Raw genomic sequence first — 72,089 nt, 5'->3', positions numbered from 1 at the left:
GCCGTCAAAACTCTCGTTCAGAAGAATCAAAACAAAAGGAGCACAAATCCCAAAATGTGGGAAAACCCAATGGAATTGATAGAAACTCTGCTTCTAACATTAAGGCAGAAATAAAGGCACGTCTGCTCCAATCTAAAGTCTTGAGTAACTTGAAAGCAAAAGACAATACTGTGGAAACCCAAGATGCAGCAACGCGAAGCCGCATCAGTACTCCTTCATCTAGTATTGAGACAGAAACAAAGGCACATGTGATTCAATCAACAATGTCCAACAAGCCAAATAAAAATGGTGATGCAGCAGCATCTACAATTAATTCGAGTGCGACAGCAGATGGTATTTCATTTTTGCAGACAGAGGTGATACTTGAGGTGTCTTCTGAAAGCACTAGTGTGTCAAGTTCCTCAGAGTCTGAGGAGGAGACATTGGATCTTGTCTTTGGTTCAGCTAAAAAGGGTGCTGTATAGGTAAAGAAGTTTCACTTGTTAATCTTTGAAGAGGTGCTGCAATAGAGTTGACTGCATTTTTATATTTTTTAGAAAAAACAAAAGAGTTTGAACATTCAAATCCAAGATTAGTGACTTAACATCTTATGATGATACAATGAGAGTACCACATATATCTGTACTTTAAGATTACTTGATATTAAGGGCTTGTTTGGATTCACAAGTCATCTCAGCTCATCTCAACTCATCTCAACTCATCTCACTACTATTCATTACTATTCAGCAACTTTAACTCACAAATCTCACTACTATTCACAACTCATCTCATTACTATTCACAATCCATCTCAACTCATCTCAGCTCATCTCAAGTCATCTTCGAATCCAAACATCTCCGTACAAAATCTAAAGGTACATCTTCGAGCAGTTAGGCCCTACAGAAGCAAATTTTCAAATAGTCCCATAGTTTTCTTCCCAAAACAGGTTTGTTATTGTAACTTATGATATTCCAGTTGATTTTTAGCAGAGTTGTAAGTGACAGAGAGGATGACTGGTGATTTGGTGAAAAGAGTCTTGTTTCCTCACTTGCATGCAGCCTGCTTGAATTTTGTTAAATACTGTATAGTCTTCATCACACATCAGTTTTTGGTATTATGCCCAACACTCTTGATAAATATTATTTTAGAAAAATATTAAAATATATATATATATATATGCATACAGTTGTAAATATCTTTTCATATATATATATATATCACTATCTCATCATAATCATTCACGTGATAGTATTTAATAATTCTTGTATTTTTTTCTATTGAATTTGATGCCATCCCCCTCAGATATCTCTCTTACGTGATAATGACTTTGTTAATGGCGTTTTCCATTTTATATATTGTGACTTGTGAATCTGTGATGCAATGACCACCGCCGACACTCCCTTGTTATATTTTATTGCGGCGAAAAGTGTCAAACATATAACGGCAAGCTTTCATGCTCAGTTTTAATTCCATCAACCTCGGATATCTATTCCTTTTTTCCCTCACATCTCCGGAAAGAATGGGTTCTCTCCCGCTGAACTCTTCGTCGGAACACCTAGTTCCACCGTATTCTCCACCTCTCGGAATTGACGAGAGTACCCTCCTTTCTCTCTTCAAATCCCAGCAGAACCATCTGAACTTCTTCTTCGAGAACCTCTCGCTCCCCCAAACCGTTTCCTTCGCCCGCATCCTCCTCTCAGCCTCCGGAACCATCTTCTTTTCTGGCGTCGGCAAGTCTGGATTCGTCGCCCATAAGATCTCCCAGACCCTCGTTTCCCTCGGCATCCGCTCCGCCTTCCTCTCCCCCGTCGACGCCCTCCACGGTGACATTGGGATCCTCACACCGAGCGACGTCGTCGTCTTGTTCAGCAAATCCGGGACCACCGACGAGCTCCTCCGCCTCGTGCCTTGCGTGCGGGCTAAGGGCTCGTATCTTGTCTCGGTCACGTCCGTGGAGGGCAACGCGCTCGCCTCGGCCTGCGATATGAACGTGCATTTGCCGGTGGAGAGGGAATTGTGCCCGTTCGATCTGGCGCCGGTGACTTCTACGGCCATCCAGATGGTATTCGGTGACACGGTGGCGATCGCGCTCATGGGGGCCAGGAATTTGACCAAGGAGGAGTACGCGGCGAATCACCCCGCGGGTCGGATTGGAAAGTCTCTCATTTTCAAGGTCAGGTTTCTTGTTTCGATTGGAACTCAAGAATGTCTCGATTTCTTTTTTAATTAGCTTAATTTCCTGGAATTTTGGTGTCGTTTCGTTCCGGTGTGGATTGTTAAAGTTGTCTTTTGTTTTTTTTGTGTTTAGGAATTAAAATTTACAAATGATTGATATTAGTTCATTCAGGTATTATTGGTTGGATTATTTCATATGATATGAATGCGCGGTTAGCTTAGATTTTTTTCTTTGATAAGTAAAGAGGATAATTGTTGCTTTAAAATAATATTACTGGTAGCATTCACTTACTGAAAAATTATTACCGATAGCAGTTACGCAGAGCAGGCACCATATCCCATTAATAATGGCTATGGTGATGGCTGAAGTTTCAAACACTTTTTTTTTTTAGAACAGAAACATTTGTACTCATATTAATGGAACCAATAATAAAGTTTATGCCATACAATTACAAATTAGCATCTAGCAAGATCCTAGATTGAATAAAATCTGGACACTGATGACACCACTGAATAGTATTTTCCACAAAACAAGCGTGTCTTGCAAGTAAAGGAGCTGTTTAATTATCTTGCCTACCAGCATGAAGAACATCATATGCCACAAAACGAGAAAGAACACTTTGAATTTCAGAAATCAGATTCCCTTGCCTTGAAAAAATAGGGTTCCTTAGAACCAATAACTTCAAAACAGTCAATGAATCCCCTTCCAATAGCAAACTGGAAAATCCTATATTCAAGATCATCCGAAGTCCCCTCAAAGCAGACACTGTTGTTGTTGTTGGTGGTGGTGGTGGTGGTGGTGGTGGTTTTGGGATAGCAGTGGCATACACCTGTTACGGTTTTGATGGTGCCTGTACTGAGTGTTGTCTATGTAGGCGTTGTTGCTGGAAATAGCTTTGATTTCTTTATTGATATTGTAATAGAAATGTACAATATTTAGTTTTCTATAATTTACCATATTTCCCTGAATTGCAATTCTGCCTATCTTTTCTACTTGTGTGCCTGCAATGCAAATGCTTATAAAAACAGACAAAAGTTGCTCTGTAAGAAAGAATATCCGAAATTGATATTAACAAGTAACAATTTATTTGAGGTTCAGGTGAAGGACGTTATGAAGAAGCAGGATGAGCTTCCAGTTTGCAGGGAAGAAGATTTGATAATGGATCAGCTAGTGGAGCTGACAAGTAAAGGATGTGGGTGCCTGCTTGTTATAGATGAATATCATCATCTGATTGGTACATTTACTGATGGTGATCTGCGGCGCACACTCAAGGCTAGTGGAGAAGGCATATTTAAGCTCACAGTGGGAGAAATGTGCAATAGGTAATGGAAGGAAAATATTCATCGTCTTTATCCGTAGTTAACCTACAATTAGGCTAGCTTGCTCCTTTACAATATTTTTTGGGGTTCAAAATTTAAAGCAGCTTGCGTGGTCAGTGGGCACCATGTAGAGTAGATGTTGCTGTGATTTCTTGTTTCCATATAAGGACTTGCTTAACGGAGTAATTTGGACGTTCTTGTTCATTATTTGGTTTGTGCCTATATTGCGCAAATTGTGATTAGGCTGAAAAGATTAAATATTTGGATCCTTTGGAAACTGCCCTTCAATCAAAACCTTGAAGAAATGGTCTTTGAACATTCACTAGGTGATAACACGTATGCATAGGCACATACTCACAAACGTATCTCTTGAAGGAAAGAGGGAGAGAGGGAGAGAGAGATAATTGTGATACTGCCTATGATAAAGATAATGATAGGTGGTGTATGGGATCCCAATATTGTTTGGTAAGGAGAAATTCTTACTCTTTATAATGTTCCATTGAGGCTCCAATTGTATCATTGACTAGTCTTTTCAGAATATAGGTCATGTGATTTGGGCTTTCCATTGGGACGTTATAAATGTATCAGAGCCAATGTGGGACTTAAGTTATGTTACCTACAATGGACTAGCCCTACGAGGACGTCGAAAATTTAAGGAGAGATTATGATACCCTATATGATAAAGGTAGGTGATGTATGGGATCTCATATTGTTTGAGAATGAAAAGTTCGTACTCTTTATAATGTTTCAGTGATATTCCAATTGTATCATTGACTAGTCCTTTTAGAGAATAAGTAATGTGATTTGGACTTTTCATTAGGATGTTACAATAACCTTCAAATCACTAAAAGTCTCTCGGTTATTTCAGGAAACCAAGAACCATCGGTCCAGATGCAATGGCAGTGGAGGCAATGAAAAAGATGGAAGCACCACCATCCCCTGTGCAATTTTTGCCTGTCACAGATCATCAAAATATATTGATTGGCATTGTCACACTGCATGGACTAGTTTCTGCTGGCCTTTGATGTACTTGTATGTTTTTTTATGCCTTCTGAATTTAATTCCTGTGATGATTCTTTGTTCTGTTTATTCTTTTCTCCTGTGGCGTACTACGTGCATGGGGTTGATCTGTAATGCTACTATTGTATTGTGGATAAGAGAATATGATGGCATTGTGCCCACAGCAACGTCACCCTCTAGTGTTTTTCCTAATTCTTCTTTGTAGTACGTACTGTGAGAATTGATTATATAAAGATAGCTCAACAGAGAGGAAGGCTTCTAGCGCTATGAATTGGGACGTTCCCCGTCATACAAATGAATTGGCCAAGGAAAGTAGGAAAAAATCGAAAAATTGCAGAAATACATCAAGGTCTGGTTTGGTACTTACACAGATGAAGTGAGAGTAAGAGACAAGAAATTTGTAAATAGTAGTGAGATAGTTTGTAAATAGTAGTAAAATAATTTGAATTAAGATGTTTTATGAGATTTTAGAAAATGAGATAGAAAAAGTTGAATAAAAATATTATAAAGTTAAAATATTGTTAGAATTTTTTTTAATATTATTATTTTATTTTAGATTTGAAAAAATTAAATTATTTTTTGTATTTTGTTTGAAAGTTTTGGAAAGTTATAATGTTAGATAATGATTAGATGAAAAAATTGAAAACTTAAAATTAAAAAGTGTTTAATTTTTTTAGTGTTTAGATGTTGAGATGAGTAGATTAATACCATATGTGAAATCAAGCTGCCTTTTGAGCCAACATATGTGTCGCTTTGTTTTCATCCCTCTTAGTATGTTTAATATCCCACATTGTATCAGCCAGGATCAATTTTGTATCTCTCACCATGCAATTCAGAATACCATGTTGATCACTTCTCTTCTTCACTGCATTTACAACCTGCCTCGAGTCTCCTTCCAAAATCACATTTTGCAAACCCATATTTTTACACCAAACCTGCTGTAGTGACCAAACCCCTTGCCTCTGCTATACTAGGCTGCACACAAAAAGTTACAGGTTGCATAAGAGTTGGCAAAACTTCCCCTTCATGGTCTCTTAACACTACTCCAACACCTATCTTCTGGTCTGTTTTCCTAATTGCCACATCCCAATTCAGTTTTAACCAGTCTGTTGGAGGAGGTTGCCATTGTATACCAGCCTGCTGGTTTCGAATACTGCTTGAACCTCTGATCTGAGTATGAGCTTGGATGAATTCTTCATGTGCCATTATCTAGTAGTACTGATGCATGGATGCAGGAACTAATTTCAATATACATGAATTATAACAAGTGTTAATGGGTACTGCATCACATCAATCAAAATATATATGGGCCTAATACTTAAATTATTTTCTTGTGCACCAGCCTGCTTTGTATACTTAAGTTGCAGAAGAAGATCATACATATATATATACATATATATATATATATATATGTAATATCAAGAAAAATATTCGAGGGCATGAAAAAGCATGCAGTACCTAATCAATATATTTCTCAACCCAACTCCCTAGCTAGCTAATTTCATGCGGGAGGGAATAATAATACGAATGCATGGCCGCCGTAGGGATAATGGAATCAATTATTATATCAAAATGGAATATATAGTTCATGTAGCCTCATTCATGTCATTCCTAATCAATTAAGTATTTGAATCAGTTTTCTTGTCAATCTTAATCAGGCACTTTTTTTTTCTTTTTATCTTTTTAATTCTGTGAATGAATTATATGAATATATATATATATATATATATATATATATACACACATATATATATATATATATTTATTTATATTCCGGAAGAAAACTTCATGAGTGAGGGTACTGGAAAAGAAAATTTCATCGTTTTCCAAGCAAAGAGCAAACCAATTAAACTCTTAAAATTTCAACTATATATATATGCTTGGTATATATATATACCTAGGTTAATCATGCATACATATATGTGGCTCTAACTTTTATTTTTAGGATTGCGCAGCATTTATTTCCCTAATCAAAGCTTACAGATAAAGTGTGTATATATATATATATATATATATATATATATATATATATATCCACAAAAAAAAAAAACAAAAAAAAACGAAACAGGTCGTAAGATCGATGATTTACATATATTATTGATGATTATAAAGAAGTTGGTAGTCCAGCAAATAAAAAAACATATCAAGAAAACGAATAATGCATCAATTTATTTGTTGATCTAAGTCAATATGACATGGTCCCATTGCGTAGAGAAGATGTTCAACCCGAAGTAATTGAGGGTGAAATGTCAGAAGAACATGAATCAATTGAAGTGTCTAGTGAGGATGAGGGTGACTGGTCCAGCAAAACTGATAGTAAATGAATTTCAAACAGATATCTGTGTAAGTATCGTTCTTATAAATATCCGTAACGTTTGTTAGAATAATAATTTATTCCAATTTCAAACAGATATGCCTCCCAAACGCAAAGTAATATGCGCGTCATCCCCATCCAGCCGACTCCTTGTGTGGTTCATTTGCCATCAATAGTGGGCTAACATCACCAGACCCAGAACAAGATATTTTATCAAATTAATACCACATTTAATGCTCGATTTAAGTAATATATATAATAAAATATCTTTAATGAAAATATATACTTTAATTATTGTATATATAGTTGTTGTAAGCCAACATCGAGGTCAAGGCACTACGAGGGGTGTCTGGATAGAGAAAGTAAGAAAAGTGAGTAAAATTAAAGTTGATATTCCTGATGATCACACCGGTCACTCCAGGGATTCGACAACTTGGTTTGCTTCTTATGTTGGTACCCTTACTCGCATGTATGCACCGATGACTACATTCTCCTGGACAAAAGTTTTCCAAGATGTGAAAGACCACATAAAAAATTGTTGTCTGGTAATAAGCTACATTCTAAGAAACTAAGTATAACATGTTAATTTAAAGTTACTTTGCATTTATATTAATTATTTATAATTTAAAGGACGAGTTTGAACTTAATTTTGGCCGACGAGATGATCGATTAACGATTGAGGAATTGATGTCGAATACATTCCGGAAAAGGTCGATGTCATGCACACTATCAGAAGTTCAGTACTACAACAGAGAAGCGCCAAAATTCATTCCAAGCAATGCCACTAAACGAATGGGAGAAGGTTTGTGATATGTTTGAAGATCCTACTTATTAGGTAATTTCGCTGCTATTTTTTTAATAGTATATGATAGATGTATTAAACATATAGACATAATTTTTTTTTAGCAACAGAGTACTGTGAACAAAGCAAATAGATCAAATTTAATGATACACATCATGCGGGTTCTTGATCTTTTCATCGTTTGTCTAAAAAAATGATAAGTTATTCTAGTCCCCGTTAAATATTAACATATACACTTTTCTAATTTAAGTTCTAATATATATTTTCCTTTTCCAACAAGAAAAAAGTCATGTGGACTATGATCTAACCCAATTGTATGTTAAAGCACATAAAAATCGTGATTGTATTTGGATCAATCCCGAAGCAGAGGTAAATTATGTAAATTTAAGTTTTTTCATTCCATTGTCTAATAATACTTTTGTTACTTATACTATTTTATTTTTTTTGTAGGAAAAGATGATATCTCTTAAGGAAACTGTTGCGGATCTATCTGATGAATCATCTGTCAATGATGCTCAGATCTTTTCTCAAGTTTTTGGATCACATTCTGGATATTTGAAAGGCTTAGGACGTTGCATGAAACCATCTTCAACATCATCATCTTCTTCTCAAGTCAGATCGAATAACAAAACTAAGGAATTAGAAGAAGTAAGACTTGAGATAGAATCATTGAGGTCAAAAGAAAAAGAGAGGATGATTCGATTAGATCAAGCAGCGGATTTAGAGGCGAGATTAGAAGAAAACATGTAGAAGAAGTTGGAGATGAATAACCAAAAATTGTTTGAACAATGACAGTCAATGATGTCTCAAACCTCTATGCCACCATCACAATCTTAAAACTTATTTTTTTAATTGTCTTTTTATTATTCTGTTCCAAAACACAGACATTTGAACAATTATGATGTTTAAATTCTATTTGTTTCATATTTGTCATATTATTATGGAATTTTTAGTAATTCAGTTTTGTATGATTAGCACTGTTCGAAAGGGAAATACCTAGTTCGAATGGTAAATTACAATTTATAAATCCATTCGAACAGAAAATAACTCATTCGAACGATAATTGAGAAATATATTCCGTTCGAACGGACATAACTGTCGAATAGGATCAAACCATTCGGTCGTTCGAATCAAATTATCTTACCGTTTAAACGATACTTGTCGGTTCGAATAGAACCTTATCCATTCAAATGGAGTTTTTAAGAAGAAAACTATTCATCTAAAAAAAGAACCCGTTCGAACGCTTTTGAATGGTTCCGCCCAATTTCGTCCTTAAAAATAATTTTTTGAAACGTCTCCAAAAATCTTTTGAGACAGACTTTTCGAGACAAAACAGAGACAAAATTTTTTCATCTCTAAAAACTTTTTGGAATGAAATTTGGGTTTTTTGAGACAAAATGATTCGTCCCAAAAAACCCAATCTCTTGTAGTGGATATATCTGCCTGCATGGCCATCTATAAATTGTCTTCAATCAATCATGCACGAAGTAGTTTTTGTGATGCCCCGACTCCCATGTACAAAAACACGAGAATTGTGACATTGGGATGATGACAATACGGGTCACGCATCTCAACAATAAATGCCAAGTGTGTGTACATGCAGAAAGTGTACAACAACAAAAAACACAACGGATAAATTAAAAGCTAATCATTTAAGTACTAGAAATTTAAGTACAGATATCCAAAATAAATTGTCTTTAAAAAGTTAATCAACTATCGAATATAAATATAATACAAACCAAATATATAGCCAAAAAGTGGGAGACAAATCCCAATGCATGAGCAAGTGATCCCAAATCACTTCTTCGATTGAGTCGAATCCTCAGGCTCTTCGTCCTCATCTGCATTAAAATCTACGGTACCATAAAATGATAACGCAGGGTATCAACTACCGTGAAATTATAAATCTTAGCAAGTAATCAACCAAGCAACTCAAGAGATAAAAAAGCATTAATGCAACCAACAAACATGTGCACACATGGAAAAACACAAATGTGATCCAAAAACTTCATTTTCTCTGAAAATGATTATTTTCCAACACACGCCAAAAATCTCATTTGACCCAAAATACGTCATGAATAATATCCGCAATTTTTCCAGAAAATGGCCCAAACATAAACCAACCATTTTTCAAGAAAATGGTGCTTGTAACCATTAAATCATAAACCGTCATTTTCCAAAAAAAAGGCTTAACATAATCATTTATTGGACAGTGTAGGCGGGAATCACATGTGAGACTCTTCCACCATCCCTGCTTACCACCATCCTTACCGCGTGCACCGTAGGTGAAAATCACAGGCGAGATTACCACCATCCAAGCGCTTACCACCATCCATACAGCTTGCGCTGTAGGCGGGAATCGCAGGCGGGACTACCACCATCCTGCTTACCACCATTCCTACCGCATGCACCGTAGGCAGGACTCTACCACCATCCCTACTAACCACCATTCCTACAGTTTCTTTCCACACAAGGGGTACCTATCAGAGCACTGTAGGTGGGAATCACAAGTGGAACTCTACCACCATCCCTTCTTATCACCATCCTTATCACGTGCATCGTAGGCGGGACTCTACCACCGTCTCTGCTTACCACCATCCCTACAGTCTCTTTATCCTCTCTCTCAAACAGTTCAATCCAATCATTTTAAACATACCCAAAATCATCTCTCACATGAAAATCCAGTTTTCATTCACAACACATGAGCATGCATGAAATGATACTACAAATGCCAAGATGCCAAACACAACATAAATGCAGGTACGCATAATTCAATTAAATAAACAATCATCCTCACATCCAACTGACCCCTATACTCATTGGACTTAATGTTTGGCACAACCAACCAGACTGTAGAAGATTTGTTAGTGCAAAAATATATTTAAGTCTCAAGAAATTCTTTGAAAAATTACTTACAATGCTAAAATATAATTTTTGAATGATCAGAGAGGTGCAAAAGGTGGCGGTACAACAACGTAACAGTGCAAAATGGACAAGGGTCGTGGGTCTAAAAAATCCAACTTTTGAACAGGGACAAATGAAGACTTGGGATGGCTTGGGAAGAGCTTATAGGTGTTGGTGAAGCTAATGGTGCAGGTGGTTGGCCGTGGGTGGCGGCGTGGGCAGGGGTTGGGGGGCAAAATATCCAAATCGAAAATGGAGATGGAGAGGCTTCAAGGGTGGCGGATCGAGGTTGAGGAAGGGTGTGTTAGGTAGCTGGGAGGCCGTCGATGCTGTGGTGAAAAGATGGTGGCGCGACGGCAGCGCTAGAACACAAAGACCGCGAGGCTTGAAGCCGTGTATGGAGGCTAATGGCGGCGAGGGAGAAGTTGAAAATGCAGGAGGAAGGTTGCCGGCTAGAGGGGAAGAAAATGTGAGGGGCGGTGGAGGCCACGGATGGCGCACGACGGCGCACTGTGATGACAAAGAAATGGACAGGGGAGAAGGGAGGGGTTGTCTCGCGCGGGAGGAAGAAAAGCAATGGAAAGAAGGGGAAAGTAGGAAAATAAGGAAGAAGAGGAGAAAGAAAAATGGGAAAAAGAAAAAGTGCGGAAAATAAATGAGGTACAATCCTTACAACTTGGATCACAAAATTGATCTAACGAAAACAATTTCAAAATAGTAAGTTGAATAAAATAATTTAAACGCAGAGACTAGTTAAAACAAAATAATAATAAAAATCAAACAATACAATAATTTTAAAGTTCGACAATAAACTAATTTAAAGTAAAGAGTAATTTAAATGTAAAATAATAATTAATAACAAGAAAGTACATCATAATAAATTTTACAACTTAAAAATCACAAAATAATGTCAGATAAATGCATTCATGCACGGGATCATCAGATCAACTAATATCCAAAATGGGGTACGCTTGCAAAAATATTAGTTTATAATTATGGTTATTAAAGGGATGCATTCTTGACTGATGATGATTAGTATGATCTTGTCCAAATTAAATTATGTTAGCTACATGCAGCATGCCCTCTTGCCCCAATTTACCAACGAAAATTTAACAAATTTTTTGTAGGAAAATTAAGTGCATGCATGCATGTGTGGCCTTGAAATTAGCATTCCAAATGTTATATAGATCATAAAAAATTGAAAGTTAAGAGGGGAATACCAATCTAATAGATTTTCTCGTTTCTCTATGCTCCGTACCTAAGACCTAAAAATCTCATCTTCTTTGTCCATATGGGTGGAGCACCCATCCTCCTCCTCCCGTGTATATAGTCCCGACACTATATCATGCATTTTCTATTTTTTTCTCCTTTTTTCGATCATAGCAGCACTGATCTACTGCTTTATGACTGCCACACACTGCATTGCAAGACTCCCCAGCTGCCAATCCTCAAGACGACAGAAGCAGATCGTTGAAAAGAGCATACCTAAGACTTAAAAATCTCATCTTCTTTGTCCAAAGGGTGGAGCACCCATCCTCTTCCCGTTTATATAGTCCTGAGATTGTCCTAACATATTTTTTCTGGTTTTTTCTTCATTTTTTGAGCATAGCAGCGTTGATCTACTGCTTTCCAGCCACCCATGACTACCACATGCTGCACTGCAAGACTCCCCAACCGTTGATCCTTAGAATGGCAGAAGTAGATCGTCGAAAAGAGTGGCGTGTGCGTCTCACATGTGGCCCAAACCGAGCATGAGATTCACGCGTTGCCCCATCAAGGAAAGCTTGTCGTTGCCATGCATAACATTTTTGGGGTCAGTAGCCTCATATCTCTTAGATCCGACCAACCTCCACTCTCCTAGTGTGGTGTGTACTCTTCACGCGCCTCCACAGTTTCTGGCGATCGTCCGCCGGAGATTCGACTCTTCTTCCGCTTGCTATTTTCCTATGTTATCACTTTTCCTAACCAATGATCTTGGGAAAGAGGTAGTGAAAGTCTTCTCCTTCAGTCAGTCCAGACCTGTGACATGCAGCACAAATCAATTCACTGCGGCTTCCGGTCATAGTATTACAGTCTGTTTATCAGAATGTATCAAAACTGCTTCAGGCGGCTTTTCCTTGTTGGAAATAGGTGGAGGTCAAGTCATTGGTTCTAGATTCCTCTTGTTTTTCTTTCTTTGTCTTGCGTTGTACTAGTTAGTTTGGGATGAATGTTGAGGCATCGCACTCTGTTGTCTCTTGTATCCTGTAACTATTTTATGTATTTATAATATACTTGCTTAGAAAAAAAAACTATAAATGGTAAGTACTCTCAATCATCATGAGTTAATGTTTAGTACAATGTTGTACGTATTATGTACATACTACGTTGAAGTTATGAGATTCTTTTTATTCATTACTCAACAATTCTACAATGTTTGTCAATGGTTACATAATATGTATCTCTTAAGGATAGCCATCCATCCAAACATGTACCTCATTTACAAGTAAAGAAAACTTTGCAAGAAAGTGAGCCACATTTTTACATTCTTTGTAATGTGTATTACTTCCCACTGCTTCCTATTTCTCAACACTCTTTTGATGTCTTCTATCATTTGTCCATGCCATTCCCAACACTTGTCCCTACTATTTACAGCTTTAACTACAGATAAAACATCTCCTTCTAACTGGACTTTAATGAAGTTCAATTCATCACACACTTTCATAGCTGTCCATAGTGCATGTATCTCATCTAACAGAGGATTACTAATATTCTTCTATGGGCCACACAAAGAGACTAACACCTCACCATGGTATCACTTATGACTACTCCAATCCCCCCTCTATTTTCGTTCTCCTTCAAAGCAGCATCCCAATTAACTTTGACATAATCCTCAGCATTTAACTTCCAACAAATCTCCCCTTCTGACTTGAACTCAACCCACCAGTCCTCCTCTCTGCTTCTCCTGTGCTTGCTGGAATTCCTCCAAGCAATATGCTGCTTGATTAGAAACCACATCAGGTCTCTCAAACCTGTTCTCAAAGATCAGACCATTTCTCCTCAACCAGATTCTTCTCAACACCATAGTAACTACTTCCAGCTCTTCTTGAGTCAATTTTGAGGTCCATTCTGTCCATAGATCTAGCATGTCCCTATCTGTACTTGACCATTTTTGCATAGAACTTCTTTTGCTTGCCCAAACATCAATTGCACCATTGCAGCTCCATAATGCATGAGTAACTGACTCTTCCTGCCTCTTGCACACTGGATAGCTAGCCTTTTCTATTACCTTTTTGTGAAACAAATTTTTATTTCTTAGTAGACTGTTATTCAAGGCCTTCCATACAAACACCTTCACCACCCAGGAACATTTAGCTTCCACAATACCTTCCATCCCTCTACTGCTCTATTTGATGGCTCATCATTTTCTCTTTGCTTCCTGCCTACTTTAACACGATAGACACTCCTCACACTATACATCCCATTTTTTGAACATGCCCAAATCTGTTTATCAGGTAAACTAGAAATGCTAATAGGTTACTTACAAACCATATCTGCTTCTTCTTCATTCAAAACTTTCTTAACCAGTTCAACATTCCATTCCCTACCCCTTCACAAGTTAGCTCTTCCACCTTTGCTACAACTTGTAAAACATCCACTGGTGATTGAATTTTGACAGTCAAGGCTCTTAGTATCCACATGTCCCTCCACACTTTTATACTCCTCCCATTCCCTACTCAATACACCAACCCTTCCTTCAACAGTTCTAAATAGTCCCATAAACTTCTCCATATTACTGAAGGTCTAAATCCCAATTTTGACTGCAGTATGTCTGAGTTCTTGAAATACTTTTCGTTTAATACCATTGCAGCCATTGAGTGGGGAGATATCATCACTCTCCAGCATTGTTTTGCTAACAACGCTTTGTTAAAGAATTCCAACTCCCAAAAACCCAAACCCCCATTAGCTTTCGATAATCCCATCTTTGACCAACTTTTCCATTGGATTCTATTATCATTATCCCTAAATCCCCACCAGAACTTGGCCATCTGAGTTTCTATTTTCTTACATAGTTTTTTTGGCAACTTAAAAATACTCATATAGTAAGTTGGGATTGCTTGTATTACAGTTTTCAACAATATTCCCTTACCTGAGGGGGACAAAAACTTATTCTTCCAATTGTTTAGCTTCTTCCAAATTCTGTCTTTGACGCTACTGAATGAGTTGTATCTAGACCTTCCAACCATAATTGGTAGGCCTAGGTATTTCTCACAATTGTTTTGCACTCGAGCCCCACATTCCTTCACAATTCCTTCTCTCACATTTGTCTTAGCATTGAGACTGAAAAGTATATTGGTTTTATGCTTGTTTAAGCTTTGACCAGAAGCCTTTTGATACAACTCAAGAATCCCACTTATTTTCTTCCATTCCTTCCAACTTGCCTTCCAAAAAATCAAGCAGTCATCTGCAAAGAGTAAGTGGGTAATCTTCATGCCACCTCTAGCCACTAATACACCCCTCAATTATGTTTTCTCCCTTGCCTGCTCAAGCAATGAACTCAGGCCCTCTGCACACAAAAGGAAAAGATAGGGAGATAGTGGGTCTCATTGTCTTAACTCTCTTGTGGGTACAACTGTTTCACCAGGCCAACCATTCACTAGTGTAGCATATGAAACTGAAAAAATACATTGCATAATCAGCCTCATCCATTTTCTCCCAAATTTCAATTTTCTCATAATTGCCTCAAGATACCCCCACTCCACCCTATCACAAGCTTTCGAGATGTCCAGCTTAACTACCATGCTTCCCACTATATCTTTTTGCCTTATTTTCATAGTGTGCAATATCTCATATGCAACAATTATGTTATCAGAAATGAACCTTCCTGGGATAAAAGCACTTTGACTTTTCGAGATAACCTCATCTAGCACTTTCTTCAGTCTATTTACAAGTGTTTTTGTTATGATCTTGTACAACATATTACAAAAACTGATTGGCCTGAACTCATTCACACTTTTAGGGTCACTCACTTTGGAATTAAGGCGCTATGAAAGTCTGGTTAAGGGACTCTGCTTCCAACTTGCCTCAATTCAAAAATTTCAGTACAGATTTACTAACATCATCACCCACCACATGCCAGAAAGATTGATAAAAACATGCTTGGTATGTAATATAGAGAGAGTTAGAGTGTGAGAGAGCTTGAATGAGTGAGAGAGAGTTATCCTTGTTCTTGAAGAGAGGTAAGGGAAAATTTGTGATTTTCTTGTGTTTTTTTTCTTTGTTTATTTAGATTTATTTTGTTGTAACTATGTATTGTTTAGTTTGAACTTATAACTAGTATTGTATTTATTTTTTAAGGATTATTTGTTGGGGTTTGTTGAAGCTTTCGATTTGTAAAGGGGTATTGTTGTGTTAAGTATATTTCTAAACTTTGTTGAGAATATGTTGTGATTTTTTGTGAATATATTGGTAATTTGTTGTGAATATGTTCAAAATTTAATAAGAATATGTTGTGATTTTTTTAATATATTGTGAATATGTTGTGAATTTAAAAATATATATAGTGAATAAGTTGTGGTTAAACATAATGGTGGAGTGATTTATGCATATATTGGAATAAAAAAAATATATTGTGAATATATTTTGTGTGCATATATTGTGATTTGTGAATTAAAAAATCTTTTGTGTGATTTGTGATAATATTGTGATTTGGGCATATATTGTGAAAATAAATATATTTTCTAATTTTTTTTTATTATATTGTGATTTGTGATTATTGTGAATATGAGACATAGAATTAGGAGATAGAAAATATAAGAAAAGTAAAGAATTCATAATTAACTAATAAATAACAAATTAATAAGATATTAAGCAATATAAGTATATATTGATTAATATATACTAAAAAATTTAAAAAAAACAATTAATATATATTAAGCAATATAAGTATATACTAAAAAATTTTAAAAAATTAATTAAACACTATTAAAAACTTGTGATTTGTAACATATAATATGTTTTAAACAAATAAATTATTTATAACATATACTAGGTTTGAAACAAATAGCTAATTAATAAGATATTATACAATACAAAAAAGTAATTAACAATATAAATAAAGCAATATAAAAGAATTAACTAATTAACTAATATGAATCTATGATATTAAACAAATACTATTGATAAGATACTAGATTATACTATATAACTAATTAACTAATATGATATTAAACATACTAAGTAATTAATAACATACTTAATAAATAACACAACTAAGATCAAAGCATTCTAAGAATAATATTTACGATTTCTTTTTCGGGTATACTGTTCGCAGGGTGACAATCTCTCTCTGTGAACACGTATACTTGGAGAACTATGGGGAGGTATTGTCGAAATTTCTACTTACGTGGAAAGTAGAAGAATGACGAAATTTGTGCAATATGAATGATATAATCTCGAATGGGATATGACTAATTACTTTTATCTAAAGAGCAGTAGAAATTGGAGCATGTGATGCATGTGAAATTAGTTTGCATTATACTAATCGATAGTTTTTTTAGAAATGGATAAAAGTTGGATGTGTCTTGGCGATAGACTTGGAAAGTATTACGTATCATATGCATGAAGAGTTAGAACCTTTATTGATTTTGCTTGGGCTTCTGCCTATAGTCGCAGTTACATTAAGTGTCTATGTCGATGGTGCAAAAATCTATGCGCTATAGGATTGGATGAAGTAGAAAATTATGTATTTGTGAAATGTATGGATTTGGGATATAATGGATGAGTATTTTATGGTGAGCCATATGAACAATCAAACGAGATTTTATTCGGTCATGGCATTGATATGCGGCACATAGATGAAGATACTAAGCGGGATAACCTTAATGAGCGGGATGAGATGGAGGAGATGGAGGAGATGTTGGATGACATTAAAGTTGAGATGTTTATGGATGAAATAGACAAGAACGCCTCAAGTGGTTGAGGGACTAAATTAGAGAATAATTCTACAATGATGGAAGATGTAAAGCGTGACATTTATCCTGGATGTACAAAATACAGCAAAATATCGTTTATTGTGCAGCTGCTTCATATTAAGTCGTTGTGTGAGATGTCGACAAAATCAATCAATATGGTTTGGACTTATTTAATGAGGTGCTTCCTGAAGGTTCTGCATTGCTGGAGAATTTTATGGGGCGATACAGTTGAGAAATGAGTTAGGTTTGAGTACAAGTTCATATATGCATGCAAGAATGATTGTGTTTTGTTTTGGAATGAGAATGAGGAAAAACAGGCTTGTCCAATATGCAGAGAGTCGAGGTGGAATGGTAAGAAATTATTTCGATGAAGATTTCGCGTTATTTTCCGCTGAAACCTAGATTGCAAAAGCTATATATGTGTAAAAAAACAGCTCAAGATATGAGGTTTCACAATGGGAAAAGAGTTAAGAATGACGAATACATGACGAACCCAACTGACTCACTTGCGTGACAATCTTTGATGATTAATACCTAGAGTTTGGCAACGAAGCACGTAACGTGCGTCTAGGACTAACAACGGATGGATTCAATCCCTTTAGCAATATGAGTACAACTTACAGCACCTGTCTCGTAGCGTTGATTCTATATAATCTTCCATCATGGATGTGCATGAAGGTGCCAAACTTTCTGTTAACGTTACTTATCCCTGGCCCAATATCACTAGGGAATAGTATTGACGTATTCATGCAGTCGCTAATTGAAGAGTTGAAAGATCTATGGGAAACAGGAGTCAGAACTTTTGATGTATACACGTCGACATCTTTTTAGATGCATGCTGTAATAATGTAGACAATAAATGATTTTTCAGCAAATGAGAATCTTTCCGGTTGGAGTACTAAACAGAAGTTAGCATGTCTCATGTGTAATAAAGAAACTACAAGTGAGTGGCGAAAATATTCGCAGAATATGTATTTCATGGACCATCGACGGTATCTGTCAGCAAATCATGCATGGCGAAGGGAAGACACTAAATTTGATAGGAGAATGGAGGACAGAACTGCATCGAATGAGTTGTCTGGAGACGAGATAGTGGAACAGTTACTAGAAGTTATAGCGAACAATTTTGTCAAAGGTCGGGAAAAGATCAAGGGAAAACGAGGCGCATCAGAATTGAATTAGACAAACCTTAGTATTTTCTTTGACTTGTCGTATTGCAATCATGCATGTTGCGATATGATTTGGATGTAATGGACATAAAGAAAAATATTTGTGATAATATTCTGGGGACATTGATGAGCATTAACAAAAAGACGAAAGACACGATTAAGACAAGTAAAAATCTTGAGAGATTATAAATTAAACATAATCTGAATTTGTGGGTAGAAGACAACATGGTAGTTATGCTGCATGCACGTTTTATGATGATAAAGGATGAGACGATGGATTTTTACAAATAGCTACAAGGTGTGAAGTTACCACATGGTTATGCCTACAATCTCGGTTGATGCGTGAGCCTTGACAACTGAAAAATAAGTGAATTGAAAAGTCATGATTGTCCCTTATATTGTAAAAATTGTTAGCAGTGGGAATTTGTGGGAAGCTGACTTCTAATGTACATGTCGCCATAACTAAACTTTGCGTATTTTTCAAGGACTTGTGGTCTTGGGTAGTAAATCGAGATATATTACAGGAGTTGGACGAAAACATTGTTATTATACTGTATAAATTCGAGCAAATCTTTTCACCATCATATTTTAATATAATGGTCTATTTAGCAATACATTTACTTTGAGAGGAACTGTTAAGTGCCCCGGTGCAGTTCCGTTAAATGTATCCGGTTGAAAGATATTTGAGTAGAATGAAGCGAATTGTTGGAAATAAAACCCGAGCTGAGGATTCAATAGCAAATACTTATGTACACGATGAATGATTAACATTTTGCTCTTTATATCTTCGTGGTGTTAAGACACGATTTAATCATGAAGAGGGAAATGCTGATCTTGCTACTCCTCCCTCTCGTGAGCTATCAGTGTTTTTCCAAAATGTATGGTCCTTGGGTGCACAAACGGGATACAACTTAATTGGTGGAGAGTTAGGAAAAACTCGATGGTATGTGTAGAATAATTGTCAGGAGATTGATGACTATCTCAGATATATCGCTACATACTTAGAATAATTCTAATTAAAAAAAATTAACTATAACGAATGTGTGCAAATATTTTATTCTTTTGTACTTCTATACAGTGAACATATTAACAAACTTATGACAGCATGTATAAAGAATATAGAGCCGAGACACGAAGAAGAATTTTCTGGATGGTTTGAACAATGCGTATGCATTTAAATGTCCCATGATGCAAAATATTTTTGAAACGTTTTAATTCTTGGTAATTTTTAATAATTTTGTTACTATTTCAATTGTTAGATTTTGGAACAATGTACTCATTATCCCACATCAGTTTCTTCTAAATTGCATGCATTGGCACTTGATCCCTCACACAGAGCACTTCGACACACTGCATGCACGGTTCGAGGTTATATTCCATACTATGGACCGTGAACATAATTAAAAGACACAAAAATGTCGTGTGTTGGTCAAGCAAAGTCATAGAACAGATGATGCTGACTACTATGGTGTCATACATGACATTATCAGATTGAAATACTTGGATGAGAATGTGATATATGTTTCTAAATGTAATTGGTGGAATCTAGGCGGTGGTCGGGTTTCGATACATAGGGATTGTCACTTTACGAGTGTCAATACTGCATATAAATGGTACGAAAATGATCCATTCGTATTGGCTTGTCAAGCTACCTAGGTCTACTATTTGATTGATCTAATGAAAGGGGCCGATGAAGATAATGACGAGATAACTTAGCGAGTTGTACAAAAATTTGTTCCTTGAAATAACTATGTTGCAGAAATAGTAGCGGATCACGATCATAGTAGAGATATAGATGACACTTCGATTATAGAGGCCTTCTAGGCAGATGGAGAGGGTATTAATTTAGAAAAATGACAAACACACATCACTTTTCACAACGCATTACACAATCATGTTTTAAAATGAAGGGTAGTTTAGCAAAATATTTTATAAAAGTAACATCACTTTATAAAAATACCCTCACTTTAAAACATGTGTTGTGTGGATATTATTAGTCATTAATTTATTTGTTGATCTCGATGCACTTGAATTAATCTCCTTATATAGAGATGACATCTCACCATACATTTTGATCCATTCATATTAAATGATTATTCAGTTCATGAAGTAAGTGAGGAAGAAAAAGAAGAAAAGTCAAGATGAAGAAGAGTCTGAAATGGAAGTCGATGAAGAAGACAAAGAAGAATATGATGATGACGAAGATGTTATTGAAGTTGATTATGAAACAAGCATGAAAAATACATCTGGAGATAAAGAATAAAAGTATTAAATATTTTATATACTTTTATATACATAAGGGACAGTACAATACATTTTTTTATAAATTATTCTAGAAATGTTAATCATTTTCAATGATGCCACTAAAACAACAACAAAGAAATGTGTCTCATTCCCCATGTCCTGAACCCGTTCATGACTCCCCAACTGAGGACTCCACACCTGAACAAGTTGATACATAGGAGACAGACAGACAGTCGACACCTACCAGTAAGAAAATTTTGTTGATAATTAATTATATTTTAATACTTTGCGGACTATATTTAATAATTTTAAAAATATTAGCCGATGTCTTGTCACATCGTAGATGTGGCTTAATGCGTGGCCTTTGAAAAAAATAAAAGGTATGGAAAAATTAAGGTTAACATTCCTGATAACTTCAATGAGGAAGTGGATGATAGTGCAATATCGCTTTCCTCCTATTTCGGCACACTAGTCCGAGCTTATGTCCCATTTAATGTGCGATCATGGAGATATGTTCCAAATGAAGTTAATGATCACATTCGGAGTCGTATACTGGTGAGTTTATATATTATAGTAACTTTTGTAGAGCTGTTTTAATTTCATATTATTTACGCAATTCACTTCTTAGGATGAATTCGACCTCAATCTTGCCCGTAGCCAAGATGTGCGAACTGTGAATGAGTTGATGACTACATTATTTCGATGTAAAAAGGAACGATGTCATAATCACTTCAAGAAATTCGAGACTTTGGAAGAGGATGTTCAGTCCCCATTTCAGAAAATGAAGTTAGAAGATTAGAAGAAATGTTGGGATCTTTTCGCAAATCTAGATTATCAGGTATTCAAGATTTATCGCCTATAACTTATATACTAATATATTAGTTCCATATATTATAATTCACATTCTTAATTAATGTTGTAGCACTTAAGTTCTATCAATGTACAAAATATAACGACTTTGACTATCCACTATCGCATCGTTTCCAGGTCATTCCAACGTATTGCCGATAAAATGGTAATTAATAACTGATTAATTAAAATTCACTCATTTTTATCATATTCTTTCATTTAAGTATTAACATTATTTTTTAAAATTACTAATGTGGCTTTGTTAGAAACGTGATGATCCTGAATGTTTCTCCCTCATTCATGTCTATGTTGCTGCTCACACTGATGAATACCGTGAGTGGATTGATCCTATCGCTAAAAATAATTCTGTAAGTGAGGTTATTTTCTGTGAATAAATTATACAATATTTAAATACATATTATGTTTGATTCCTCATTTCTTTTAATATGTTACTTATTATGTGTTTTCTTTTGTAATTGCAAGAAAAAATAATTGAGATGCAATCAGTCTATGCGGAATTCTCTCCTAGTGACATGGATATATTCATTCAAGTGCTCGGGAGCAAGTCTGATTTGGTAAGAGGTTTGTGACGTTCTTTCATGTATGTCAATTCATCCTCCATGACCTCGACTTCATAAGTTAATAATTTTACCAAAGATTTAGAAGCAGCACACCATGAAATTGAGTAAATGAAATCAAGACAGCAGGAGTTGAAGTCTCTCTTATCGCAACAGTCTGATTTAGAGACGCGTTTGCAAGATCGACAAAGAGACCAGAATGAGAGAATACACATTGAACGTCAAGAGTAAATACAAAGGGAGATGTTGGTCCAGATGGAATGTGTTATGTCACTTCAGCAGGATCACAGTGGGCGAGAAAAGAAGAAGACATGAATATATTATTATCATTATTAAAAACTTTTATTGTCTAATTTTAAAACTCTATAAGACATTATTAGTTGTTATATTTATGGTGAAATATAATACAATTTGTATGATTTTTAATTTCATGAAATTAATATTTCTAATCAGTATGTTTGAATGTAAAGAACAAATATTCGAATATGGCTTCACATTCGAATTAACATTCAAACATAATACCACTAAATTCTAACAAAACATTCGAATGTAAGTCACTCCGTTCGAACGTTTCCACCCACAAACAATCTAAATGTTCAAATGACAATAATAGATATGTTCAAACGACAACCCAACATCCAAACGTTAAATATTTTATGTTTGAACGCTTCGTCATTAACATCCGAATGCTACATTCAAACGTTTCCGAGTAAACGTTCGAACGTAAATATTAATTGTGTGAAGCAAAAATAACGAACGTCTAATTTTTTTACATCCAAATGTTAATCAGTCGGGTTAACGTTTGAATGTTACTTTTTATAACATATTTTAACTATTACAAAAAAAAAAAACTTCACGTTCAAACGTTATATCTCACGAAAAACTTCCAACCATCACATCAAAAAAAAAATTGTGACAATTAAACAGTAAATCGTCACAAATTACTTTCTATGATACTTTTTAGGTGACGGCCTCAAACCGTCGCAAAAAAATATTTATAACAATTTATTTATTTTTTATAAAGATTTCATCTGTCACATAAACCAATCTGTTATAGTGTATATATATGCTTAATTAATTAATGAGTTCCTGGTACATATATATATTAATGTTATTGTAGATGCGATTTGTCCTCGATCTGCATTGTTCTTATAAAAAGTACTGACTTTTTTGTTCTCTTTAAACCTTGTATTTGTAGGTGCGGCAGGTCAGTTACCCCCAGCCAATTGATCAGTCATGTAATTAAACTCCATATATAATTAATGTACCTTTATTAATTATTATTTTCGTAGTTGAATATATAAGGTACTGATCTTATTAATCATCCAAAAAAATTATTCTTCCTCGATCAACAACATTAATTTATAAAGAAATACTGGTACAATTTTAAAGAGATTCTATAAAAATATATCTTTAAATTAATATAATTTTATTTGATACATTAGATTTAAAATTATACAATAAAAATAATTTTATAATTTAATTATCAAATTAAATCATGTCAATTTATAAATTTATTTTTATAAAAAAATTTTGTGACTAAAATATTTAGGTCATGTACATTTGTAAACAAATTGAGTTTTAATTGATTTGACCTTAAATAGAAATTTGAAGTGCATTCTTTAAAAATTAAAATTAAAATTCTGAAACACTCCTTGATAGAACTTTTCATGACGTAATAATCTGTTGATCTCGCCGCATATAATATACATGTCCAAAAAAAAAAAAAACTAATTTTAATTTTGGGTACTATTATCTTTTTGCTAACATGAAATACATGCAATTAATTTTGTTTGCTTAAAAGAACTCATGAAAAGATCACAAATCAAGGCAAATTATTGTTCATTACATAATTTTCACTTTAATTCTTAAAAAAAAAAAATTGACAGGAGTACTTGCTATATATATATATATATAATATATACATATACAGTGATCAGCTAGCTGTCGCCTACCTTATCTAACGCCCCGGATTTTTTTTTTTTTTTTTTTCTGAATGATTGGAGTAGAATGATCATCGATCGATCTTGTGGGTTCGATATATATAATTTGGAAAAAATAATATAAGACGTAAAAACGGCATTCTTGCGTGGTGACAGTAAGGATATGAAGCAACCTAGCTCAAGGGCTCATTAAACAAGGCAAGGAGATTAATGTAGAATGATAATTTTGTCGGTCCAATTATGGGATTATGACAACAACAAAAAAAAAAAAAAAAAACCGAAGGTTGGAGTGCAATATGGGTGGGTAAACTTGATCATGTAAACGTTATTTTTTAAAAAAGAAGTATATTTATTTATGCAATAAACGTAGGTAATTAAAAAAAACATGAGGCATGCCGAATCGGGGAGGATCGAGCTGGAAACGGAAGTGATGTAAAAAAGAACAAATCCATCCTGCTGCATGATACATCGAAAGCAGTTGATCTCAATATGAACATCTCAAAAAATTTATCAAACATCAAAATCGATGAGCTCACAACTTAGTATATTAGCCGCATCAAACAACGTGTTTAATAGCATATCCTTTATTAAATTACCTCCTTACCTTCTTAATTTCTACAGTAAAAATGATCTACCTTTACCTTAAACATATAATATATATTTAAGCTCATAATTAACTATATTTTTGTGTAATTTGTTTTCTTCAATTCTTAAGCTTGCTTAGAAGAAGAAAAGACAGACAAGCTAGAGAAGACAATACCTAATTCAGTACTACTAGGTATACTACTGTAACCTAGCCAGCCTAGCATTTATAAATCACGACATTAATAATCTTTACAAAAGGGTAGTCATCTATTATTTATAGTGTTTTTATTTTTTTATTATTTTATTTTAAATATTTTTTTAACATCCTTAATCATTAAGAAAAAATTAAAAAAATATATAAATTTATTAATTATCACTTCCTTAACTATTAAGTAAAATAAAAAATTATAAAAAAAATCAAATATAAAAAAAATAATAAATAAATAATAAGATGATAATAATCCTATCATTTTCCTTTAAAGTTTAGTATCAGACAAATTAGCATAGCTTCCAAGTTATATATTAATGACACCAAACCCTCCAATATTTAATTCCCTCTACCACAGTAAATATATACCTAGCTAGTACTGCATGAGTGTAACGTCCATGGTAGCTAGAAACGATATGACGTTTTAAATTAATTACGTTATACGCGTGTCAACACAAAAGCTGTAGGACTTGAATAAGCTCTCCAGGCCCCTACATACAAGTAACAGGCCGAATGGGAACATGTATACATCGATCCTAAGACAGGAAATTAACCCATCAAGGGTCCTACCTACGTACGTACGTACCTATGCCAGCTAGCTTATGCCTGAATAGAGATATATGATCTCTAGTAGTTTTCAATATAATTGTCGTTGTAATAAATGGTAGTAAACCTTATCTATCGCGGTCAATCTTTTGGAAAGATCAACGTCCTAAATAATGCAAGGCTTAGGCTTCGTTTAGAAATTAAACCTATTTTAATTTATTATTATAATTTTTAAAATTTTAATATAAAATATAATAAATTTTTTAAATTTTTTAAATTTTAAAATAATAATAATATTTTATCATATTAATTCAATTTAATTTAATTTAACATCTAAATATAATTATTCTGCATCTCTAGTATATTAATTATTATATACGAATACAACGCACATTAGATGCAAGTAGATATAAGAGCATTGGCAATGGCTAGGCCATTGTCAAGTCTAAAATTTGACTAAAATTTTAATTTTGGAAACCGTTGGGAGCTCCCGCTGGAGCTCTAGTGTATTTTATATGTGTATTTTTTAATTTTTTTTTATATAGATGTTTTTAATAATTTTTAATATTTTTAAAAAATAAAAAAATTCATAATATTATTAAATAATCCTTTCTTAATCACGAAGTAAAATAAAAAATATTTTTTTAATATTTTTTATTTTACTTCATAATTAAGGAAGTATTTTTTAATAATTTTTTTTTTACTTCTTAATTAAGAAAATTTTTTTAATAATATTTTATATTTTAAAAATATTAAAAAAATTTATATAAAAAACAATTTTAAAAAAAATACAAACAAATACATGCTACAGCCCCCAGCGGGAGCTTCCAGCAGGAGCCCCAAGCGGGGGCTGTAGCACTATCCTTTAATTTTTTTTAGCTATAATATCAATTTTTGATTAGGTGAGTCCACATTGGATTAGCCATTATAAAGTTAAAATAATAATATAATATTATATATATTTTTTATTTTTATTTTATTTTTTGCAAATACAATTTATATATTTTTTAAATCTTTATGCTTTATAGAAATAATGTGTCTACTTTATCAATCAATAGAAATAATGTGCATATCATGTATGTTTTACCATTCAAAGAGAGAGGGAAGTGATTAAATAATTTAATATTACTTTCCATTGTGAATAATAGCTAGCCATATTTGGAGAGGACTTAAGATTTACTATTCATCAAGTCTTAAACTTTGGACTATTGACTAGTCCAACGTGGAGGTTTTTTCTCACATCTAGCTAAAGTTTGGACTTACATTGATATTTGGTTAGTCTACTACCAATGCTCTAACCGGAATTATTTTGACTGGAAAGAAAGATACTAGCACTATCAATTATATAGTAATAATATTTTATTTTATTATTAATTTTTATTTAAATTAATTTTATCTTATTTTATTTTATTTATAAAAATAAACGAGATTTTATTTTAATTTATAGAAGAATACTAGATAAAAATAAAAACGGGGCAGGTTTGGAGGCTAAAACAAAACACAAAATTCTCATTTCATCTCATCTCATCATTACATCTTTTTCAAATCTCCATACAAAATATAATAAACAATTCAACTTTTTCAAATCCCAATACACCTTTTTCAAATATCAAAATAATAATAATATTAAAACTTAATATTTTAAACTTTAAAATAAAATATAAAATTCTCATCTCACCTCCAAAACCTACCTGAGGAATATTACAAGGGCTGGAAATCTCAAAATCGAGACTTAAAAAAAAAAAGCCTAAAAATATGCCATGCATGCACGAATCCAAATGTAGTAAAACAAACTATTAGTTCTGTACAACGTTGAACCGGAACGTACTAATAGTGAAGGCCAAGCTGGATTGATTTTTATTTTTTATTTTTAAAAAAGAAACTAAAAAAATATATTCTGGCATTTCGAGCAGAAGAAAATACTGTAGCACTTGCAGGATAGATTCTCCGCTTTCTTACCAGACTACAGTCATCTCTAAGTGACATGACATGCCCCTGATTTGGTAAATAAAAGTGAAAAAATATAACATTTTCTGATACTCTGCCAAATATGTATATATATATATATATATAATATTGTGGTATAAATTATAAATCTTGTAAAATCTCTTCTTGGATTGGATTAAAAAGCTCGCTGGATGAGTGTCGTACCGAAAATGACTAATCCTAGCAGTAAAAAGTGGAAGAATGAGACACAGAATACGCCCGAGGGTCCAAGCCGTAGACAGTACAAACTCGGAAAGATTATGAGATTGGGACCCACGCGCACCTATCCAAAGCGGGAAGCCAAGCAAGCAAGCAAGCGCATTTGATGTGGACCCAACTGTCACATTGTCCACGTGGCAATATCAACGCTAGCTGTTTGTGGACAGCGAGACTGACGGAGGAAATGAGATGGTCGTTCGCAGTCATTTTACTGTAGCAGACATTGGTGACAGGACTGCACGGGGGGACTTTCACTGCTGTAGGGTCCGGTCTATATTAGATCCCCACCGACGGCCCTTCTCCCGGTTGTCTTTTTTCGTTTTCATTTTTTTTTTTTGTCAAATTCAATGTCCCGTCTGATTGACCGTAGCATGCGGGATTCTCATACGACCTAGGTTTTTCTTAACTTAATGTGTATTCCAGAGTTGAAACACCCTTCTGAGGTCTGATACAAGAGAAAAACACCCTCCATTAGCATCATGATCTTCATACTCGTTAGAAGCTTTGTTTTTCTTCCCATTTGAACATTCAGATCAAAACTTTTAGAGAGATCTATGTAAACATGTTTTTTGAGAGAGCGAGGGTTTAAATATATGTGCTAGCTGCGAGATATGTTGTGATGAAGTTGGGGCACTTTTGCAGAAACTGCAGACAGCGTGAAAAAAGGCGAGGGGGAGTTGGTAGTCCTTTGGAGGGGCTTTTCTTTTTCTTTTCTGTTCTTCAGAGAAACGATAAAATTGCAGGCACAAGCTTAAATCATGCACTTATGGGGAACGTAAATGTTTGGGCAGCCTTTCTGCCAATTTTTTGGCGTCTATTGCCCGTTTTGTTTTTCTGCACTGGAAGAAACAGTAGTATTCTGGACATGATATAGAGAACAAAGAATTAAAGCGAGAAAAGAAGATCAGGGATAACATAAACTCTTCGTGAATATGCCCACATGAACAGATGATGATCATTAGTTTAACCAATATATATAGTACAGACATGATGAATACAGTTAATAAAAATTTGATTTCACTGTAAAGTACTGAAACAGTTACTAGCAGAATTTTTCAAGAACATAACGCCTATTTGGTTCCAATATTAATTTGTTACTTTTTTCTCCTAACTTTATGCATGTAAGACGATATTCGTGTGAAATATGTCCTTTTGCGACATTCAACCACGACACAAATTATTTGTGTCGTATTGATCCGTAATAGTCTTGTAGATAGATATATATATATATACACACCATTCATCTTGGCAATGCTAGCTCATTTCTTTATAACTTCTAGTTGGAACCCATATCCATGGGCATTACTGAACACAAGCAGAATTCATGACTCAAAAGAAGAGCCAATTCCTTTTAGCTAGGAACCAGAAGTAGTACTGTTTTGTTTCTTTTGGGCGCATTAATAGTATTGTCTCTCCAATTAGTACTGTCCTTTTGACCAGAAGCCATATACCTCTTAATTAGTATCATTAATCCATTATATTCACTGTAAATTCAATATCTTAGGCGATTTTTCACTCTTGCATTAATGGTCGACGTTGAAATTTAATTAATTAACTAGCAAAATTTATACGAGGGACCATAATCTCATTGAAAAAACCAAATTTCACAACCACTTAAAACGGCCTGCCACGATATTCTTATATGCTTACCAAAACTCTTAACTGATATGAAATTTTTATTGTCTAAATTACCTCAAGACTTATACCTGGCCTACTGATCACGGTCTTGACATTGTGGTATTAATAAGAATGGGGAAAAGATCTTCTTATTTTTTTTTTTTCCCGAACTTGAGGCCTCAAGTGCATGGCCAAACATATTATATATTGTAGCATTCATTAATTTCGAATGTCTATTTTTCTTCTACTTGCAATTGAGACCCTCAAATTCAAACAAAATACTGAAGAAATCTTGATCCAAAAAAAAAAGACCATGATTGGTTTGATTTATAAAATATTTGCGTTGATCTATCATCTATCTATCTATATTATATATATATATATATATATATATATATATTTGGAATTGTGGTGGCTTGAAATGTGATTTGATGCTCAGTACCGTTGTAATGGGATTTGCCCCTAATGGAATTATATATTTCCTTTGGTCTTGAGAACTTGACTAAAGTAAGCATCTCAATAGGGACACTTAGATCAGAATCATGACCTTAAGGTAGTACTAGACAATCATTAGTCTCAAGGAGCTGAGCAGTAATGGGTACGTACCTCATGTTTTGACCATGTACTAGATTGATCCGACCAGGCTTAATTAGTGTGCTTATGATCAAATGATAATATGAGCTTTATGGTAATTGTGTGCTTGCTTTTTAAGCTACGAAACTAGCTTTGTTTGGGGACACAAGTACTCATGATATATTCTTAGATTACTTTACTATTATTCACCAACTATTAATTATTATTTTATTTCTATTTATAAATTATTTTATTACTATTGACAGATGATTTGAGATATTCTTAGCATCTAAACAGAGTCTGAATGTTCCTTATTCAACAGCGAATTAAACCAGATCGGTATACTTTGTGGTGGATTTCTCAGCCTGATCCCTCCAGTATCAGAGGTAGTTTTGTTGGAATAGTTTGGAGGCACTGTACAAAAATTTTTGTCACTTGCTATATATGGTGAGAGAAATAGTTATTTGAGATACTCTAGCCATAGGGTTGGAAGGTTATTGAAAGATTAATTTTCTTACTTCAAAAAACTCATGTACTTTTTTCAACTCCAAAAGGATTAATATTGCTTATGCTATCATTGATTGTTGTTCAGATTATTTTAAATGAATGTAGATATATATATATATATAGTAATTAGGGTGTTTTTTATTTTTATTTTTCTTTAATGGAAAAAGTAGTTTTGCATCCTCAAGTGATATATATAGACTTTATAATTTACATGATATTAATTAAACTATTAAAAGTAATACATTTCATTATCAAACATTTAAAAACCGACACTTTAATTTATGTCCTACTTAACTATATATATATATGGCCGTTGATTAATGAAGAGTAATTTATAATAATGGGGCACAATCTAATTGATAATTAGATCTTAGATATATAGTTAATACAGCGCCATGCAAAGTATATATCTATTAAAATTGCAAAGTAACCTTGAATCGAACTGTGTGCGCTTAATTGTCAAGGTCGACAATATTAATGCTAGCTAGGTACGTATATGGCCAGCAAGCTTAATTTAAAGCATTACTTTTAATAAGCTGCGTACGTGGTCATGTTAATTTCTCAATGACTCTACGCACGTACGTACCTATATATATATATATATGTCAGCTATGATGTATCAATTATATTGATGATCTTAATGTGATTTGATTTTCAATGTATATTGCAATATATTTACTTTTACCCTAAGAAAGAAAGAAAAACTAAAAGGTCACCTGTCTAGGTTGATGATGATGATCATGATGATCAGATTGCTTAATTATAAATATTGCAAATATTGATCTCATCATTCTTTTTTTTTTTGGCCGGACTTTTCATTCTTTGTCTTTGTTCCCGCACGATCACCTTTTTATCCCATCATTTCAAGCTAGACAGGCAACCACGGCGCGCATGATCACCAGCTTCTTAATAATATATATATAGAGACAAGTCCTCCTCCTCCTCCTAGCTAGCTAGCTCATATATAATTGGTGCTGTTCGCTTAATTCTCACTTAATTTGGGGGACGGCAATGATTCCACCTATGAAGGTCGAACAAGCAGCGAATTTGGTCATTGACTGTCATTCTAAAATATTCTTATGATATTTGATCTTTTTATATATATATATATATATATATATAGGTTATTTTGCTATATATCTTCGCTATTTTCTGAAAAAGCAAAAGATTCATCTCTAACTTTTTGTTGGCTGATCACTATCAGATGATGGGATGGTACTGATGACAATGGTAACAAATTAAACATATTATATATATATGATTAAGAAAAAACAAACATGATCGATCGATGATATATAGTACTAGCGTTAATACTACCTACTAGCACTGCACTAATCACGTTTAACGAATTAACCATCCTCTTCTGCTAATCCTGTGCTCTAATTAATTTCGTGAATGCATGAGATTTTAAGCTAAGTTCGCAGCTTAGCATAGCATTTCGCATATATATATATATATACATATATTGTAATCTAATTCTGGCGCCTCTGTAGGTATTCAGAATTCTATTTTGTAGAGTACGGGAGGCGTTAGAAAAGCATTGAAAGTAGCTAGCAATTATCTAGAACTTGGAACAAATATATATATGTAAGAGAGAGACCATGATGGCTGAAGACAAATGGAATCTGAAACTGCATCAAAAGGATACCAAGCTAGAATATTATTACAGATCATCACTGTGAAAGCAGGTACTCAAATTAATCTACCAAATTAAATTGGAAACTGCATGCATGATTGGAACAGATGAGACTTAAACTTTCGTAGCTGCTAGTTTATGAGGGGAGAAGAGATCAACAATGTAGCCAATTCTAAAAACAAAAGACGATCGAAGATTGATGTTTAAAAGAACTCATAAGATTACACATGCATTAACTACACTACTTAAGACTCTTCAGGCCAAACAATCAGAAAAATATCATATCCAAATTCATTTGGAAAAAAGATTAGGCCCCATTTAGATTCAAAAAGTGTTTTATTTCATCTCATCATTATAACTTTTTTAAATTCTCGCATAAAATATAATAAACAATTTAACTTTTTCAAATCATAAAATAATAATAATATTAAAAAATAATATTCTAATAATATTTTTTTAACTTTTATTTTTCATCTAAAATTAATATCTAATTAATCTAATCTTTGAACCCAAATCAGCCCTAAAAATAAAGAAGCATATAAGTAATACATCCTATGCATTTACATGCAGGGCACGATAGACTACAGATAAATCGATAAAGATTGAATTGAAATCTGGTTTTGACAGAAAACATAATGATTTTTGTATTGTAGGTCATGAAATCAGTCAAAAGTATAACATAGTTATAAGTCAATTACGTACAAAATGAAGATAGATCTGAAAACAGAGCCAAGAAAATATATACAGGTTGACAAAGAATGTCCAGTTTAAACTAAAAAAATAAGCTGATCACTATTTAAGGAAAGCATCGATCGTTCAGTGCTTCATCAGTACCAATATCGATCGTGAATAATAAACGTTATTTACGGCTGATAACATATCTAAAGGTATATATGCTTCATAAATGATTTATCTTATTTTACTACCAATTAATAGAGCTAGGGTCCTTTCATTTATATTAAAACATGTTAGCTTATCCTGATAAATCCAAATGAGTATATAGATCCTCTCTATGCAATAAAGTGGTAACTATATATATATATATATAGTTTCACATATATCCTACTAATTAATAACAAGAAGAAAAGTTCCATCATCATTAGCCTACGTACTAACAGTGTTTTTTCCCCTTCTAGGTCATATTGTTGTGATGAGAAATTTCTACATCAAGCATATAGGATTCATGTGGCGTATTCTAATAAGTAATAAGATTAAGAAAACCTAAGAGGGATGAAATTAATTAAGGGTCATTCTCAGATCCAGATAGGTTTTTTTTGGCATGACTGATTAACAAAATCTCCTGACATCTGATTCATAGGTTTGTTCATCCAATCACCACATTCGTATTTGATTACTCATTAGTGCAAATATATTTTTTCCCAGTTAGGATCAATAATAGCAGAAAGTTGGATGTTATAACCTTTGTCTTTTCTTCTAATTATTCAAGTATATTTTCCATGATTGGAATTCTTACTAGTCCCACCATTTCAACAATAGTCTTAGTTAGTGGGTATAATTTCACTACCTCATTAATGCTTTAACCTCTTTGTCAATCACCCCTTTTAGGGTACTGCATGCAAGCTGTTTTCTAGCTCCTTTTTACGCATTGGGAAATCACCATAAATGAATCTTTACAAGCAGATAGCTTAAAGTTCATTAACACATGAGATCAAACAAATAGTTAAGATCGAAGAACAGTTAATTAAAAGCTTTGACGAAGTTACAGTACTTGCGTGTCTGCCATTAATCTTAGTTCTTCTTCTCTAGCCGGAAAATGAAATGACAGCACCAAAGAGACAATATCTAAATTAATTGAACAGTCATAAGCACTAGGAAGATTTCAATTCTGAAAAAAGCCCAAAATAATTAGCCTAAAAGAAAACTTGTTATGATTGATCTTTCGAGATTTTATATATCTTTATCATTTACACTCTGATGATCTGCTACTTCTCATGACTTCTAAGACAGTAAAGTAGTAAAAGTGGCAACACAAACGAGAGAAACAAGGGAGAGTCAGAAGTAAAGACACATACAGAGATGAATCAACAGATGACCAACAGTAGTACTGAAACACAACCATTAAACAAAGTATATATAGTGCTAGACATTTCTGACATATATATGTAGTGATTCATAAGTCCTTTCAAGCATTTGATTCGGAAACTTTGAAACCGAATTGCCAGCAACATCGACAAAAGAACAAGAGAAACGAAAGCAACCTTCAGAAAAGAGATGAAATCCAACACATAACCCTGCAAATCTATAGCTTTGCATAGATGGATATTCAAGTACTACATAAAACTATGAGCCAAATTATATATTCTCAGTTCCACATAGACCATATCTCCTGATACCCTATCTCTCCCTACCACTTTTTCAGTGACAGTCTACTACCAGTGATTAGCACTGTTTGGAAAGCAGAATCATGATATCTCAGATCCATAACATTGCTTTCGTAAAACCCAACAGATTACACATACAGACGGTCTGTAATAGCTACCAACTTTTAGCTAGAAATTTAACTAACCCTAAAGACACTACTAAAACGCCATAACGCTGAAAAAGAGAAGAGGGAGTACCCATTTTGAAATTTTAGCAATTTAAGAGCTAGGGCCTGGATCGAGGAGGGTAGAATTTTCGGGAGGCCTTATTGACTTGCACCTGGGGGAGGCAGCTGCGGTGGTGCAGGCAACTGTTGCCGGGGGCGCTTCCGCTTCTTTTTCTCATAGCTGATCCCCCTTGCTTTTGACTGCAAATCACGAACCTCACGAAGATAGAGTCTAACTGCTCGAGCCCCAAATGGGTTAGCTTCAGGCTTCCCTCCGTTCTCTTCAAAGGCAGCTCGGAGGCGTCCAATGAGCGCATCGAGGCTGCCCCAGGCCTGGCGCAGCGGGCATGGGCAAGGGGCTGGAGGATTAGGGTGGCCATAAAATGGGCAGATTGGAGTGTGCACCTTTGTCTTCCCAAATTGGTCAAGGTACCTGTTGCAATATATAAATTGCATAACCTTTAATCTATAGAACTCTAAACCCTTAATATGAATTAGTTTAAGCTTTTGGGAAAAAACTAGTAGTGTCGATTGATTTATGCTCTACCGGAGGAATTCAAGAACGTGGGCACCGCTGCATCTCGAGAGGGAAAGAGGAGGACGGTGGTTCTTCAGGTATTGGCCGAAGGTGTTCCAGTCCCGGCGCTTCTGGTTTTCGTAGCGGCTGCTAGGAGCAGAAGCTGTTGAAGAAGAGCTTGCGGCAGTTAAGCTGTTATTGATGGTAATAGAATCAGTGATGCTGGTGTTCTCGGAGTTGGAACTTTCCATTAATTCTGGGAGCGAGTCCATGGATCTCTTTTGGGTTTTTGTTTGCTTTTTCTTGGATCTTAGAGCAACAGTAGCTTTTTTCCTAGGAAATTGTGATGATGTTGTATTTCTTTGCTTCTGCAATCTTGTACTCAAGCAGCTTCCTGCTTCTAGGATTTTGCTTCTTAAAGCTAGAATAATCTGAGGACAGTGAACTGAGAGAGGGAGAGAGATTTATTTCAGGAAAGTATGCATATATACTGTGGTTTCTTTTAGTAGAGCAGTGGATGAGTCGTCTATTTTATTCAAGGGCATGAAATTAATAGAATGGAAAAAGAAAAGGAAAGAAAAGAAAGATACCAGCTCCGATTACTATTTTTTCCTAAGCTCCAATTACTGACAGTTATTACATAATTTCCATTTTCGAGGAAAGGGAAGCTGGGAGGGAGAGGAAGGGAAATGGAGCTGCAACTGCTGAGGCAAAACAAGATTTTGATATTAAAGATGATGTGAATAAGTGAAGAGATTGATTGGAGAGTGGAAGGACTTCTCCTCTATACTGTCTCTCCCGTGGCCTCCCTCTCTCCTTTCACTCTCTGGGAGTTTGCTTTTTTGAGCAATACTAGAAAGTTTTCTTTCTTTGAGTAATACTAGAAAGCTTGGAATTAAGGATGTTTCAGTGGCGGAATTTTTGGTTGCTTTGTTTCTGAAAATGTAAGGAATCAGTTTTTCCTTTTTCTTTTTTACCACTTTCTTTTTATAAAAAGTTGATGCAACCCATTTTTTTCTTAAATTCTAATTTCTTTTCCATTCAACTCATCTGGTCTTACTTGTTTAGGGATTATTAAATATAACTATTCCTCTTGTTCGTACACTCGAAGAGAGAGGAAATTATGTGCTATGGCTTTTATGGAAATGGCAGGGTTAGGCAGTAGGTAATGCAGACAGGACAATATATGTTTGAAGGGGAAAAAATTAAGGAAATATCATGATTGTTTCTTGACTCTGCACCAGTGAACGACTGTTCCTTTCCAAGGGACTAGAATGCCCTTTCTATAAAACTCCTTTTTTTTTTTTTTTTTTTCTCTTTTCTCCCTCATAATGAATACTACACGAGAGTTTGGCCTATTTTTGCTTTTAGTATTGATTTAATTAAATCATATCATCTCATTTTATATAATTTTATATATAAAATATAATAAATAATTTAATTTAATTTTTTTAAATCTTAAAATAAAAATAATATTAAAAATTTATATTACATTAATATTTTTAATAAAATATCTCATTTCATCTCATCTAAATTATATAATCATATAAAACCTTAATTACATAAAATAAGTACCCATATTCACTTGCAAATGTATGGAAGTTTTTAGACAATAATAGAAAACATATATAGGATATAAAAGTGAGGATTACGACCATTATCTCTATTAATTTCACATAAAATTTTTTTTTTAAAAGTGAACAAGAAATTCTATATAAATAATCTCTATGCCCAATCAAATTTTGACAACAGTTGTTCTTCCTATATATATTGGCAACTGTACCTTTGATGTATTATGGTCAACGTAGAAATTTTATAAAAATAAACTTATAATTTAATATTTATACGTGCTCTCATTGCGACGTATCAGTCTTCCTCTTTTCTTTTTTGTGCCTAGAAAAACTATAGAAAAAAATAGGTGTTTCCCTGTTTTGAGAGTTTTTTTTTTTTTTTCGAGCGTCGTTTCTAAGAGAAAAGTCAAGAGAGATAGGCGGGCATAAAATGAATTAATTTTGGAAATTTTATGCAACAGTTGGATTAATAATTTTCTAAACCTAATTTAATGTACAACCTATTTTTGTAGGCCATAAAATAAAAAATAAAAACAATTAATGTTCCTAATTTCCTTTTCCATGGATTTGGGTGTACTACAAATTACGTATATTTGTAATGTTTTTTGAAATCTCTAGATCGAGGTTAGGAAGTTATATATATATATACCATCAAACAGAGAAGCAATGTCATTAATGAAGCTAATTAAGCTAGCTAGCTATATATAATCACTATTGTAATTAATTAATTAATTACAGTACCTTGTAATGTTGCTTATACATACATATATAATATCTTGCTTCATACTGAGACTACTACAACTACGTACGTACGCCAACAACATATGTACGTATAACCTACGTGTTTGTAAGTAAATGTTTTAAATGCAAACCAAAATAATAATAATAATAATTAATCTGAAATGATCACGTAGAGTTACACGTCTTAAACAATCAATTCAATACCAATCAAAGACTATCGTCATCACTTTGATGCATACCCACTGCCTAATAGCATGATCATCATGACCAAACTATATATAGAAGATGGCTACCCTTGAGCAATCAGGAGCCATGAACTCATGTTCATGAGTACGTGCTCAAGATCACGTACAAGTGAGTTTCAAGTCAGATTATTGATTTTTGTTCTACATTATTTTCCCACATATCTTTACTAAACGAAAACTCTATGTGCAACATTGAGGTGGTAAATACATCTCATACAAGAAAGTGAGCAGTGAAAAAAATCCAAGCCGAAAGCTCTCTCTCCCTTTTCTCTCTAAAGAGCCACCCCAGCAAAAATCAAACTTAGGAGGGGTGGAGCTTCGGCTCCTCCCTCCCTCCTCCCATCTGGTTAGACCAGAGACTGTGTAGCCCTTTATTTTATAGTTTTGTTTATTTTTCTATCCAAAGTATAGTGAAACGTTGATCTTCTTTTTTAGAAGTCCAGCGGCCACCACACACCCCTCCATAGGATTCTCAAGTTGTCGATACTTCGGACGGCCGAAGGTTTTCGTCGAACGAAACGGTGCGTGAGTCACACACGTGGGTCATAGCAATGCTTGAAATCCACGTGCCACTGTATCAGGAAGCTTCTACTGCCGCCACGCGGGCATCTCTGGGACCAAAGATCTCGGTTTCTTCAGGCTCGACTGGCCGCCACACTCCTAACGTGGTGTGTGTCCCTCATGCCTCCCACAGTCTCTTTGGTTTTTGTATTTTGCTTTCCTTCAAGCTAAAAATTCTGATCTACAGTTATAATTTGTCATTTTCATATCTATCTTTATGTTTATTATTATTTCTTTTTGTTTAGGTAAAAAATAAAAAAGAAATAGTCTCTTAAATATTTTGCCGATAGAGTGAAAGTCCTCTCCTCCTCTAGAGGTAAGGTTTGAAATTTTTTATTTAGATAGAGTGTGGTCTTAGAGGATTTGTTTGTAGAGAATTATAAAAGTTAAGATCATATCAAACACAAATGAATTTATATATTGATGGAGTCCAACTATGAATATATCACACACAGAAAAACGAAAAATTAATTAATATTCACTAATACTACTCCTCGATAGGGGAGGGCGCCATTGGAAGCGGGTAATATATATATATATATATATATATATAGCGCTGGGAAATCACATCCGGCCTCTACATGATGACCATCTGATCTACATCGATCATGGATCCTTCATGGGGCTGCTCGAGCCACCTTGCTATATATAAGGGGTGACTAGCAAGAGGGATGGGGTCTCCCCGGCCTCCAATAGTCCTGCTTTTGGGTAAAACATCGATCGTCGAAATAGGTCATGATTTTTTATGGTCCAAGAAATGGACTGAAAGCATTAGAGGCAGGATTTTGTGGCGGCGCATATAATAATTTACATGCAGCTTAATTGCATGCAGGGTGCATGACGCATAGGAAACGTTTCTTATGTCTTCTAAGAGGTTGGCTATCTGTTGGAGATTTCAGTACAGTGGTTTGTAGCTAGTTGTCCAAAATGCAGTAAATCCGATATTTACAAAGTCCTAGAGGAAAGGAAAAACATGATCAAGAGAGAATGGGATAACGCATAGTACTAAACCAGCTATTTAATCAGTTATTGTATGTGATAATCAAGAAAAATATGATTTAAGGAATTATATATAACCTGGCTGCATGGATGCATTCCTCTAGACTCAAATGGAATCATGAATGTGTCGGCAAAAGGAATATCGGAGACAAACCTTAATTAGCCTGCTGGGACATCCTTAATCATGTACATGCACACATGAATTAATTACCAAAGTTAGATAGAGCTCGATCAAAGCCAGCCTGCATGCAGTCATGAGATGCTGCAACCTTGGGGGAGCAAACTAAACTGTGGTTCTAGATTGAAGGCCTAGAAGATCAAGAGCAACCAGCACAAAAGAGTAATGTTACTCATCATCCTAACTTCCATCATCCTCCCATCATTTCATGATGTGGCATTAAATGATTGGAGATTATTTATTATATTTTACTTGTGAATTTATCATTTAATATCACATCATAAGATGATGGGAAGATGATAGAAATTTGGATGATGAATAGATTTTTTCAGCACAAAATGGGGCTTGAAAAAAGATCAAGATGCTAAATTAGGCAAATGGTTTTACACGAATAGTGTATAGAAATAGAAATATTGAATATCTATGAAGCTAGATGCTCGGCCCATTTGCAATGACAAGGACAGTAGTAGGCTCGCACGGTTCTCCAGACACAACAAATTCATTTTTTAGCACAAACTAATTGATGTTTCTCTCGAGCTCATAAAAAAAAAAAAAAAACATGAAGGTTTCTCGAGAACAGGAACTCTATTAATTTATATACAGTTGTTAGCTCTTTGTAAAATGCTGTCAATCCCTTTAATTCCCAACTGAAGAAAATGCCAAATCAAATAATTTCATTAGCTATACGGATTATTTTATTTTTATTCTAGTTTTCGTCATGATCAGATTAACCACTGTTTCCTAAAGCAGAAAGTACTTACGAAGCCCGTTGTGTATATATATATATATATGCCCATCATGTTAATCAAGGAACCGCCTTAACCACTGTTCCTGTCCCCTAATTAATTATTTGAGTTCATGCTAGCTCCACATGATCATGTACACCAACAGATTTAGAAACCATAAAAAACTGTAGATAGAAAAATTAATAATTAAAATCGAAAGGATCACGGTTCCGACAACGATTGCATGTCGGGTCAATTTAACTGATCTATATATATATATACCATATAGCATCTGGATTGCATGCAGCATGTACATGATATATGGATTAGTCTGCTGTGATGACCTTAATTGACCCAATTATACAGATCGATCATGTGTACCCCACAACGCGGATTTGTTTATTGGGTAAAATCATATATAGTTTCGACAAATTAATTCTCTTAGATAATAATTATATCATGTATTGCATGTATTGATTAATTAGATATTAATAATGCTTCCTGATATTTACCTCGTACCAATTTCTTCGTTACAGTAAGGATATAATTAGCATTTATGTAAATCAGATTTGCTCGTGATGGATATATATATATATATAGAGAGAGAGAGAGAGAGAGAGAGAGATTTAAAAAAAAAAAAAACCTAATGTCGCCTGATGCAACAGTACTTTTCTGCATCCGTGGGTCCAAATTCAGTTGAGTACATACAGCTTTGGTCTGCTGGAACATGGGGACTGATTGTATTGGAGCGAGTAGCGCCATGTTTAATAATTGACCCCATCAACTTCAAGCAGGCCAGACCTCTACTTATAGCCTTGTCCAATCAGAGGTTAATCCTTCTGTGAGCCACTGATTTTTGGTGACACTCAGTGCATGGTCGACCTAGGAGTACTTGCTTTTAGCCTAATTAGAACCACAAGTTCCAGTATACAAGGCAAGATGATTATCAGATCATATATATAGGAAATCAGTTAGGCTAGGTGGAAATCCATATCCAGTACTGCTCTTAAAAAACCTCATACAGATAAAATTACAGAAATATTGCAATTGCATGGGACACGGCCGGAAGCTTTAGAATTTTCTTCACTTTCATGAACAGTTAGCTAGGCCTGTATCAATATCTTTATAACTAATAACCCTAGCATAGTCAATAGTTTGTTTGAAAGATCTGGGATTAGGAAACTCATGATACCTCTAGCTATATTTGTGTATTAGCTTATTTATGAAGATTTTACATGACTGATCATAGAAAATTGGAGATTGATTACCATTGTTTCAGGTGAAAAAAAAATAAAAGTGGTAAATGTGGTTAAGTAGTTTTGAAAAGCTTCTTTTTCTCAAGAATTGTGCAATTCTTGCTGCTAAAGGAGGGCCATAGCTGCTAGAGTTTGACCCTCTGTGCTGCTGACTTGTGCATAACTCATAGTACTGCTTGACAGTTGTTTTGCTTGCTTTTTTTAAGACTATATATATATATGTTAAGGGTTTGAGTATTAGGCAGAGAAGCTCAATATGATCAACCTCAATGATATTATTTTATATCTTTTTATTAATTTATAGAAAATAAATAGTGTAATGGAAACGGACCAAGTACATGATCTTCTAGAGTTTATATTTACTTAACATTATTTTGAAATTAAATTATCCATATTTTATCACCTTTAACATGTACCAACTTTACTTCTAACATTTTGATTAATCAATTTCATATCACATTATCAGAATACTAGCTAGCTTAGATATATGATAAAATTTAATTTTTTTTTAATAAAAATTTAATTAACTCCATATCTTAACATTTCCAACCCTCTATTTCTAAGAGTTAATTATGTGCTTAATTAAAAAAAAATGGCTTGTACTGTCATTTGGAATTACCCAACAGATCAGAGGCAAAGTTTGTGCAAGGTGCCAAGATATCTAGTCAAATATTCCCGGGCAGAGCGGGCAGAAGGGACAAACCAACCCGCATTTTTTTTCTCTTTTTATCTTTACACTGAGAAAAGCAAAGCATAATATTGCTGTCTTGCTGATATCTTTGTATTAAGCAGTTCAACTGTACGACAGATTATTTAAACAAAGCCTCTGTTCCAGAATTAGATTCTATTGCCCAAAGAGAGAGAGAGAAAGAGAGAGAGTTCTTCTTTTCTTGTTTTTTTTTTTTTTTTTTTTTTCCCTGATGATCTATATATAGTGGAAATTGTGAAAAAAAAGGTGTGTCCTCTTATCTTAAAACCCTAACATGAAAGGAATATCTATGCCTGAGTTCGAGTTTCCTAAAATGTTTATTTGTTAATCTTATATTAAATGGCCGACGTGTGCCATGCACAGTGCAACACTTGATCATTAGCACGTGCATGGCGCTAATTTATTTGTTTGCTCCGATGTCGAAACTTGAGCAAAACCCTAGCTTAAACCCCAGCAATGGCAGGCAACGACTTTCAACACCAACTGCATTAACTTATTAGTGCCACATCGATCGTCGAGGTGGGGGATCAGTCTATCTCAGTGCCTGTATGTATTTGTACGTTTCACAGTTTTATTGTCTCTTTGGGGAAAAAAAAAAACAAATCAGTGTGTTCCCTTCATTTAATATATATATATATAAGGGAAAGATCAGGTACTAAAGATTAAAGACAAAAAGGAGTTTTTTAAACAATGCAAGGACTTTCCTTTCCATGACTCGCCTTGATAGTTGATGTAGAGGAGAGAGTTCCATGAGTTTTGTTTTTTGAGGCTGCAGGAATACGTTGAGTTGAATGGTTTTCAGATATTTGGAGGGAGCCTAGCTAGCTAGATTTGTCCCTGCTTAAAGCCCACCATCCCTGATGTCTAGCCAGTCTTAGGCCTTGTCTATTTTAACAAATGAGATGAGCTTAAATTAAAATTAAAAATTACATAAAATATTATTAAAATTTATTTTTTTAATATTATTTTTATTTTATAATTTTAAAAAATCGAATTGTTTATTTTATTATATAGAAATTTGAGAAAGTTGTAATGATTATATGAAATTACGAGACGAGATAAAATAAGTTATGAAAACAAACAATGCCTTAGTTTTCATCTCATGTGCCCAAAAAGAAAAAATAATCTTTTTTGCTGTTATATATATATATATATATATCTTAGGCTTGCTGAGCACATGCTAGGAGATCTTCATATATATTCTTTTAGCACATGGAATGCCGGACCAGAAATTTGTAAGAAAATGAAACAAGGGGCCGCATTGGTTGACAATGGGAAGAAGAGAGAAACCATTGAGAAAAGCAACCATGCATGATGCATATGCATCGAGCCCCTTCGAAGAAAAGTCACCCAGAGTACACGATTGAAAATGTGAACTCGTTCTAGGTTTGGGCTTTTACTTACCTGGAAAAGCTATAGCCTTTGGGCCCCTCGATGAGGTTGTGGACCAAAGTTTGTGTCTTGAAAATATACATACATAATAGCTATTCCACGCTTCTCCACTCTAGGAGCATTAACACGTCGTTTATTTTTATAACTTTTCTCAACTCTTTTCAATTTATTTTATTTTATTTAATTAGTATAATTTTTTTAAATTTTTACACAAAATAAAATAAATAATTCAATTTTTTTAAATCTCAAAATAAAAAATAATATTACAAAAATATATTCTAATAATATTTTATTCAATTTTTAACTTTTATCTTAACTAATATTATCTCATCTGTGAAAACAAACAAATGAGGGTTTACTTTACCCTTACTCTTTTATTGGGCATTATGCCAAGTAATTTGCCAAGGAAAACGTAAAAATGATTATTTATTATATACACAATTAAGATCCTCGATCTGCCTGTTGAGAGTTGCAGAATTGGCTTATCATCTGTTTTTCTCATTCTTCAATTTACTTGGAAAAAACATCTTTCAAGCACTACCTACTTATTTTAGAAAAATAAAAACATATTGCTACATTCCTAGCCCAACATAATCCGGAAGAAACTGAAGTAAATACATAGAATCTGATGACTTTGGGACTTGCTAAAACGCCTCAACTGAAAAGATTACTCAGTTTATGCAAAACCCTGTCGTGGCCGGGCACAACTAGTTTCAGTAAGGGAAAACAATTCCCCTTATTTTCTTCTCGGCACCTGACTGGAAATTCACTTTCCAGTAAGCCAAACAGAATCCTTTGAAAATACATCAGAAGCAGCATCGTAAAGCGTCTAAAGGCTAGAACACCAAAGGCAGCATTACTAAACACGGTTCCAGTTGTATTTTCTCTCCTTTGTTCCAGGAATGAATGTGGACCACGGGAACATGATTGTTGCATGCAACGTCGATAATGAAGTAATAATTATCCAAAAACGCTACCCAATATTCACGAATGTTAACTAGTTTTGGGTTGTGGAGCTTCATAAACTGGTTCATGTATGCATAACCTCTAAGTGGGTGTTGATCCCGCATGCTACAGAGGTACGAAAGTCCAGTAGTTGCATGGCCACAATAAGTACCAATAAAACGGGAACTTTGGTGCAACAAATAGCATAAATTAATACTATGATTCTGCAGCAGATGACAAGAGTCTATCGCATATATATAGCATAAACACTGTATGATATATACAATATATGTACAACACTGCAGGAAGACCTAAAAACAGCATAAACATGTGGCAACTACGTGTCATGCTTCACCAAGCTATGTTCTCAGGAAACTAAATAGTCCTAACTTCAAAATCCAGTCCCATTTTGCACATCACAAGAAATCCATCACTACCCACAATAACGGAGGAAAAGAAAATTTCGGGTCTATGCTGGAAATGGACATAATTGAAACTAAAGAATGTATGAAAAAAATAAAAAGCCCTAAAGGAAAATCTTAAAGAAGAGCAACTAACGAGGAGAATAATGCAAAATAATAATAAAAAAATTGTATGCAGCAAAAAACCAACAAAATTTCTCTTCAAGATTTGCCCTTCCCTGCAGCCACTTCTCGCTGATTTCGGAAGTGACTGAGAAGCTGTTGTGCCTGCATAATATAAAACAAATATATATCGTCATATCTGTTTCGTCAATTTTGATCATTCTCAACAATCACAAAATTTGGACAAATTCTGTATCAAGACACAGTCACTAGGTATAAATATGATGATAACCACAGTCGACTTCCAGAATTTATTAATGCAGCAATAAACCAATACAGTAATACTCTATGAAATGTTCTTGTCTTTCCAAGACATCTTATGCACATACAAATGCTTCCTCTCATGTGCTTTCTAGCTTCTGCTATATGGATGGATCACTCATCTACTGTTTATTTTTTTATAAGTAAGAATGAATCACTCATCTACTGTTAAAGTATGAGAAATTATAAACATGGATAAAGGAAAATGGCAGCTGATCACATTTGGGTTGGGGTGGGATCTTGTTACTCTTAACAAAAAGGAATATGGTCATCATCTTTTCTTTTTTATTTCATTCTCTTCTTCCAAGTCAAGCCCTTCTTAGAAACACTCACACACTCACTGAGTTATATGCAGAATATCAAATCTCTTAAAAGCCTTCTCCTGAATGGCACATCAACTGGTAAGCAGATGAGCATACCAAAATAAAAAGGCTGAGCAGGCATATGATAGAATAATAGAGGAAACTGTGTACCTTTTCCTTTGCTCTTGGTGTGCCAGACTGAGATAACGCAACCAAGGGAGGAACGGCTCCTTCTTGCAGAACCAGGGTACAATATTTAGGACTGTGGAGGCACAGTTGCAACAGTATGGAAGCAGCATTTTCCTTTCCCCTCTGAGTTCCTGATTCAACAATCTCAACCAGTAAAGGGATACCCCCTTCCTGCCCAATTGCTGAACACCCCTCCCCAATTGTTGACAGGTTTGCTAGAAGAGCAACAGCCTTGTCAACCATCCCAGTATCAGGGTTCATCAAATCAACAAGGTACTTCACAGCTCCGGCTTGAACTATGCGAGCCTTATTTTCATGAAAAATTGATAGGCTGAACAAAGCAGTAGCAGCATCTTTCTTCCCTCTAAGAGTCCCTGAGCCTAGAAGACCCACCAATGCTTTAACTGCACCAGAACGACCAATTTTCGCCTTGTATTCTTCTAAGACAGAGAGGCTGAATAGTGCAGCAGCAGAATTTTCTTTGGCTCCATCATTTCCAGTTTTCAGAACATGGATAAGTGGTTCTATAGCTCCTGCTTCCCCAATCATGGCCTTATTATTTTCATTAATTGACAAATTTAATAGAGCTGTCACCGCATGCTCTTGTGTTATCTTCATTTCTGAATACATCAGCGAAAGCAATGGTGCAATAGCTCCACATTTGCCTATAATGATGCGATTCTCCATATTGTGCTTTGCAAGAAGCCGCAACCCTTCTGCAGCTGCAGTTTTTACTTCATTTGATTGACACTTAAGGTCTTCAATCAATCTCTTGACAAGAGAAGTTGTGGTCAACTCATCAGATCCCAACTCCGAAAATGGGAGCGAGTTTTCTCTTAAGTAATTATGGTTTCCATTCTCTGAAACTTCAACTTTTGTTTTGGAGCTGTCAAATTTTTTTTCTGATAACCAAGAAAATCCTGGTTGGTTATATCGAGGAGAAGCAGCAAGAAATTCAGTTGTGATTTCTCCGGAGAGCTCATTCACATTTTCATGCTTATTAGAAGTACTTGACATTTCATGTGATGGTGGAGGCATATAATCAACACTGGAAATGGCACTTGAGGCTGATTCACTCCTGCTATGAATATATGACTGATCAGGTGATGCACAGTCGAACTTTTCCATCTCCTTCCTTTGGCATTTATTGGAGTTCTCCCCTGTTAATCTAGATGAAACATCACACTTTTGCTTTTGAAATCCATTTCCGACTTCAGGAGATGATCTTGATGTCGAATTGCTACTGTGTAATGAACGAGGGGAACTATCAGTGCAGATTAACTTTTGTGGAGATATATGATCCGATGGGGATGACATTGAGGCAAAATTATTGAGTCTTACATTGTTTTCATCACACCAGTTTGCTACCATGGCTTTTACTGTATAATTGGGAATGAGATTTGTGTGTGAGAGTGTTTGACGAGTCTTTGGGCAAATAGTCAACCCATTATCAAGCCACTTTTGAATGGAAGACCTCTCGTAGGTTTGACCTGAAGCCAAGATCACGGGATCCAACATGAGTTCTGATGATAACGGGCATCGGAAATATGAAGGGACTGGCACTCCACCTGTAGCTTCAAACCGCTGGATTTTCACCATGCAATCACGAATGTGGGAGACAAGATTCATGATTTGGTAGAGTTGATCTAGTTCCCCTTTCACTTTGTCGAACTGGGCATTTATTCTCTCTTTCTCCACAGAAATACTTTCTTTTAAAAGTTCCTGTTTTGTAGTAAAACTAAGCAACTCAATAATCTTCTCTAGAAGTTCTGTGCAGGGAATGCTATCATCTCTTTGAATTTTAAGAGCCTCTAGTATATATTCCGTTATTCTTTCCAGCTTCAGACATTGAAGTTCCTGCATACAATTCTGAAATGGTACGAGAAATTACTCTTACAATTGCCTTCAATGACCAGAAACGAGTCATAGCTATTTACAGCCAGTAAACTACACTTTTTTAAGGAAATATGAAACTTGCAGAAAAAGAACAAGAAACAGAAAGTTTATCTACTAAAACCAATTTCACACAGAAACAATATAGCAAACATGATACCTGCACACAAATTAAAGTAGATGGAGATGACTGTAACAATCTATATAGTATGTGACAAATCTCTAGTGATGAGCTCCGGATTTTCATCAACAATGGCTCACTTTGCAGTACCTGGAGATATAGCATATAATTAATTAGAAAATAAATGCAGAAAGTCGTCAAAAAAAAATATGCACACTTGCAAAATACTTATAATGCTCCTCTTTATTACCAGAGAACATAGGGATATAAATAGAAGTTTGCAGTCTAACATAAATGCTGTGGTAATGTTACACTTTTTCATCTTTACCCTATGATTATCTCAATGTTAAAAGATATCAAAAAGTATTCAGTTTCCCAAGGCATGAGCCAGAAAGAAAGTTTCACAACTAAAAACTAGATATACCAAAGATACTAATACTGTTGAATAGTGTGTTCCAAGTGCGCTTTTTCTTGATTTTCATTTCTCGGGGAAGGGGAAGGGGAATGGGTGTTCAATTGATCAGGGAAAATAAGCCAATAAAGCATTACTTACACTGCAAATTTTGCTCATTTTTGGAGACCAGTTTTCTATGAACTCTCTAGTCTCGTTGATAGCCACATCCAATTCTTCACACTCCTTATATAAGATTTCATCTGAAGGAATTTTGTAATCAACGGTTTCATCAAGAACTGCTTTCAAAAGCTTCAGTACACCTACTAGATGTCTGTAATCCTTCTGAAGAGGCAAATGTTTTATTGACTGAGATGAAACTAGATGAATGAATCGAGAAATGCTGTTGATAAGACAATTCACAACTGTTGCATCCATTTTACCTGTTCTGATAAAACATATAACAAAACTAAATAAGTTAAAAATAGAGGAATTTATGAACGTAAAGCATTGTTAGAATATCTTGGTAAATGTAGTCTACAATTATAAGAGTTCCCTTTGACAATGACTATGTCTGCATTGCAATAGCAGGGGTCTGCTGATTCTATAGAAAAAATGTGCACTTATTACCTATTACAAACTCCACAGCTTGAAGAATTGCTTTAGACTAACAATCAACACATCAAGCTATCTCCTTTCTTCCTTTTAAAGAAGGCCCATATCAACATATGATTATTCTTATGCATAATATAAAAGATAAGAAGATTTTGCAATGAAAATGGGGTAGAAACATAAAGGATGAAGAAAAAGAGAAACTTGAAGCAGCTGGAATTTCCTGGCAGCTCAAGCAATTGTAACATGAAAGAACAAAAAGGCGATAGAGAATCAAAGTCAAGGTTCAGTCTGTAAGTACGTCTCATGCAAGGATGCAGAGGCCTACCAAACAAAATAGGAAATGGGACTGTCGCTGTAACAAGAGCAGCAGCTGGAAAGGGAGCAGAAAGCAATAGGAGATTCAGATCTTGGTGGAATAGCCTGTATAAATTTCCCACACGGTTCTGGAGAATGATGAAGAAAAGTTGGTCCCAATAACGAAAACCATGTAGCCAATTTAGGCATAAGAGAGCCTACTGAACTAAGGTCTTTAAAAAGGCTAAAGTAGAATGTATAGCTTATGGCTACTGTCTCTGCAATGAACTTGTAATTCAGCCAACATGTCTAGACAGCCAAGTCATCCCATGAGCAAAGATGGCCTGTCTCATTTTAAAACAATAATAATAGCAATAAAGAAGTCCCAAAAAGAATTAGAAGGCCCACAAAACAGTCAGGCATTTGCTAAAGAAAAGCCTGAGTTTTTTGTTTTAAAAAATTAGTGCACTAGAAACCCAACACATGTAAAAAATTAAAAATGAAAAGACAAGTCTAAATCAATGCACCTTTCTTATAATGGGCCTGGGAAACGGGGTTCCGCGAAACAGCCCACCTGGCCGATCTGCTTCCCTAGGATTCCTGGAGGAAATATCCACGTGTTAACCTAGACGGGCTGGCATATTCCTTGTTTCAGTAAATGAAACGGGTGGGGGGTGGGTGGGTTAAAAATTCAGCTGCGACTCACCCACCCACCCACCCTTAATTACTAAAACCTAGCTCCCTAAATATTTTCTTTACTCCGCATTGTTCTTCTTTCAGCCACCTCCTCCCCTTCTTCTCCTTACTGTTTTTTTCTTCTCTGCCAGTGGTTGGTTTCTGTTTTTCAGATTTGTTTCTTTATTTTGATCGTGAGGTTGTCAATTTTGGATTCATAGCTTAGTTTTTGGTTGTTGTAAGTAGTCTGGGTGAGCCTAGCCCCTATCCACCCATTCATAGGGCATGGGCGGGGACCAGGTGGGGGTAGCTAGTTACTTCCCCTGCTCTCCAAATTTTAGTTACTTGAGTGAAAGAGAAAGAACAAGAAGGTAGCCAGTTAAAGGAAGCTGCATGTTGTGGCTGGTTAACATTGGTAGAGGATTAAAAGAAAATAATATGACAAGGCATCTCATCTTTAAAGGCTAAATGATCGCATGTCAAAACTCAGTTTAGTGCTTGTGTTGACCATCCTAAACCATCCTAAAAAAAAGAAAATGGGAACCACATTTTGGTTCGGGAAAAAAAAAGTGAAATCAACTGGTAATTAACGCCTTTGTGCCACTTGACTTAGAAGAAAAAGTTAGTGCCGAGTGCAATCTATCTAAAAAGAAGAAGACATCTTCATATTTTTCTTTTTTCTCTTTCTGCAGAGACTCAAGATTAAGTGGATTATGATACAACAAAAGAACTACTAAGTAAGACATTATTATAATATTACATTAAAATTTAAAAAAGCCCTTGCTTAGGAATTTCGCCCTAGGCCTCCATTCATATCAAGTCATCCCTGGTGCTATGCTGCCTCTTGAGGCATCCCAGCAACATTGTATATACCACTGTAAGTTGCTTTTGAAACTAAATACTGACATACTAGAAAGCTACCAGCAGCTTGCAGAGAACTTAATGATGGAAATGCCGAGTACCACACGTCAGGTTGTTAACCAGAGAAGCTAGCATAGAGCATATAATCAAATACTCATAATCCTTGAAATGCATCTTATGTTACACTAACAAGAATATGTGACTACGACGCTAAGGGTGGTAGCTCAACTAGAGGGAAGTCTAAAGGGAGGGCATTGTGAAGACGGGAAACAGGGGGTTGGGGTAGGGTTTTCGGGCAGAGTTTTAGTTCTACGGGAAACAAGGGGTTGGGGTTGGGGTTGGGGTTGGTGTATTTTGGATTGTTTTTCACGGGCTTTTTGGGTTATTAGGGGTTTTCTATTATGGGCAAGGTGTTCTCTTGTATACATCAATGTACTTGGTTACTCCTTTTGATATATATATATATATATATATATAATATTTTTACTTATATAAAAAAAAAAAAAAAAAACAAGAATATGTGACTACCTAAACCTTTGGCACGGTCGGAAAACCCCTAGAATGAGTTTGAGCCACAAGCCCTGAAATAAAGCACCCCACGGACCACGGACATGAATCTAAGAAAATAAAAGAAATGAACCTATCTTGAGGATTCACAAAATTCCATACCCATTTCTCTCTAAAGCGAAGCCTTTGGACATTGGAGATTATAATAAAATATTATTTACCTTCCCTTTAGTAGCTGAGAAAAGTTTGGGTGGGGAAGAGGATTTATATTAGTTTTAAACTATTCACTTTGCAGGGAAAAACAAGAACCAGAACTGAATTGAGCCTAAAACAGCCATTTGGTTAGAATGAACAGAATTCCCATTTATGGGAAATCGTATGAACTATAAGATTCCAAACATTACAATTTTCTCCTTCCAAGCCTTTTCAGCAACGAGCCAAAGGGTATGCGAATTTGCTAAGCCAATAATTATTGCTTCAAACACTTGAAAAACCAAGCTAAAAAATTTCTCATCAAAGGAGTGCAAATATTAGCACGCCCACTTTCTTTGATCACGTCCTCAAAGTTTCACACATGAACCAGAAGAGCTAGACGGCTTAAATCCATACCAAAAAAAAAAAAAAAAAGGGAAAGGGAAACCCCAGCTCATCTGATCTCCTACCCATTGACATATCCCACAAAACATTCATATATTTAGGAAAACCCAAACATTTAATAAGCAGAAACGAGAAAGATATAATTGAAACATACCTTTCTGCACGTGGCTAAAGCATGAACAGATCTTGATGAACCCCAAAGCTTAAAACTTCACCATGAAAATCCATATGAAACTCATAAAGATTAAATCTTCGCTAACGAGTGCAGGTCCTCATGCCCTGCTTTCCTTGCAGAGCTGCGAAAGAGAGAGAGAATGAAGGACTAGAAATAAAAAAATTTAGGGAAAAGTTAAAAAAGGTTAAATTGCTGGGGCCCGATGTAGTTGCAGTTTTGTTGGGCTTTGTGGGGAAAGTTTAAGTAAGAACATAATAATGATCAGTGGAATTATAAAGAAAAAGTGGAGACTAAAATGGGATTTTGGGATGCTTTGATTACATTAAAGAGATAATGTGTAAAATAAGTCAAAACTTTCTTTATTAACTGATGTAACAAAAGGTTGAGTGATTAACAGAGAAGTACCGTGATTGTTCTTCAAAGATACCCTTGTTTTGGATAGATGTCTCTTTTCCTTTTCTTTTTCTTGGTTTCTTTGGGTTGAGGGGATCTCTCTCTTTAATTTTAATCCAAAGACCTTTATATATATATATATATATATATATATATATTTATTTATATATTTTTGGGGTCTACGAAGTTGGCAATTGATGTCACTTCAACCAATTGCAGCCACCCCATGAATTGGTGTGTTGGACCATTGAACCATGACAAATAAAAGTGGAAGATTACATTAAAGTAAGTATTCTTTATTTATGCTAAGATGTTAATTTAATACTAAATGTACATCAGATGGCAATAGGGAGAATTCTCTTCCCTTTTAATAATAATAAAAAAAAACAAATCGGTTTTATGGGGGATTAACTAGGACATGATCTCTATCATTTCACAGTTAAGATAATCCAAACTTAATGATAAATAATTTCAGAAAATTTAGAACACCTGGGGCCCATCTCGAATTTGTGTAAGGTTTTGTGACCTAAACAATACCTACTATAAAATAGTGGCAAGAATATTTCTAGGGTTCTTTCATGATTCCAAACAATTTTTGTAGACCTTTTAGTTTTGGGTCCATTTAACCATAGCTCATTTAAAAATCCCTGAAGTATTTGTACTAAAGATTCCAGGCCAGGCCAAATTGCATGATTGATTGTTAGATACTACCTAACCCCAGCCCAGCAGCAAATCAATTTGATTAATTTAATGTTGTGTGTAATAGACCATATATCTAACCTTATCTGGTTTAGCTACTACTACCATACAATAAAAATCAAACCCATGAGATGACTCTTGGTGTTGGTGATATGTTTTAATGGCATTTTGTCCCCTTCTAAGTTCTATGTATGAGATTATTGTCATTTTTTGTTTTCTTTTCTTTTCTTTTTTAGGTAGAGCTTTGCCATGTGGAAGTTATTTCGTCTGCAAATTCTTTTTTTTTTTCCTTTTTTTTTCTTTTTAGGTATCAATCGATGTATATAGTATATATAATTATATGAAAAAATTTATCTTTTAAATTAAATTATACCACGTTGATAGTATGTGATGTAAAGGGCTTCTAATATAATTATTCTATATACTTCCTCAGTTTCAATCACATGTCTTAATATAATTTTTTATTTTATTTTATGTAATTCTTTTACTAGATAATAAAAATGTTTATCCCTTTGTAAATTCATTATGTTTAGGATTCAAGTTCTTAACTTATCCTAATGCTTTCTCATAGGAGCCAAGATATTGTCAATATCTATATAGAAACAAAGATGAGTTACAAGGAATCAAAGATTTAAATTAAAATCTTTAAGATCAAAATGCTACCATTAACGCTCTTTTAAAATTTATATTTTCAAAATATGCTAACTTAGTTACATATAATAGTTTTCATTTAATAAATTTAACTATTCATGCTCATATGTTTAGAGATAATCATGAGTATAATACGATTTGGAATGAATAAAAATGCTAGTTCTCTATGATAACATGAACTGGTGGGGGTTGAAGTTACATTAATTATTATACAAAATGAATTACTAATTATATATATGCCCTTATCATGTACGTGATAGTATGTTCTAAGAAGGTTGACACTTTTTTTTTTATCAGTTTTTAGGCCATTTTATATATAGCATTGCATGCATGCATATTGATATTGATGGTTTTTGCAGAAAATAGCAAGACAAGAAAAAAAAGATAAGCTTTAAAGTCAACAGTCAACAACTGACCCCTCCAAAAGAGCTCCTTTAAAAGTGTGGAGAAGATCGTGAGTCAAAGGATATTAGGATATATAGCCTAATAACAAAAGTTAGAATTTAATCTCAACCACAAATACATATGACCTAATGATAGCCTTGTCTAACCTCTTCTTGGATACTTATGAATATTGCCAAAACAAACCATTAAAATCTTCAGGAATTCGGAAGAAAAAGACAAACAGCATTTGTTACATCAGCATTCACAAGTTCAAAAAGGATACTAATTTTGTTGGGCAGTTTTTTTTATCACTTGCAAGGCAAATGAGGCCAAACAGTGTTATCTTGAGGTATATTCTGCCATATCTACCCTGGAATTCTTTGTTTGGTACATGGTAAAATTGACCTTGAAAATTCACTTTGATTTGCCAAGAAAAAAAAGAATCAGTTTCATTTCAGGGCAAGATGCAATTAACATAAGACTGCACATCATTTGGAGCATTGAATGCAATGCTGGCCATAATCTTTTTCACTCTCCAAGTATTAGTTGGGCGCCACTATGATACCTTTAGTGGTCAAAAGATGTTAAACATTACCTAACTAATATCTCTCAGTTCCTAACCTCTGCTATTACCCATCTGTCATCATGTTATTTGCCCAATTGCTCAGAAAGAGTCATCCAATAAACAGATTGATCCATCTCATCTCAGCAACTTCACTAGTCAATTAATGGTCTCCTTGTGATATATTGGAACTGGCAAGGAATGTGCTATCTAAATTCAAGTCCCAACAAATATGTAGTATTCTGAAGACCAGTAATCTAAATAGAGAAATGTTATTCTGAGGCCTCTAGATCACACCGGCACACACCATCTATATAGCATAATTTGATTTGTAAGATTCAAATTTTATGTGATGTGTAGAAGCCTTCGAATATAGCCATTATTTCTAAATGTGTTAGAGTTGCAGTTTTATGTCTTTTCTTCCTGGTTAAATAATGTATCATGAGTAAAACCTAAGAATCTTGGAGTTGTGCATGTTATTTTATCACTGTGCAAACAAACCATTTTAAATAAGATCTTAGTCTGTAGTAACATGATCTATGACCACTGATTCTTAAAATAAAGCATCATTTAATTATTCGAATAAACCAAAAATCTTTAACATAAATAACATCATGACCTTCGAAGCTTGACTCCACTCCCAAGAATAAGATGTATCGGCTCCAGTTATGGAGTCTGTCCCCAGATTAAGTAGTAAATTATTAGTAACTATTTTGATCATTTATGTAGCCGTGTTCCTCATTCTAATAAATAAAAATCCTCATTCTAATAAATAAAAAATAACAGGCCAGTTTATATGACAGAGCTCAGCTGGGAACTGGCACTCCTCAGTACTGTGTACACACCCAATTTTTGCAAATTACTTGGCTGGTGAAATTGAATAGCCAAGCTTCCAAACCAACTTAAAAGGTCTTTGGCATTTTCTTCACCTCAGTGGAACACCTAATTATTAAGTATTCTGACAAGATTGCAAGCCATGGACAGGTGTAAAAAAAAGAAGTATAAAGTCTCAGAACTCAAGCAAAACAATTTTCTGATAATTAGGATCATAGCTCCATAATATGACATAACCAAGATATTTAATTATTTTACACCTATTACTAAACAACTTTGAAACATATAAACGTTAAAATGAACAGCTTTAGTCGACTGGTTAAAACCTGTACCCCTATCATCAATCATGTCATGTTTCATATGGAACTTTTCTTTTTTGTATAGGACAGTTCAATACAGCATGCTGGGTTTACCTATCCTCCCTTTATATTTCTGTGTGAGTGGAATCTGCTTTCCACAAAAGTTTTATAAATAGAATCTAAGCTTTTCTTTACGACAACCTGATAAAATTAAGATTACAACCTACCCATATATTACTCTTAATAATGATGATACATTGCCTGCTTAAATCTTACTGGCTAGCTTAATGTCAATCTCTAGCCTGTTGCATCCTGGCACCCCACATCACACTATGTAGGCACACCTTCCATTTTCACTGACATAAAAGCAGCTGAATCATTAAATTGTCCCTTCATTTATTATTATTATTTTTTCTTTTTTCTTTTTGCCTTCTTTCTTGGCGTGAAGAGGCCCCTACCTTCTCAGTAAACAAAGTGCTCAGCATGAACACTTGGTGTAGATTCAGTTTACTTAGCAATGAAAATATTTCACATTGATTTGGTGAATGAATTATTGACCCTTTTACTTGTTTGACCTCCAGTTCATTTCTTAAAAGCGCATGCTTGCACCTCCCAACTTCAAAACCTAAACACTAAAAAAGGCGTAATATAGAATGATAATTGTTATATCCACGAATGAATTATACAAAAACAATCCTATAAATTTATGTAGGTTTATCTGATTCGTTAGATCTATTTTATAATAAAAATAATTTTACAATCTGATGAATCACATCAAGTCATATCAATTTATAGAATTATTTTTATGTAATTAATTTGTAATTAGAGTTTTTCCCATATAGAGGAATTAGTATCCATCCCTTTACTTCAACAATATTTTGTTTCCCTTTATCTTGTAAATTTCTTGATTGTTTCGCCTTTTTTTTTCTTAATTTTTTTTTGCCGTTTAAGCAATGCTGCCAGTGCCAGGAAAGGACAGATTCATGAAAGGGAGGGGGGGGGGAGAGAGAGAGAGAGGAGGATAGGACTTTTGGAGTCTAAAATCAGTGACTCACAGTCAAGCCTTCAGTTCAGCTTTGCCAGCTGGGTAAAGTTATGAGCAGCAAAACATGCAGTACAACACTGGATCACAATGGTGAACTGTGTTATGCAAGTGTCGTAGTAGCAAGTTACGACAAGTTGGAGATTTTCGTGGATTCTACGAAGCATGCCATGTGCTGGTTTCACCCTCTCTTTTCAGATAAATGGAAGAGTAGGGTCATCGATGTTGGTACCTGTAGGCTCTGTTGCTGTGTAGGCATCATCAAATATTTCAGGACACATTTTTGGCATATATCGAAGGTGACAAAGATTTACCTGGAATGTCACCCAACTTCAATTGGCACGTCACAATTTATAAAACACATTAAAAACACGTAATTGATTCATTAACTTACTCGTCTTCTATTCCAAGGGATGGATTACACAGCACTAAAGCAGATTCATAGAGGCCATAGCATAGGTACTTGTCAGACTGCTAGTCTATACATACTCTGTAATTGCAGTAACATTGAAAAAACACCATTTCCAGAAGAGTTCCATAAAACGAGAGAGCAGTTCCCCTTGCTAACTGTACATCACAAAAATGACAGGGTTGCAATATGTGCATTTATGTTCAAAACCCCATCCATTAAATGAATGTCACAAGCTCATGGATAAAAAATATATTAATGTCAAAATCTTAAAACAATCCCAGATTCCCAGCTCCATAGTAATATGTTCACTTATCAGACAGCGTAAAGCCTCACAACTTGCTTTATCTTGGATCGGCAAACAGGGCAAACACCTTTCTTGGCCTTGATCTCAACCAAACAGGACATGCAACCAGCCATATGACCACAGGGAATGCATGCTCCCTCTATTGGAGCTTCTCAACATATGATACACGAGGAAAAACTGGCTTCATCTTTCACATCATTTGTTACAGAAGCCCCATCCTCTGTGGCTGGAACGGACCAGTCCACTGGGCTGAAATCAATGGATGGATGGTGAATTGGCCCTTCGTCCAAACACTCCTCAGGAATAGGAGCAGCAGATGGAACTGAAGCTGAAGAAGCGGATGTAGAAACGCCACTGTTTGTGGGAGCAACAGGAGAAATATTACCACTGGTTTGCCCATGTTGAGTTGTATTGCCAACCGTCCCAGAATCAGGCAAATCCCATCCATTGGAATCTTCTTTTGAAGGCTCATCCATCCTCCCATTGCTGCTTACATTTATTTTTGCGGTTCCTACAGCAGGGCCCCACCCATTGTGACTGGCATTCATAGTCTTATTATCTTATATACTAATTACTAGATAACTAAAAATAAATAAATAAAAACTCCACTAGATATTTAATACACATTACAAACAAAACCAAATTGTCTTAAGCAAGTAAGCAACAATTGTTCTTGAATAAAATTTCACAAATCTTCATTCTTCAAGATTCCAAATAGATTCTCAATGAAGCCTTCGACTCTTCAGTCATCAATAGTTGTGATGAATGATGATCCTAAATCTATATAGAAAAAATCAAATAATCAATATTAATAAATTAGGATAATGGAAAAAAAATTAGATTATAATAGTAAATGAATATGGAAATTGAATGAGAAAAACATTACCAGATGAAAAACATTACAGTCTTAATTACACAAAAAAAAAAAAATAGTATAACTTCTAATTCTTTATTTGGGTGGAGCCAAGCTTGATGAGCAGAAATTTCTTAGGGGCTGAGCTTGGGCAAACCTGCACCCTGCCCAATTGACTGATTCATAACTAACTAATCATTCATCCTGAAGTAGCTACTGTTGTTATGCAAGCAGATTGTCCCATAAATAAACCAACAGCAAATTCCAGTATTCAAACTAATTTGTCATTAATGTGTTTCGGAACAAGATTTTTAAAATGTACTCCATAGTGCATTGCAATGTTTAACTTGGTTAAACAAGTGGCCAAAAGAAATAGCCACATTTCTTGTACCATCAAGACAAGTTGCAGTTAATAAGTCATCATGTTACTGAAGAATACACCGCAAACATTCTATTGTGAACCGGAAATGCGAAAACTTGTAACTATCAGTCATCCATACCAACAAATTTAGAAATCCATGCAACTATCATGCATGAAATGTGAAAACTTGTAACATGCAGCAGAATTACATTCTGTGAATACTTTTTGATAGTGTACCTGAGGAATTCCTAAGCACGCATTATGTAACCGTTGAAGTTGCTGTTTATCACCCTCAATGGTGGATGTAAGCTTATACCGAGTTTCTGATAAGAAATAAGTGATTAGTAGACAGACACAGCTCAGCAAGACAGCAAGGAGAATAGACATTAAATATAAGCCATTATTTTAAAAAAAAAAAAAGTAAAACATGCTCTTTTTCCATTTTAAATAGGTGACCTTTATTTATCAGAAAAAAATGGTCAGTTGCAGTTTCAATTCCAGATGAACTAGGATATCCACCTCAAACAAGTAAAAACCCAGAATTAAAAAAGAATAAAACATTTGGGCAAACATAGTATGACATGTTGATTAACATTTTACATGCTTATTTATCACTTTCTTTACCAATAAAAAAAAAACAGTTTACAGGCTTATAACTTCTAACTTAAATGAAGAGCATAAAGTATGTCTTTGTAATAACACTTTGGCATTATTTAGCGGGCCCAAAAAAGCAATCACAGTACCAAAATCAGTAGTTCGACACATAACCTAAGAAAGGTACGTGGCCTAAGATTTCTCCCTGCACTAGATAGACAACAGGATGCAGCATTGTTTTGCTTCAGTTCCATATTTTCATTGTCAAATATATCATATATTGCCAGTGGACATAATGACTTACAAAAGGCTTAAACCCAGAATGCAAAATTTATAAGAAACATAATGAGATGGGTACATTCAAAAAAATGCGCTATCCAAATTTAAAAAAAAAAAAAAAAAAAAGATAACAGGAAAACAGATAATTTGGGTGTCTTGTGTCCACCACAAAAGCACATCCTGGACAAGCTGATATGATCAATAGAGAAAAACAATATGGAGTAATTTGATAAATGCAGCGGATGCTTCGACGATGTAGGACCTTAAAGAGAAGTGGTGTGTAGACACAACTTCACGCCTACTTAAAAGGGAAGATTCCAACAGCACGTGACATGTCTACTTAAAAGGAACGATTCCAACAGCTCCAACAAATGACTAATTAAACGTCAAAAACTCCATACATGCCTTGCTTACATGTTTCAGAAATATCAAAGGATCACTACATATCCCCACACGAACTTCTGACCAAGATATAATGACAATAGTATTTGTGCCATGAATAACTCATGACAACTAGACATTTATTGGTGATTACTCGTCTATAAATCAAATGCCATCAATTAGAAGATTATATATCAAGAAATAATAATTTCAATAGCAAGAATTACTGGTAAACTGGTCAACTATAGTTAGTGCTGGCTCCTTTTGATGAAAATCAGGTTTCTCAATTTTGACCTTCCAAAGAGCAATAACTGAGCGAGGCCGCACATCCTGTTCATTGATCAAAATCACAGATTATATGAAGCACAAAGAAATAGTAGGATATGAACGTGAAAAACAATTTTTTTGAAGTACAAACTTTCAAATGCACAAATAAAGGAGTAGCCGAGTAGGTAATGTTTGGGTCCGTTTGACAACACAATTATTCTCAAGTATTCTTAGATATTTCATTCTCAAACATCACTCAAATACAAAACACTTTTCAATTTCAAATCTTCAATTTTTTCATCTAATCATTACAAATTTCTCAAACCCCCAAACAAAACACAAAAAAAAAAAAATATTACTTTTTCAAATTTCAAAACAAAAAAAAAATTAAAAAAATTATATTCAAACAATTTTTAACTTTATAATATTTTTATTCAATTTTTTCTCTCTTATTTCCCAAAACTCAATAAAACATCTTAACTCAAATCATTTCACTACTATTCATAGATATACTGAGATATTCTAAGTATCCAAACAGGCACAGTTAACATATCTTGAAGTACAAATTATAAGTAATGCTTCTTCGATTCTTAGAGGAATTACGCTACGAGTACAGCTGGTAGCAAGAAGTATTTTTGGCCGCTACTCTAGTAGCTCAACAAATTTTAGTGGATTCTCCCCCGAAAAATAGGGGAAAAAGGATGCAGCACAATGATGGGTATAAAACCGAAATTCTGTTCATGTGGGCAAAGCCGCAGAGCCAAAGAACCACGTGAATAAGGGAGAAATTTATTGCTGCAGCAATGATTATCATTCATCCACCAGCCAATATCAGGAACTTGGTTTGCGGCTGTGGCAACTCAAATGCAAAAATTTGGAAACAATGGCAAATTTAAGAAGTGCTTCGAATCCTTATTGTGAGGAAAACCTAGAGAGGAAAAACCATGATCCAACCAGGTTTACAATCCATTAAATTAGCAAATCATGGACAGAAATGTTGCACTGGCATTCAGACATACAGTATCTAAAGAGTGAATACTTATTAAACTTACGGAGAACTAACTTTTAATTAAGTGAAATTTCTTAGCAGACAGGTTTTACATCAAGGTCTGTATGTATACAGCACCAGATCGTCGCAAGTAGGGTTCTGCAGTATAAAATGATTTACCAAACAAAACTCTCCATAATTGACAAAAGAACAGCACAAAGAGGTTAAGAAAGATTTTGGGGAGGCAAGAAGACAGGAAGGCTTCTTATGGGATTTTGCCCATGGAATATGTTTATAAGTTCCTGCAGAAAGGAGCCAGCCAGATTCACATAGAGTGTCTTCTATTATAACAATCATCTTGACCGATTAACTTAAGAGACCAAGAATATACAAAAGAAAGAAAGGCTAAAACACATCCATTAGCTTGTGCACCCACACACACCACACCTTTCTACCCAAGGTTTATCTTTGCGCTAAGGTGTTAATCAAGAATAATTTCTAGAATCTTTGAAACAAACTGAATATATGCCAAGGTCCTTTGGACCAGATGGTATAAGACCTGGTCTCCAAATGGGAGAACCAAGTTTGAACCCCCACCCCCGTATCAAAAAAAACAAACTGAATATATGAACATCTATGCTCAAGGTTGAGTAGGGATGCCAGCATGTATCAGCCAGGGTCATACAACTCATACCATACTATTACTTTCTATGATATCATAGATAGATACCAGCTGGCAGTCTTACTCATCTTTTTTTTTCCCATAATCAAATTTCATAATAGGTAATGGCAGCCAAAAGAAAGATAAATACTCCCACCAAACAAAGAAATTAGAATCACAAAAGTATAAAACCATAAATAACTTCACCGACTATGTTCTGTCATACTTGCAAAGTACGATATATTATGAGCTCCATTTTGAGAGGCCTTGTAGAATCACTGGGACCAAAAGGTATAACAACAACCCAACTGCATGCAATGAACTCATATCAGCAACCATAAACATATAGGGATCTTTTTCTATTTACTTATTAAAGAAACATATATAGGGATTTTGTTAATAATAAAATGCTTAAATTCCCATTGGGAAAAATGGTAGATATTGTATCTATAACTAGCTAGCATTTGTGTGCTCTCAAAGGTGCATGATCGAAAATGATATCCACAAAAAGAACATTATAGAAAATGCAGTGAAAATAGAGAATGTGAATACTATACAGACATTGTTCCTGATAACAGTTTAGGCGCTAATGCTTCAAGAAAGCTTGGACCATAAAACTCCCGGAACCAGCCAGAGAAATAGCAGACATGCTTCTGAAAAGCAACAAACAAAGGGTACAACTTTGAACAAATTAGACTACAGAGAGAGAGCTTTAGAGTAATTGCGACTTTTAAATTTTTCACGCACACCTCAAGTGCACGAACAACATTAGCGCACCCTTTTACTCTGGCGACATCAAGTGGAGTTTGAAAATCATCATTCCTCACCAGGGTATTTGCTGCGACAGTTATTAATAAACTAGTCCTTTAGATGTGGCAAAATAAAAATCACGCTAATAAATGATATCAGCTTGTTGCAGCAACAAAGCCCATCCACATTAATATGATAAAACAAACCTCCATGGGAAAGAAGTAACTTAACAGACTGTCCCAAGCCTTCTTTTACTGCATGATGTAAAGGAGTACCCGCATGAGCCCCTGCCAAAAATGAAACAAATCAGAAAGCAATCAAGAAGATACAATTAATCTTTGCTGTTCATAGTATTGCAATTATTTAAAGTGCCACACAACTTTTGTAACTGTTTTATCATGATTATCTTGTTGTTTCAGTTGTTATGTGTTAAGGACAAAACTGTCTCTAAAACAACCGTCAGCTCACAAGCCTCACAGCTAAAGGATTCAAGCACAATCACGTAACCAACACTCCACGGCATGCGCTGTTACCCTCTATAACAAACCGCAATACTAGGCCTAGAATATTCCATTCTTTGTATTCTTTCAACTCATGTCTATAAAGCATCAATTGTAATAGCCTTCTTTACAATAAATGAAATACATAGAAATTCTTTACTAGAACATGGTACCAGAGCCCTTGAAGGACTAATGTCCATGGCTTCCTCACCAGATTCATCCTCTCCCACCCTACCTCACCCAAATTTCTCCCACGCAATTTCTGTAAAACTCACACCAGAAAACTATTTACCATGGAAAGTTCAACTAGTTCCATATCGCTGTGGTCAAAGTCTTTACAAATACATCGATGGCTCCTGTTCTCCCCCAAAACCAGAGCTCGATGACCTCACCCCAAACCCAGCATATGATATCTGGCTGCAACAAGACCAGTTGGTAATGTCTGCCCTTATCTCCTCCCTTTCTGAACCTCTTATTGCTCAGGTTGTTGGCTGTGAATCTGCACGAGCCGTATGGCTCTCTCTTGAGTCCACCTATGCATCAGTTTCACAGGCACGCCTAATCCAAACCCAACTGCAGCTTGCATCTTTAAAGAAAGGATCTGACCCCATTTTGACTTATTTTCGTCAAGCTAAAACTCTGGCAGATAATGGCAGCTGCTGGTCGTCCCCTACCACCTGCCGAATTTGCCCCGTATCTCCTTGCTGGTCTTGGCTCTGAGTATGATGCTCTTGTATCTTCAATTACCACCCACTCAACTCGAACCAATCACCCCTGATGAGTTGCTCGGGCACTTGCTGGCTCATGAAGCACGCTTACTTCATCACTCAAACACGAGCATCTTCCCCACGGAGACCTCTGCCAATTTCACAGCCAAATTCTCCTCTGCTTCACGTGGCTGGGGGCCTCGTGGTGGTCGAAATTCCTATCGCAGACATAATGGTGGCCGTTATAATCTAAACCATGGTCGTGGCAGTCATTCAAGTAACACTGGTACTGGTTCCTCATCACCTACTGACCAATGTTTCATATGTCAAGTATGTAATCGACAAGGCCACTTGGCACTCACGTCTCTATCAGTTCAACCAAGCTTACACTGCTGCCCCTCCCATCACTACAAATTTTTCTTCCTCAAATTATCTTTCGGATGCAAGCTGGTACCCGAACATTGCAGCCACAAACCACATCACAAGTGATCTGGCTGACCTAAATTTGCAAGCTGCTGAGGATCATGGAGAAGATCAGTTGCGTGTTGGAGATGGCTCTACCGTGCCCATCTCTCACTCTGGTTCAATTTCCTTCTCTTCTCCCTCATCTATTTTTCTTCTTAATAAAATCCTTTGTGTTCCTTCCTTTCAGAAGAATCTAATCTCAGTACGTCAATTTTGCATCAATAACAATGTGTTCTTTGAATTTTTCTCTAACTCTTTATGTGTTAAGGACTGCAAATCGGGAAACTTCTTCTTCAAGGGACCGCAAATAATGGCCTCTATTCCTTTTCATCATCGGCTGCTCCTCCATCTGCTTTGACCAGTACCCTCTCGGCTCCACTGTGGCACTCTCAACTTGGCCATCCCTCCATCAAGCTCGTTCACTCCATCCTCCAACAACATGATCTGCCATATGACCACTTCATGATCTCATTCTATGATGCATGTGCTAAGGCTAAAATGCATAGATTTCCAGCTTATACTCGATTAAATAAATCTGTTGCTCCATCTCAACTTGTTTTCTCCGACTTATGGGGACCATCCCCTCAAGTTTCTCATGATGGTTATAAATTTTATATCACGTTTGTAGACGATCTCTCGGTACACATGGTTATTTCCATTAAAATCTAAATCTCAAGCTTTCGATATCTTTGTCAAATTCAAAGCGTAAGTTGAACTTCAATTTAACACAAAAATAAAACAGTTTCAATCGGATTGGGGGGTGAATTTAGGCCCTTTTCAAATTACTTAGCATCCTAAGGTATTACGCATCGAATCACATGCCCCCATACTCATACACAAAATGGCATCGTCAAAAGGAAACACCGCCATATTTGTTGACACAGGCTTGGAACTTCTTGCTAATTCTTCGGTTCCATTAACCTTTTGGCCACATGCATTTCTTCATGTTGTTTATTTAATAAATATGTTACCAACTCACACACTCCATAATTCATCTCCTTATTTGCTACTCCATCAAAAACATCCTGATTATACTTCCTTAAGGGTGTTTGGCTCCAAATGTTAGCCTTTAACCACTCCATACAATACCCACAAATTCTCCTTTCGCTCAATTTCGTGTGTTTTTCTAGGACTAAGTCTTGTCCACAAGGGTTATCCCAACGGGCCGAACCTATATTTCCAAAGATGTCAAGTTCAATGAAGCTAACTTTCCATATGCTACTCTTCCTAAGCCCAAGCCCGTCACTCAGCCCACTCACGTGGCCCTGCCTCTTTTCAACTTAAATTCCCCAAAGGTCACTTCTCCTTCTTCTTCCTCTATTCTGGGCCCGCATCCTTCCTCCCTTGCATCTTCCCCACCACCCAAATGCAACACTTCTCCCACCCTACCTCACCCAGCAACCTGCACATTCGATGGTCACTAGATCACGCACCAACTCCCTTCGCCCTCGACAGTTTCATGATGGCACCATCAAATGGCCCCATCCTCGTGCCCTCTTCAGCAACCCAAACAGTGTACCAGAAACGCCTTCCAGCTACACCATCACCCAGCAATATCCTAAGTGGTGTGAAGCTAAGGCAAAAAAAATTCAATGCCCTTCTTGCTAACCAAACTTGGTCATTAGTTTCAGCTTCAGAGGCTCCAAACACAGTCGCCTATAAATAGGTTTTAAGCACCAAAAGACTTGCCGATGGCTCAATCGAACGCAGAAAAGCTCATCTCATCGCTAAGGGGTTTCTTCAACAGTCTGGTATAGACTTCGAAGAAACCTTTAGCCCCGTTGTTAAGGCCACGACCATTCATGTTGTTCTTGCCCTAGCAGTTTCACAAAATTGGCCTATTTGGCATTTTGATGTGCATAATGCGTTTCTGCATGGCCCTTTAACCAAAACTGTGTTTATGGCTCAACCTCCTAGATTTTCTCACCCTCAATTTCCTTCTCATGTCTCTAGGTTAAACAAAGCAATATATGGTCTTCGACAGTCTCCCCATGCATGGTATTCACGTCTGAGTTGTTGCCTAACAGACCTTGGATTCACCATCTCCTCAGCGGATACATCCCTATTTTTATGCACATCTGGAACTGTTACCACTTTTGTCTTGGTTTATGTTGATGACCTTTTGGTCATAGGTTCTTCTCTACAATGTATTTCTAATCTCATCTCAGCCTTACGGATTGACTTCCCTATTACTGATCTTGGCAATTTGCACTACTTCCTGGGTGTTGAGGCAACTTACAATTCAAAAGGTCTGCTTCTTACACAGCAAAAGTATATCACTGATCTACTCCAGCAAACAAACATGCATCTTGCTAAGCCTATTAAGTCTACAATGGCCACCTCGGAAAAATTAAGTGATTTCACTGGAAATTTATTTGAAGACCCTACTTTGTATCGTAGCACAGTCGGCTCCCTACAATACTTGTCATTTACACGGCCTGATCTCACCTTTGCTGTCAGTAAAGTGTGCCAGTTCATGCACACTCCTCGTGTACCTCACTAGCAAGCCGTTAAGCGCATCCTTAGATACCTCAAACAGACATCTAATGTTGGTTTGCAACTCTCCCCATCTACTACTTCAAATATTATTGCATTTTCTGACACCGATTGGGCTGGGTGTCCCGATGATGGAGATCAACCAGCGGGTTTTGTATATTTCTTGGATGCAACTTAATCTCTTGGTCTTCGAAGAAACAGCCCACCATCGCACGTTCCTCAACAGAGGCTAAGTTCAAAGTTGTTGCCAACACAACGGCTGAAGTAATTTTGCTGCAACATCTCTATCGAGACCTTAGAGTAACTCTCACTTTTGCTCCTCTACTTTACTGTGACAATCTGGGAGCAACTTACCTCTCCTCCAATCCGGTTTTTCACGCACGAACAAAGCATGTCGAAATCAACTTTCAGTTTGTTCGTAATCGAGTTCTAAATAAATCGTTGAATGTTGCTTTCAAATCTGGAAAAGACCAGCTTGCAGACCTCCTCAGAAAACCACTCTCGACAGCTCATTTTACAAAATTATGTTCAAGTCTTTGTCTCCAGCCTTTACCGATTGACTTGAGGGGGGATGTTAAGGACAAAACTGTCTCTAAAACAAACGTCAGCTCACAAGCCTCACAGCAAAAGGATTCAAGAGCAATCACGTAACCAACACTGCACTGCATGCGCTGTTACCCTCTGTAGCAAACCGCAATACTAGGCCTAGAATATTCCATTCTTTGTATTCTTTCAACTCACGTCTATAATAAAGCATAAATTGTAATAGCCTTCTTTACAGTAAATGAAATACATAGAAATTCTTTACTGCAACATTATGTTATTGAAATAATTAGTAACTTGGTGTAAGAACATGAAGTAAATTAAACACGAATAACTTTGTGTATGTTATGCAACAAGATATACGTCTGACTTTCAAACTATAACTAGTGGCCAATTAGTGCAACTGCCCCATTTGTAACATAATAGCCAATGATTCAGTGGACAACGTAAGACATTCACAGGCATACCAGGACGATAAGCATTGACGTGGGCACCCAATTCAATAAGAGTTTTGGCAACATGAATCAGTTCGGGATTCATGCATGCCAAAATGAGGGGGGTCCTTCCTTCTCTGTCAATCCACTGGACAAAAATCAAATTGTCAAAACGTTCTCCATAAACACGCATAGAGCAACCACATACAGCTTTGAGCAAAAGAAGCAAGTTTTAGAATTAACACGAAGAAGTGTTTCTGTTAGAGAACCAGTACAATCATTGTTTCAAACACGAAGATACAGTCCCAAGTTATTTTCTTAACAGAATCGATGACTATAACAAAGACCCAAGATGACAAGATACCCTGAATTGATAAATTCACCATAGTTTGTTTATTCTTGTACCAAAAAATGTCGTTTACAGTCATTCGTACTTAATTCTCAATAACCAGATTGATGTTTCCACTGCCAGAAAAAATCAATAACCATGTGAAAGCCCATTATGCTAACCGCTATTCCCAAACTTATCAGAAATGAAGAATAAGATGTAGATGATTGAACTTAAAATGTTGAGAATAAACGAATTAGGAGGGGGGGAGGAAGAGGAGCATCGTTGGCTTTACCTCAAGGCTAGTACCTTCTCTCCAAAGAGCTTTGATGGCTACCACGTTTCCAATGCTGACCAGATCATAGAGCAACTCCGCTCTGGGTCGTTGTTGGCTCGTGGAATGGCTTTGGCCCATAATTCAAGACTCCAAAAAGAAAGGATGTAACAAGAGAGAAAAACAGAGAGAGCAACAGAAAATCTGAAGCCAAAAGAAAGCAGAAGAATCCACGGGAGAGCAAAATCTGTTAATTCTCTGCATTGTAAATGGGTTTTGAATAACACTCGCTCAAGAGTATTTCAGAAACTTAGCAGTGAAGAGAAGTCCCAAAAACTAGTACGTTTTATTTTTATTTTTTTTATTTTTTTTTTAAGTTGAGAAGAATTATGATAATACTCGATGTATTCTTTGCTCAAAGCTGTATGTGGTTTGCTCAAAGCAGTGAAGAGAACTGCCAGAGACTTAGCAGTGAAGAAAGTCCGGGATTGCTTAAGAGGATGGTCGAAAAATTCTATTTGCAACCGACTTGGAAAACCCGCGGAACGGCGTCGTTTCTATTTTTATCCCCTTCAAGACTTCTCCATCTCCACGGCCCATGAAGCCCATTCTCACGAAGACAGAAGTATGCTTTTCATCTTCTCCATCCCCCACTCTCCTCCACTAACCCGTATGCCTCTTTTTCCTCCTACCATACCTTCACTTTTTCTCGATTACTCCATTAATATTATCATTGGAGACTTTTCCCTCATGAGAGGTTTTGGGTCTTTGATATTCAATTTGATTTAGTCTTCTTAATGTTTCGGTTTGGGAAATTTATTTGCGAGCAAGGTTTTTTTTTTTTTTTGCATCGATAGATATTTGTGGTGCTAAACGAGTTGTTGGTTTCTGTCATCAATTCTTAGAAACACTGGGTCTTGTGGTCGTCAATATGACTATGAACAATCTATCTTTGTGGGTCTTCGTGGGTCTTGTGATTTATGAATATGAATATGAGCAATTCAATTTTTTGGTGAGATTCGCCTCTATCCTCCTTTCACAAAATCAAGTAGGAGATTTGCACACAGAGAGAGAGGGAAAAGTTATTCATCCATTGGATTTTAAACATTCATTGACACCTTTTGTAAAACAATGGGAAAAATTTTAGCTATTGGATTTTAAACATTCATTAAACTAAGAAAACAAAATAAAGCAGGGGATTTGACCCAAAACCAAGATGACGAAAAACAAAATCAAACGAGGAAGCTGCAACGACGTCTTTGTCTGTTCTTCGAGAGGGACGTTGGTGTTCTTATGGGTTGAAGGCAACAAGAAAATTACCTAAAGTGCTTGAACTTCTCTAATAAAAATTACCTACAAGTGCTTGAAAGACCGACGAAGACGCATATCCCTCATTTCATTTTTTTTATTTTTTATTTTTTAATATTAGCAGACGTGGCCAGCCGATGCCGCGGGGGTTGCCCCTAGAAGAACTGGGTTCCGAATCCTGATATTCTTGAACATTTTGGATTTTTGAAGATGTATAAAATATTATTGAATATTATACTTTAATATTATTTTTATTTAAAAATATAAAAAATTAAATTATTTATAATATTTTATATAAAAATTTAAAATTATTATAATGATAAAATAAAATGAAGTGAGAGTATTTCTATATTTAAAACGTGTTTAATTTTTAAAAAATGAGTTCTGTTATAGAGAAAGTTGACGCGTGACAGTGTGAGAGTTAATTTTAAAAAAATTAAAAAATTAATTATTTTTAAAAAATTCTATTTAAAAAATTTTATACTATACTTTAATTTTTTAATATAATTGATGTAAAAAAGTTTATGCAATATACTGAATATGTTGAAAATGAGATTTTTAAATAAATTTTGTCTCTAAAAATACTCACTCACGTGACAAATATTAAAAGAGAGTGACATTTTTGTCAGTCCCATGATTTTACTTTTTTAATAAAATTTGGACCCTGAGATATTTTCCAGTGCTTATTGTTTGTATTTTTATTTATTTATTTATTTATTCTTAATACCAATAAGATTGAAGGCACGTGGCCAGTTATGTTACCTCTTCCTCATTCAAAGAATTTTCTGCAAATTGCAATATTGGCAATCAAATTATTCAAAGAGAAATTCTATTTGCAGTCTTCAAGTGGAGACTGCATGTACAATCACATTATTAAATGAGAGAAAACATCATTTTAGGAGGGATAATTTTGTAATTTTAAAAAATTTTAAAGTTAAAATAGCCTAGGCTTACATTGTAGTCCTCATTTGGGGACTGTACCTAGCATTGCTCTTATTCAAATCGCCTCCTTTTTCAGTTAAGAGTCTTGCTCTTGTGTCGCCCAGCCTTGATCGCTGGGCATTCCCAATAGCACAAAATTAATTTTTTTATCTTCTTTTTTTATACTTTTTTAAAAATATATATACACAAATACACTAAAAATTATTTTCTTAATCATTAAGTAAAATAAATTAAAAATAAATATATATATATATATGAGTGGTCAAAATGAAAGGACAAACTCTGGCGACATACTAGCATTTTCCTTTTAATTAATCAAGGTTTTCTTTTTCCTCTTTCTAGGCAAAGCCATAATCATCGGTCAAACAGGTTAATGAACAAATAGACAAAGAAAATTAAAACATTTGCATATGACATTAGGTTCCCCGTTTCTTTCATGGTTCATTCAAAAGAGGGAGAGGCTAAGGGCCGGACGGGTGAACTATGGATTTTTACACCCTCTAATAAAATTTTAACACATAAGCATTCTAAAAGAAAAATAATAGAACCCCACAACATGTAAGTAAAACTTACTTTTTATTTTCTTCCTTCTCTCCCTCTCTTTTCATGTCGGGCGCTCTCTCTTTCGACCCTCTCTTTGTGCTTGGCAGTGCGCTCTCTCTACTCACTCTGCCATTGTTGGTCTAAAATCTCTAAATTAAAAAAAAACCACAAAAAGGTCTGAAATACAACAAATGAAGAAAAGGATTTTAAAAAAAAAAAAAAAACAAAGATGGGAAAAAAAAGAAAGATGAATATAATTTTCTCACTATTCCCTTCTTGCCCAAATTTGGAGGGTTTATGGAGAGATTGTATACTAGAAGAGGGCTTGCTATCGCGAATATGGATTTTTGGTGCTTCAATCTTTTTTGGTGTTTGGGTGCATGCATATGCCAAAAATCAACTCAGCACAAAAAAAATAGAGAAAGAGAGTGTAGAGAGGGGGAGAAAGAGAGAGAGTGAGGAGAAAAGGAGAGAGAAAATGGATTTGTTTGCCTGTGTGTGGTTCTATTATTCTTCTTTTAAAATGTTTGTGTGTCAAAATTTTATTAGTGGGTGTAAAAACCCCTTATTCACCTTGTCCGATTTGAAATTAATCTCTTCAAAACAATGACAATTATCAATAGAAAAAATATATATTTGCTTTCGATGCTTTATTATAAACATGGAGAACCAAGAGTTGTATTTATTATCTCCTCCATGGTATTACGAATTAAGCAAGCAAAACGGATCAACTTTGCCGGCAAAGATGCTGAAAAATGCAATTGCTAATCAAAGTCTGAAACTTTCCCCTATGATCTTACTGTCAAAATAAGAATCACCCACATGTTGAATTCGATGCATTCTAACCAAAAAGTAA

The 72,089-nt window shown here is 35.1% G+C and overlaps 6 protein-coding genes across 15 annotated transcripts in view; 2 read left to right on the top strand and 4 right to left on the bottom strand.

Annotated features, from left to right (window-relative positions):
* Positions 1 to 686, top strand: part of LOC108995967 (putative lysine-specific demethylase JMJ16) — a 12,995-nt gene extending 12,309 nt beyond the window's left edge. For all 6 annotated transcript variants that reach the window (XM_018971651.2, XM_018971652.2, XM_018971656.2 and 3 more), the window contains one exon: positions 1 to 686. This exon is cut by the window's left edge and continues 373 nt beyond it. In XM_018971651.2, the coding sequence (XP_018827196.1) occupies positions 1 to 464 (464 nt within the window). In that variant the 3' untranslated portion in view covers positions 465 to 686.
* A 650-nt stretch (positions 687 to 1,336) lies between these two features.
* LOC108995968 (probable arabinose 5-phosphate isomerase) lies at positions 1,337 to 4,686 on the top strand. The gene is made up of 3 exons (XM_018971658.2): positions 1,337 to 2,152; positions 3,254 to 3,477; positions 4,343 to 4,686. Exons 1-3 carry the CDS (start codon positions 1,433 to 1,435, stop codon positions 4,497 to 4,499), a joined length of 1,101 nt encoding a protein of 366 aa, XP_018827203.1. The 5' UTR covers positions 1,337 to 1,432; the 3' UTR covers positions 4,500 to 4,686.
* A 29,520-nt stretch (positions 4,687 to 34,206) lies between these two features.
* On the bottom strand, positions 34,207 to 36,177 carry LOC108995899 (protein LIGHT-DEPENDENT SHORT HYPOCOTYLS 3-like). Of its 2 annotated transcripts, XM_035687353.1 has the most exons (3): positions 35,783 to 36,101; positions 35,223 to 35,637; positions 34,242 to 35,108 (listed from the first exon to the last, which is right to left on the bottom strand). In XM_035687353.1, exons 2-3 carry the CDS (start codon positions 35,462 to 35,464, stop codon positions 34,775 to 34,777), a joined length of 576 nt encoding a protein of 191 aa, XP_035543246.1. In that variant the 5' UTR covers positions 35,465 to 35,637; positions 35,783 to 36,101; the 3' UTR covers positions 34,242 to 34,774. The 2 variants fall into 2 exon arrangements, with proteins under 2 accessions (XP_018827112.1, XP_035543246.1); XM_018971567.2 differs by having other exon boundaries at positions 34,207 to 35,108; positions 35,223 to 36,177.
* An 8,569-nt stretch (positions 36,178 to 44,746) lies between these two features.
* LOC108996017 (U-box domain-containing protein 3) lies at positions 44,747 to 52,463 on the bottom strand. Of its 4 annotated transcripts, none has more exons than XM_018971732.2 (6): positions 52,385 to 52,463; positions 51,959 to 52,100; positions 48,418 to 48,703; positions 47,904 to 48,014; positions 45,833 to 47,719; positions 44,747 to 45,203 (listed from the first exon to the last, which is right to left on the bottom strand). In XM_018971732.2, exons 3-6 carry the CDS (start codon positions 48,691 to 48,693, stop codon positions 45,138 to 45,140), a joined length of 2,340 nt encoding a protein of 779 aa, XP_018827277.1. In that variant the 5' UTR covers positions 48,694 to 48,703; positions 51,959 to 52,100; positions 52,385 to 52,463; the 3' UTR covers positions 44,747 to 45,137. The 4 variants fall into 4 exon arrangements, with proteins under 4 accessions (XP_018827277.1, XP_018827282.1, XP_018827276.1 ...); XM_018971737.2 differs by lacking the exon at positions 52,385 to 52,463 and adding an exon at positions 49,692 to 49,764 and having other exon boundaries at positions 51,959 to 52,190; XM_018971731.2 differs by lacking the exon at positions 52,385 to 52,463 and having other exon boundaries at positions 51,959 to 52,190.
* A 4,954-nt stretch (positions 52,464 to 57,417) lies between these two features.
* On the bottom strand, positions 57,418 to 58,128 carry LOC118349260 (probable E3 ubiquitin-protein ligase XBOS34). The gene has a single exon (XM_035693167.1). The coding sequence runs from the start codon at positions 58,105 to 58,107 to the stop codon at positions 57,712 to 57,714; it is 396 nt and encodes a 131-aa protein (XP_035549060.1). The 5' UTR covers positions 58,108 to 58,128; the 3' UTR covers positions 57,418 to 57,711.
* LOC108995961 (putative E3 ubiquitin-protein ligase XBAT35) lies at positions 57,418 to 69,107 on the bottom strand. The gene is made up of 9 exons (XM_035693164.1): positions 68,462 to 69,107; positions 67,872 to 67,986; positions 62,900 to 62,980; positions 62,693 to 62,781; positions 62,505 to 62,596; positions 62,170 to 62,251; positions 60,255 to 60,357; positions 59,011 to 59,096; positions 57,418 to 58,339 (listed from the first exon to the last, which is right to left on the bottom strand). The coding sequence occupies exons 1-9, from the start codon at positions 68,579 to 68,581 to the stop codon at positions 58,334 to 58,336; spliced, it is 774 nt and encodes a 257-aa protein (XP_035549057.1). The 5' UTR covers positions 68,582 to 69,107; the 3' UTR covers positions 57,418 to 58,333.
* Positions 69,108 to 72,089: the final 2,982 nt, after the last annotated feature.

This window comes from Juglans regia, chromosome 1 (assembly GCF_001411555.2).
Source record: "Juglans regia cultivar Chandler chromosome 1, Walnut 2.0, whole genome shotgun sequence".
NCBI lineage: Eukaryota > Viridiplantae > Streptophyta > Magnoliopsida > Fagales > Juglandaceae > Juglans > Juglans regia.
The sequence above is the reverse complement of the archived record's forward strand: the minus strand, read 5'-3'. Positions and strand labels throughout refer to the sequence as shown.

Coding starts and splice junctions, on each gene's coding strand:
- LOC118349260 (XM_035693167.1), bottom strand. CDS start 58,107: ATGAATGCCAGTCACAATGGGTGGGGCCCTGCTGTAGGAACCGCAAAA.
- LOC108996017 (XM_018971732.2), bottom strand. CDS start 48,693: ATGGATGCAACAGTTGTGAATTGTCTTATCAACAGCATTTCTCGATTC. Junction 48,015..48,417: donor AAATGAGCAAAATTTGCAGT/GTAAGTAATGCT, acceptor CTATATCTCCAG/GTACTGCAAAGTGAGCCATT. Junction 47,720..47,903: donor CTACTTTAATTTGTGTGCAG/GTATCATGTTTG, acceptor GTACCATTTCAG/AATTGTATGCAGGAACTTCA.
- LOC108995961 (XM_035693164.1), bottom strand. CDS start 68,581: ATGGGCCAAAGCCATTCCACGAGCCAACAACGACCCAGAGCGGAGTTG. Junction 62,981..67,871: donor CGTCAATGCTTATCGTCCTG/GTATGCCTGTGA, acceptor CATTTTTGGCAG/GGGCTCATGCGGGTACTCCT. Junction 62,252..62,504: donor AAACTGTTATCAGGAACAAT/GTCTGTATAGTA, acceptor CATTGCATGCAG/TTGGGTTGTTGTTATACCTT.
- LOC108995899 (XM_018971567.2), bottom strand. CDS start 35,464: ATGGACTCGCTCCCAGAATTAATGGAAAGTTCCAACTCCGAGAACACC. Junction 35,109..35,222: donor CACGTTCTTGAATTCCTCCG/GTAGAGCATAAA, acceptor ATATTGCAACAG/GTACCTTGACCAATTTGGGA.
- LOC108995968 (XM_018971658.2), top strand. CDS start 1,433: ATGCTCAGTTTTAATTCCATCAACCTCGGATATCTATTCCTTTTTTCC. Junction 2,153..3,253: donor GAAAGTCTCTCATTTTCAAG/GTCAGGTTTCTT, acceptor TTTGAGGTTCAG/GTGAAGGACGTTATGAAGAA. Junction 3,478..4,342: donor GTGGGAGAAATGTGCAATAG/GTAATGGAAGGA, acceptor CGGTTATTTCAG/GAAACCAAGAACCATCGGTC.